Source organism: Silene latifolia, chromosome 2 (assembly GCF_048544455.1).
Source record: "Silene latifolia isolate original U9 population chromosome 2, ASM4854445v1, whole genome shotgun sequence".
Lineage (NCBI taxonomy): Eukaryota > Viridiplantae > Streptophyta > Magnoliopsida > Caryophyllales > Caryophyllaceae > Silene > Silene latifolia.
This window is the reverse complement of record NC_133527.1, coordinates 148,360,660-148,432,748: the sequence shown is the minus strand read 5'-3', so window position 1 is coordinate 148,432,748 and position 72,089 is coordinate 148,360,660. Positions and strand designations below refer to the sequence as shown.

Genomic DNA, 72,089 nt, shown 5'->3' with positions numbered 1-72,089 from the left:
CAGCTTTTAAACTTGCAAAAATGTTTGAAAAGGCAAATCATGGGTACAATCAGTGGTTAAACAACGACCAAAATCAGCAGCAACCTCACCTATGGGTTGCTACAATGACTGATGATAGGTACTTCCGTACAGGTAGTGTCGACTATGTGCAGGTGCAGGATAGTGTGAAAATTGAAGCGGACATCCAAGCCCATTCAGAAACAGTCAGTGCATATGCTAATGTTATCGTCTCATTCTTTGAGATGTACAACTAAGCAGAGAAGCCCAACCCAAATCCCATAAGTATCCAAAAGCAACGCTACAGTTATGAGGTTCAATTAGGAAAAATAAAGAACGGAGGCGCTCAATTTTCAGTGTGTGTGCTAAGAGCGTAGCATAAATAATATTATCTCAATCGTTAGTTATTTAGCATATTAGAAACGGGAATGAGTGACAGTGATTCTAAACGATGCACAATGCAATGGTACTGTTTGTAGCTATAAGAAAATCTAGCTGCAATTTATTTTCATAAGCAGTCATAGAGCTGCAGTTGGTAGATTACATTATTAACAAAAAGTCCAACAGCAAATTTCTGCGAAAAAAAATTTCAGTAGCCGTTTTAAAATGGCACTGATCAAGCTAATTAACCAGTAATACCAACTGCAGAATACCAAAAATATAACATTAATTATGCGTTAAAAAAAAAAGAACAAAAATGACAGTATTAAACGACCAAACCCACAGAAAAGCAAAAGTAAATAAAGGTATTAATTCAAACACTGTGAAACGGCAGCATTAAAACCAAACCAACCCAAGAAAGGCCAAAAAAAAAAAATAATAAAAGGCAGAATACGCAGAACCAACTAACAATGCAATGAATGAGTTTAATCTCCACCAATTCAATTCACCAATTCAACCATTTCAACGTTACGAATTCCAAAACTGACAAGCAAGTACAACTATAAAAGGAGCACACTCCCAAAACTTTACAAAAAACAAATACAAAATAATCCTTCACTTTTAAAATTACAATGGCAAATCTATTTGTGTATCCATACACATGTATCCTAACCAATGTTCCCGGCTATACGAAGGATGGCCGATACACTTGCAAAGATTTGGGAAAACTTGCAGACGCACTAACCCAAGGCGGTTATCCTATTGAAGCCTTATCTCCTGTTACATGTAGCAGCACATCTCATTTCACAGGAGTTGTGCGTATACAATTCGGTACAAGTGATGTAGACTGCAAACTCGCTTTCAAGTTACAAGAGAAATTTGAAGAAATGAGTCATGACCGGGATGATTGGTTCAGCACGTACAAACCAGAACAAGGCCCATACCTATGGGTGGCTTCAAAAAGGGACTCCGAATACTTCACAGAGAAACCGCACTACACGAAAATTGCGTACGCATGGAAACGTGCAGGAAGGAAACTTGCTTATGCGGATACTGTTTGCACCTACAGCCACATCAATATAGCGCTTTAAACACTTTGCCGATGAACTGGCACGGATGTTGCAATTAAAATATGTTCTACTATTAAATGTTCAGCTTCAATATTAGTAACCCTAATCAATGTCCTACAACTTGTTGTTTTCGGAAAAAAAAAATGTTCTAAGGAAAAAAAAATGAATGAACTTTAATGTCAATGATTGCAATTACCTCAATAACAATCTTTAGTTTCAATACAATAGGTTACAAATGTACATAACAGTTATATGCATAATGATATTAGCGGCTTTAACCTATCAAACAAATGACATCAAAGTGATTAGGGTTTTTTAAAAAAAAAGCCAGATATCCGTAAGTTCAAAGTAAAATATGAAAACAAAAAAGATAAATACTGATGACCAGTATAATTTTAACCCAATTCGTTTAAAAAAACCCTAAAAAACCAAAAAAAAAAAAATCGTAATAACATGAGCAAATAATATAATTTTATAGAATAATAACATGAAACGATCAGGAAGATATTTAAAAAACCATAGCAATTGACCCTAACTTATAAGTAAAATATAACTAAACAAAAAATAACAACTTACGAACGAAAGATTTCTAAAAAAAAATACAAATAAAAAATAATTAGACAAGTTACAAATTGGAAATATGATCGAATAATAATAGTAAATACAATAATAACTTGAAACGATAAAGACGGAATTAATGAAAATATCTTGGGGGCCGCGCGCGAAAGCGCGCGGGGCAACCAACTAGTGATATGAAAGTATATGATATGATTCATTTAGGCGGGGAAATTTTAGAGAACTCTTATTCTTTTAGTATAAGGGGATGAATTTTGTGCAACAATAATTATATGAGCCGGGTCATATTAATCGGGTTTATTCGAGTTACGCCTCAATCTCAAAACCCGTATTACGGATATCGGGTCGGGTTATTTAGTTGTGGGAAATTAGGGGGAAAAAGAGAGTACACAAATTATAAGGCAATTTGATTGGGAACAAAGTTGTGTTTGGAAAAGAAGAATGAGCGGAGTGCCCGACTTCTTCTACAAAGAAGCTCAACGCCTTCGTTATGTTGCTCGTTCTGCCTTTAAGGTTTGTTATGTTGTTATTCTTGTATATAATGCTCTATCTCTATACCTTAAGTTTCTGATGATTTTTTTATTGGAAACAACAGTTGCTACAATTACAAGAGAAATACAGGTTGATTAAACAAGGCTCTGCAGTGCTTGATCTTGGTTGTGCCCCTGGTGCCTGGCTTCAGGTTTACCTTCTGCTTTTGTCTTTACTTTCTTTCTTTGAGGCATTTCGTCGAACAACTGGTGGGTGCTCATATTTTTGTGTTATAGGTGGCTTGTCAGAGCTTGGGTCCGATTCAAAATGGTGGAGTTGTTGTTGGTATTGATCTTAAGGTAACATTAGCTTCTGGACTCTCTACATTGTATTGGGATTCAATTCGGATAATTGTGCCGCAATTTTCATTTTTGTTTCATCTTGAAACAATTTTTGGTTTTATGATCTAGAGGTAAGGTTGCGCATATTTGACACCCTTGCCGCTTACCCTGTTAATTAATACTCCCTCCGTCCCGGTCAATTGTTGTCCTTTGGTTTTGGCACAAAGATACCGGAAAGAGGAATGGGTCAATTATAAGATGACAAGTGGACCAAATTGAGTGTGAAGGTTCAAATTGCTCATCAAACTGAGACACCCCGAAATGAAATAGGACAACAAATGATCGGGACGGAGGGAATAGAAACTATGGAGTACTGGTCAGTACTCATATAGGTTTAGATACTTTACAAGTTTGAGGTATTTCTATAGTCATGCAATATATGGTTCACAAATCTCTTATGCCACCGTCTTACCGTAAGGTTTAGTTAGGTCTAGTAGTTTTAAGGATAGAAACAATGAAATTTCAAATGAGCATGGTTTAAGATTTTGTAACAAATTATTTTGGAAAAGGCCAAACATTTGAATGATTTTGATATGAAACCTCGCCCTTTTATTCGAGTTGTGAATGTACTGAATTTTTATTGTATCGGAAATTGCAGAAGGTGAAGGTACCTTCTGATTATTGTGATGGTAGAGTACAAACAGTTTGTGCAGATGTTCTAACTCTTCCTAGAGACCATATAAGAGCACTTTCTCCCAAGGTAATGTCAAGTTATTTTCTTTATTACAAATTGTTAATCTGTTCAGCTTGCATCAATCAATCTTTTATCAAGTTTGAACATGTAATGAATTATTTGCATAACATTCGGTGTTTAGAGAGTTAAGGTACTTTTCCTGTCTATACAAGTCGACTAAACAGATGCATTGCTGTATATGCAAATGAGAGCAAGAACTTAATCACTAATTAATCTCCACTAATCTTCTCAATGTGCATAAGTTTCGGGATTAGATAAACCTCTTTTTTTGTCTAATCTAGTTATCGACATCACAATGTGGTGTGTTGTACACTTAAACTCCCTCTGGTCTTATATATATACTCATTACTCAGTAGGTAATCATAACATTTCGATGTTCATAAGATTTTTAAGATTAGACATGCCTCAAAATGTTGATTAAACTTTTAGCTCAGTCGTACCAAAAAGAAAAAAAACTTTTAGCTCAGTAGTACAAGCTATCATAGAGCTAGACCTCAAACAACACTAATTTTGGAGATGTTAATGTCTTTTTTTCCGGATTTCCTGATACAGAAGGCGTTTACAGTCATTCTATCAGACATGTGCCCCCCAGTATCTGGAATCAAAAATAAAGATGCTGCTCTATCCGCTGAACTAGGGATGCGAGCCCTTGACTTAGCAGTTGGAAGGTCAGTTCTAGGCCAAAATGTTTCGGACTCTGAAAAGGAAACTGATGAGTCTGCGAAAACTCAAGGTGATGATGGCATATTGGCCCCTGGGGGAAACCTTGTCATCAAGCTCTTAGAGAGTGAAAATAGGCAAGGTCTGTAATTCTCTCTAGATAACTGTGAAAATATGATACGGTTTGTGAGTTCCACCCAAACACTTGTTCTGTATTATCTTCATGGTTAATGGGTTGGTCATACGACATATGTAAGATAGTCGCGTTTATGATTTTGTGTCTAGAGAACTGCTTGCTGTAACTTTAACTTCCTACATAACTACTCTCTATGGTGGCAGAATTTAATCAAATATGCAAACCACTCTTCAAGAAGGCATCATGGTTGAGGCCGAAAGCTACAAGACCATCTTCCAGAGAAATATATCTCATCTGTCAAGGTCTGCGTGCTTGAATCTTAGTATTGCCGGCATGATCATTTTTATCATACTGGTAATGCCTGGCTGCCTGCAGTTGATCCCGGACCTCCCGGTGAAGGCAGTTAAAGAAGGCGTTACCGATTGGGCTTTTAAAATGATTTACAGAGCTTAAACATATGTTCTCGAAGAAAATTCCGTTGTAAAGTGTATTTTGAAGCTACCTTAAATTTACTATGTTACAACTTGTGATACTATTACCTGACCATTTGTGAAATGGATCGTCTTTGTGTTTCATTTCTTAGGTCATTAGGTGTCATCCAAGGGCTTACATAAGTTACATTTAACTAGTTCTTGTTTCATCATTCTATGTTTATACAATTACTAGTTTTTGAACCCGTGCACACGGGTGATAACGTAAAGTATTATTAAAAGTAAACTTACGTGCTTTTTGAATTTAGTAAATTACCCGGATTTGTAAATATCGTCGACGTTTTAGTAAATATCGTCGACGTTTTCATTCCAAAGGACGATAATGCCCTTTGCATAATTACACAATTTTCTCTCTCTAAACAATTTTCTCTCAAATTCTACTAAAAATCAACTACATTTCGATCTCTAATTGCATTAAACCAATTAAAAGATGTTAGAAATTAACGCACATCGACTAGAAAACTTAAATAAATTTAAAAAATCGGCAAATAAACGTATTAAACACGGTTTTTTTTAACAAAAAATGAACTAGTTCATGGACTAAATGTTGAGATTCAACAATCGACCACGGACCAAACGTTGAAAACCAACGTTTGCCATGGTCCAAACGTGGGAAACCAACGTTGGCCGTGGTCCAAACATTGGACTTCCACGTTTGGCCACGGAGAATTTTTTTTTTCTTTTTTTTTAAAAAAAAAAAAAAATTCTCCGTGGCAAACGTGATTCCAACGTTGACCACTTCGCCAACGCTTGGTTTCCCACGTTTGACCACTTCAAAACGCTTGATTTCAACGTTTGGTCCATGGTAACGTTAGATCTCAAAGTTTGGTTCATGGTTCAACCTTGGGGTATAAATTTCAGATTTACGCAAACAATTAACAATATGTTATTTACAAAATTAATGTCATGAACTAATTAGGCTGACATATTGTTAATTGTTGTTGTTGTTGTTTTTTGTTTTTAATTTAGTTGAGTTTGAGATAAATTTTTTTAGAGAGAGAAAGTCAAAAGGGCAGTCATCGTCTTTTTTATGAAAAACGTCGTCGATATTTACTAAAACGTCGTCGATATAAATCAGCCCCCAATTATGGTCTACCCATACACTTTTTATAAGTTTGTGTTGCTTAATTGTGAAGTACTATGTTTTTTTTTCCTCGACTTTTTAACTTATGAAAAGCAAAATCTGAAAAGTAAATATAAAATTATTGTAGATTTCATAACCTGTTTATTTACGCAATATACATTTAATTTAATCATTGTTATACGTTTTATATCATATTACCCCGCTTGCTTGTGTTCTTCTCTCAATTATTTACCTTTTCTCTTATCACTGACTTGACAACCTCGAAACCCACCAACAGACCTTTCATCACAGTGATGACTACACTGCACTAAACACCTCGAACCACAACGTCCCTCTCAACCCATATCTCAGCAGCCCTCACAACTAACCATCACCCTACAATCCATATCATACGTCCTCCAGCTACTCATCCCCCTCTTGCCTCCACCATCCCCTACGTCCGCCCGACCCAACCCCATGCGTGACTCCCAACCCTTCTCGTAACCATATATAACTCCCCACCCCATTAATACCTACCCATCGTGACCCCTCCCTTATCACGACCTCCCACCATTAACACCACCCATTCATTCTCTATTTACTAGCACGTTATATACTCATTATTTTTCAATGTCGTAATGTTATGCATTAATTGTTAGATAATTTTTTGAAGTCACTTCAACTTATATAAATTGAAAATAATATGAAGTATTTAAATTGATTTTTTAATAATTTTTTTAATGACTCTATATTATCTATTAATTACTCGTGATCTGATATATTTTATGGAATTGGTTGAGAAGAATCATAATAATCATTTATGCATTAATGATCATTCATTAATAAAATACAATAATTTGTCTAATCTATATATATTTCGTTCTATCGTTCTATTCCTAAGGCACATGTTAGAAAAACTCTTATTCCTATACGTGTGGACGTATAAAAATTAAAATTAATATGTCAAATACAAATATATGCCAAAAATGAAAATAGATAATTATTGACCGATACACCCAAGAAAGAAAATAGATAACTATTGACCAGAACAGTTAGAGTATTTTGAAAGGATTTAAAAAATTGAATAAATTAAAATCTTATCCCTTAGTATTATAAAGAATGAGACCAATGTCACTTTGAGAGAGGAAGTGGTGGTCACTTAAGGCAATATACGTAGTTTAATTATTTACCATAATAAATTTATAAAGTGGACAGTTAATTTGGAATAAATTTTAGAGAAAATAGGACAATAAAAGTAAAATAGGGGGAGTAGCACTCTTGTGTTGCATATTATATTTACAACCATGTTGTATATTTATGAGCGTGAATAATCTACACGTTTATAATTGGGTCTTGTATCATGTTTACACATGTGTCGTAAATCATGTTAATAACTTCGTAATGAAACGAATTATACCATGTGCGAAGTTTTAAAAATATTTTTAATAAAATAATTGTTGCAAATAGAGATAGAAAAAGGAGGATAAATTTATTAAGATTATGAAATGGTAGTTGGTACTCGGTCTGTTTCAGGGTTTTTTATTCTATTTTGGAGGGTCTCAGTCAATTGTTTGTCTTTATATTTTAGATTAATCTTTGATGGTCAAAACAAAAAAATTTAGTCTACTTATCATCTAATAATTGACTCCTTTTTTTCCTTGTCTTTCTGCCAAAACAAAAGGCAAACAAATCAATTGTATCTTTTTATTTTAGATTTGCCTTTAATAGGCAATTGAATTCTCCCCATTTTATACTTGTCATTTAATAATGACCCTTCTTCTTTTCTTGTCTTTCTCCAAAATAAAAGGCAAATAAATTGACCAAAATAGAGGGAGTATACTCCATTTTATTACCCTACTTCTATTTTGAAATGATTTTAGGAAAAAAATTCATAATAATTTTATTAATATAATCGAATTACCAACACTACATCATTACATGCACAATCAAAAGTTATAATCTAATACGTTGGATATCCAAATACTTACTCTAATCGAAATATGAGACATGAATATAGTTAACGATAATCATTTCCATTTATTTAGAGAGATTTTATGGAGAATGATATGCAATATCCATTTTTGTTATATACGGAGTATCATCTTTCCCTGCAATATATTATGCGATGGAACTTGGAAGATACAACTTTAATGTACACAAAACATAGAGTAATATGTACACAACTATATCATATATACAACTAGTATACTCCATATAAGGATTAAAGATGGCAAAATATGAAGAATGCGAAAATAGTTGGAAGCATAATGAGTATGTTTGAAATTGATGAGAGACAAAAATAAAATAAAATTATAAGGATATGAGAGACTAAAAATTACGTCCAATTCAAAATAGTAAAAAGCTTCCTTTTTTAATTGCCTTAAAAATTACGTCCAATTAGTCACAAAATAAAATTATAATGCCGTGAATTTAACTTGTTGATTATATTTCTGTTATGGAATTTTTGGTATTTAGGGCAATTAATTATTAGGCCAATATTCTTGTCAATAATGACACCCCAGATTCTTGTCATTAATGATTAAATTTATTACTTTAGACATAATTTATTTAGTATTTTAAAGCCAATCAAATTAATTGTTATATAGTGCATAATTTTTGGTATTTAGGACAATTAATTATTAGGCCAATATTTTTTGTGTGATAATCAATTTGATTTGGGCGAAATAAAATTGGCATGTTTGTGATATTTTAAAAATATTAAAAAGATTATACTTTCAACCAGTTAAATTGGGTAACAAATATAATTTTGAGCAAATATCTCCTTAAAAGATTATACCGAAAATTATATTTTCAACCAGTTAAATTGTGTAACAAATATAATCTTGAACAAATATCTCCTTAAAAGATTATACCGAAAATATGTTTAAAAATATGTTAAAAAATCAACTACTTTCAGTTTTTTTAGCAATGTTTACGTGATTGCCTTTCTTTATTTTTTTTTATATTATTTTTTTTAATAAAGTAGAGAGTGACACGTGGCATCTGAAGGGGCTATGACACGTGGCAATCAAAGGAGGTGACGGTTATTGCTTTAATATAATATAATATAATATATGATATGATACTCCGTATTTAACAGTGTTATCTTTAACCCAAAATGACCCAGTCACGTTCAACTTAACGCGCCTTCACCTTAAAAAAATGGGTCGGCTTGGATCAAACGGACTTACGGAGTATTTTGACAAGTCTAATCTTTGCTAAATTTTCAAGTTATATTATAAAATCAGTTCTCCATTTCATTCATAATAAGTTCTTAACTACCAAGTCGAATAGAACGTTATTTAATTTCGTTTTATATCTAAACACATTTTTCTTTTATCGAAATTCGATTTTTTTATATGAACTCGACGTGCTAATATAAATAAACAAAATCGTTATAACTTGTGATATTTTACTGGAGTAATATATAGGTATATCCTATCAAAAACAAATATGGTACCACCGTTCTTCCAAACGTTTTAATGCATTAGTTAAAATGGTTTTTCAATCGTCCCATTTTACAACTCTTTTTAACAAAACCGTAATTTTAATTCATTATTCATAATATAAAAAAATTAATTAAATTAATAATCAACTTATTTTTTGCTGCTTGGAGAACAGATCTTTCATGTGGCTTGGGATGGGCTGTAAAAAACAATGATAGTATTGGGGCTGTCATTTTCACTGGTATGAAGTCAAATATCTATGCACAATCTGGTGCTCAAGCCAAAGTACTATGTATTTTGGAAGCACTTAAATGGGCTAGAAGGAATAAAAAGCTTCATGTGTGTATCTACTCGGATTGCTTGGAGGCCATTGCTCAAATCTTGAATTTATTTTAATCCGGTTACCATTGATACCAAAGTTATCGTAAGGGATATTGTAAGCATAAGTTGTTATTTTCATTGCCTTTCCTTTAGTTATGTCCTTAGAATTTGTAATAAAACTAGTTTTAAACTCGTGCAGAAAATGCACGGGTCGTAATTAATAACATGCGTTATCAATTTATCATTGTATATAAGAGCACTTAAATGAGTATGGTTATCCTTGACTTTTTTTATTGACATCGCAAAACAAATAGCAATGAGAATATATTCAAGCAAAATATAAGTTTTTTTTTACCAGCGGTAAAGATAAAAGCAAAATATAAGTATATGTTTATAAAATGAATTATAAATTCATGATCAATTAAATTGATTAAAAGTATCTAGTGAATATAACATGATTTTAATACATTTAAACTGATATAAAAAACAAAGAAAAATCTTATATGGAGGGCCGACGGGAGTGAAAATAACTATATATTAGTATCTCGACATGTTAAAATAAATGTACATCTATAAATTATACTCCTACAATATTTAGACCAACAATCCTAATGTGCCTAAATTGTAATTGGACCGACATTCTCAGTTCTTTAAATGCACATACGACTAAAATATGAGTCCAAAACTATTATTCCCTCCGGCCGGTCATTTGTTATCTGTTTTTATTTTAAGTATATATTATTCATTCGTTATCTATTTCCATATCAGGTAAATAACTTTTCACAAAATGACAAATATGCCCCTTACACAAATTATAGAATAGTATGACATCATATTGTAAACGGTCTATTTTTATTAGAAAACTTTTTATTTAATGCTAATAAATAATTTGTATTTTTAGACAATAAAACCATCTTATCGGGCAAAACCGCTTCACAAAACTACCATATCCCATATTATTCACTACTCGTACGCCATATTATTCACTACTACGTACTCCGTAAGTCCGTATTACCTACCTATAAATTCTGATTTTGACATATAAACGAATAAACCCACCAAAACTTAAAAGTTAAACAAATTATACATAACCAAAAATATGTTTTAAGTAATTAACCATACTCAGCCACCTCCTCACTCATTTTACCCCCTCGTCTCATTTCATGTGGCTCTCTAACTCCATCTTAAAGTTCTGCCGCACTCCTCATCAGTCACCTCTTATATTTTTAAGCTCCTTTAAACCAATCTTTGTTCATCATCATCTTTCTCCTTTTTGTGATCCTACCCATTCTCAAGTATCACCCTCACACTTTTCACCTCTTATTCCGATCTCTATCGGGTCTCCACCCTAACAGAAAAAACAAAGAAAAATTTTCCTCTAATTTTCCGCCTCATCGACAATTTACATCAATATACATATTTGTTAATCTTTAATGTCTTTTAGATTCGAATTTAATAAATTTAATGTCAATATTGGAGTTAATTGAAGAGTATAAGTAGAAGAAATTCATGTAAGTATGATCCAAAAATTATACTATCGGGGTTCTTTTATTCGTTTGGTCCATTTCAAAGTGCATATTTTTTTTCGATTTTTAAAATTTTGTTAATGACATTTTTCCCAGATTTTTTCAGATCTAATATGCTCCATATTTGACTATTTCTTATTTTTTATATTTTAGTATATTCATTAAGGTGTTTTTTTAAAGGATTATTCGTAATTTTTTTTTTTTTTTTTTTTTGCTTTTTTCCCCTGAAAATCTTCACTTTTACATTAAGTGTTACTCGTATTTTTTTCATTTTAAAAGACTTATCAATATTTTATTTCGAAAACCTTCAAATATACAGTTTTTAAAAGATTTAGTAGTATAATTGTAATTATTATGGTGATTTAATTTTTTTAAATAGGTCGATAAATGTATTCCCAATGATTAAGATTTATTTACGCAAAACAATTATACACATAATATTTTTAGATAGCTGATATTTTTTTATTAAGATATCTTTTTTTTAAGAAATTTATATTTATTTACTATACTTCGTACTTCTTTTTTAAACATCATTTTCTTTGAACATGAAACTAATTTTCTTTTAATTTATTTTTTTATGTAAGAGGTGACTTGTTGAAATTAAAGTCAAGAAGATTATTTAAAGTGAGTTGGAGAGTGATAACTGGTTTACAATTATTATCACTAACTAGTTGGAAAGCCCGTGCGTTGCACGGGGCTCTCGTCAAGTTCATTTGTAAAAATAGTATATATAATTCGATTAAAAAAGAGGCAAAAAATATGATATATAGTTTGAATAAAAAAAAAAGGACGGCAATTTTGAACCATTGTTGAATTAAAACATATCGTTGCTGGTGTTTTGTTATTCAAACTTTATAAAATCAGTCGACCATCACCAACTTACCCGCGTAGTTATTAGTATGTTTATTCTTAGTTTCAGTCGCGTTGTTGTTGAACTTATATAAAACGTTATGCTTGAAATCATGGTGTAGCTCATAGGAATTATCCTATATTAATGCATGAGCAGCAATTTATTATCTATGTAAAACAAAAGAAGAGATCACCATAATAATGATCATCTTATTTTATTATTGAAAAGGTTATATCCGTGTAGCTCATTATCCCGATTGTATGTTATCTCATAATTTACTACTGAAAATTTGTTGTGTTTCATGTCAAACAAAAGAAGATAACATCAGTATAGTAAGTATTATACCATATTGGAGAAAAGGTTAGCTTTCTTATTAAAGTTATCTACTCTTTCTAATTTGGTAAATTATTAAAGACTTCCTTGTAAACAATATTTCTCGTGTGTCCTTTGTACACTTGGTCCCGATCATCAATATAAAACTTTAATCCCTCGGGCGACTTTGTTCTTGACGCCGCCACGTAGAGCTGCCCGTGACTGAAAACCGGCTTCGGCAGATAAACTCCGACATGGTCTAGTGACTGTCCTTGACTCTTGTTGATGGTCATGGCGTAACACGGTCTTAATGGATATTGTCTTCTTTTTAAGACGAAAGGGATCTTTGTATCCGATGAAGTCATCACTATTCTTGGAATCATTACCTTTTCCTATTTTGGAGCCTGTAATTATTTTCCCTTCTACTATGAATTTACCAAGGCGAGTGATAATAAGCCGGGTTCCATTACATAACCCTCGCACATGACTAATATTTCTTAGTAACATAACTGGCATTCCAACTTTGAGCTTTAATTCATGACGGGGCACGCCCTGTAAGACAAGGCTGTTTAAATACTCCGTCGGGTACGACGTGAAGTGATCTTCGCACTCGGTAGATGAAGAACATATCTCGTCACAACTTCTGTACGTTACTTCACCTCCTGGAAGCAGGCCAGCCATGTAATTATTTATTAAATCTGTCGTCTCGTTCAAGGGTGTAAGTATGGCTCTCTCCCTGAGGTAGTTTTCGTCATTATGTTTTAAGTCGAAGTCAGGATACATCTCAGCCACCACTTTCGTCAGGTCCAGTTCTCTCACGCTCCCTATAAATTGCTCTGGTATCTTAATCCATGTTGCTTCCTCCTCGTTATCCTCTGCACTTGCTTCGAGATGGCCCCCACCCATTGCTAACAGCCATTCATTAAAGAGTTTTTTGTCAAAAACTACCTTATATTTAGGGGTATTTGTAAAAAAACTACCTTATATTATTTTTCTTGTTTTAGACTACCTTTGTTTTCTCATCATCTGGTCAAAAACTACCTGCGCTGAAAATATGGCGAGATTTGGTCGATTTAGTGACATTAACCTATCTCACATGACTTTCTTAACATCAAACAACAATGATCAACTGCGTCCAAATCAAAATTTAACTTCAGATAAGTAAAATTAATGAATTTCACATTTCATTAATAACTACAAACATCTACTAAAGTTTAGCGTAAGTACTTTATGACTTCCCAAAATCGGGCCTTAGTAAGATTAAAGCATAAAAGAGTCATGTGAGATATGTTAAAGTCGGAAAATAGACCAAATATGTCTACATTCTTAGCGTAGATAGTTATTGACCAAAAATAAAGAAAACAAAGGTAGTTGAAAACAAAAAAAATAATATAAGGTAGTATTTTTACAAATACACCTAAATATAAGGTAGTTTTTGACAAAAAATCCTTCATTAAATAACTTATGCCTTTCCTGTTTTTTCACGTCCCCCTCTCCCTATTTCACCCGCATGCTTTTTTTAAGGGTGTAAACCTTGCACTCATTCTACAGACTTGATCTACTGATCGAGGCCTCCACAACATCCTGTCTTGATCCTTTCGGAATTATCGGAAGTACCTGTCGGAAATCGCCCCCAAGTAGTACCACTTTACCACCAAAAATCCTCCACTCCGCCTGCGGGTCCTGAAACGCCATCACATCCCTAAGTGTTCTGTCTAATGCTTCAAATGCAAACCTGTTGTCCATAGGAGCCTCATCCCATATAATTAATGACGCCATTCGTATGAGTTCAGCAAGCTGGCTCTTCTGCGAGATGTTACATGTTGAATTTTCAAATAAGTCGATCGGTATATCAAACCTACTGTGAGCAATTCTTCCCCCTGGTAAAAGCAGCGCTGCAATACCTGTGTTATGAATATGTCAACTCCTGTCTTAAACACTATATTTAACCTGGTTTGATCTAGACATGCTTATTGCTTTACTATATTACCGGTGGTTATAATTCCATCTTGCATAGTTTACTCGAAAGGGAGATTAGTAATTATTGAATGGAAAGGGAGAGTAGTAGAGATACCTGACGACGCCACGTTTAAAACTATCTTGCTATCTGCGCTGATATTGTACTATATAAGAATGTCTTTCCTGTGCCTCCGTGGCCATAAAGGAACATTAAGCCTCCCTTACCGTTACTTACAGCGTCCATTACATCATTATACACAAGTAATTGATCCGTGTTTAGCTGTTTCATGTTCTCTGACCATTCTTGATTCAGCTGTCGTTGGTCGTATAATCTTTCCTCCCGTATAAGCTTATTATCCATACCCTGTAATTCCTCGAAGCCCGGAAGTGGCATATCCCTAATATCCTTTAATGTTTTGCCATATCTCATTAGCATTTTATCGATTTCAATTAATGTGTAAGACCGCTTAACATCCTCTTGTAGAATAAGTGTCGGGTGGTTGAAAGCTTTCCTTTTTCTTCTTTCAATATCTTCGGAGAGCATGCTGTAACTGTTCTCCCAGAAAGTCTTAATGTCGGTTACCTCACAAAAGAGGAGTATTGTTACAAACATCTCTCTGAGCTGATATGGCATTGCCCACCTATTTGCCTCGCTCATAGCCTCATGCCACTCTTTGTCATCACTTAATAAGCCATAGGCAAAGCAGGCCGCTTTATATGATGAAAACAGTCGCTTGTCTATTGTTCTGAGTTCTTCAAACGAAGTTGGCCCCTTGACTATGTTCAGTAACAGGCGCAGGTAATACCTCTCCCCTGTCGTCGGGTGAACGTAGGCAATTCTCCCTACGCTCTTGCCCTTTGAGCGCTTTATCCATCCGTTTTTCCACACATATTCTGAAGGAAACTGTGCATAAGTAAGCTTCCTTGCCTCTGGATATGTCTTATTTGCGGCAAACCATCCAGTTAACTTTGTATGGCAACTATTTGCGCGGTTTATAACACCCTGTAAATTGGATGTGTCACTTAAGACTAAAAACTGTTCACCTGGTAAATGAACTGGCAGACGTATTACCGAGGGATTCCGCTGATGAAAATCAAACTCGAAAATCTTCCAAGATGCTTCACATTCCGATAAATACCTACAGTCCAGGTAGGCCTTGATCTCATCCTCCTTTTCACTCTTCAATAGTACAGTTGCTTTATCTGGCCCTTTTAAGATATATTTGAAGAGATATTTTATCGCCCGTGCTGTATTACACTACTCGACATTGATATGTGGATTGAACATCAAGAGCAACCCCCGGTTATAAGGCACTATATGTCTATTATCCATCACCTGTACTCCTTTTTTGATGTACCTGAGATAGAAAAGTGAGTACTGTAAATGAAGAGGTGTTTTATCTAAGCTTCAGCTTTAATGATTAAATTATAAGGCATAATCAATTATTGTTGCACATTCCGAGATCATTAGATGATAAAGTAAAGGGGTACACAGGGAACGAGCTACAACATTTAAACATAAGTAGTAACCGTACCGATGGTCTAACTTCATTATAAAATTATCGCTGGTGTTAATGTCGCTTCCATATATATAATTATTGGTTCTGTAGTCTTTATAACTTATTTCTTGTATGGCGAGGAATATCGTTAAAATTATTACCTGTCATCTTCTCTACGTCGATACACAGGATACCCATTATGGTCAATTGTTGTTTGCTCACATGACTTCTTCGGGTACTTCTTGCTACATGTATTATTGATCATGCAAGAGCAGCTGGGATTATCATCACCACATGGACCATGAACCATGAATTGAGATACAATGTTGTATAACTCGGGCTCTTCGTCCTTGTCGGGAATCTCTGCTTTAATAATGCTGTCAATATACTCCGGAGATACTTGCGAACCATCCTTTTTCAACCACAAAAGTATATGGGCATGGGGCAGCCCTCTTTTCTGGAACTCAATGGTATATATGTCTGCGATGATCGTGACATTAAATAAGATTCTTTATGTTCATTAAAAGCTTCTGTAAAGTCCAATGTTTTTCAAGTCTGTCACGTATTGAAAACTAAAAGCGATGAATTTTTATGACCGTAATTTTAACAATTTAATTAAGTGAATGGAATATACTTGCAACAACATCTCCAAAGTAACGGTCTTTCTTCAAGCAATCCATTAGCTGTTCAAGTTTTAGCTTGAAAACTCTCGTCATAATATCAGGTCTATCCTCTGGTCTCTGACCTGGTATGTGTCGCAGCATTATATCAAGCTCCGACCACTTTGGGTTAGCTATGAACGTAATAAACAGATGTGGGTTTCCATAAAACCTGCATATCGCCATAGCGTCCTGGTAGTTGGCCTGCATATACCGTGGCCCTCCGGTGAAAGATGACGGGAGAAATATCCTCATCCCTACCTTCGCGCCGATATAATCTCCTTTGGTCACTGCGTCACATATATTGTTCAACATATCACATCTTATGGTTGATTGGTTTCTTCTGATGTACCACAACCGTTCTGACTCTATTACACAACAACAATCAACTATGAATTGTTGCAGGAGCTTGCCCCCTCGCAGAAGAGCATAACCATCAGATAACCTTTGTTGTAGGCGATAAGCATAGTATTCTCTCATCGTCACGCACTCCCTTTTTCTCTTCTTCTTATTTGAGGATGTCAAATCATAATAGTATTTTATCCCAATATAATAACTATCTTCGCCACACGGGAAAAGGAGTGGGTACTGCAATGCCATGTACGATGGGTGGAGCTCGTTTATTCGTTGTAGGCCATCACTCCTATGTTCTATAATTATATCTCTGCCAGCGCTATTATTATTTGAGTCACCCATTATGAGCGCCGTTATCTCTGAAGTTGTTGGCTTGTTGTACACTCTGGGCTTCTGTAACACCCCCATACTCCAAGTGCCTTACCAGGACCACTCAGGTATGAAGACATTACCATCTCGGTTACCCGAGGCAATGATAATCAAACAACAATAAAGAAACAACATTTATTATAAATAGTTTAACGAATAGTTACAATCCATGAAATCAACTAAAGTGCGATACATTATTCTCCAATGACTGTCTAACTGAAAAGTAAATAAACTAAGGCTACAGCAGAAGACTCCTATCGTCATGTCGTGGCATCCCGGCCTATCCCAAGATTTCATCTCAATACCTGCTCAATATCTGCTCACCATCCCCGAATGGATCACCGCAGTTTACAAAACAACACCGGGTCGTCTAATCACACAATCAACATAGATAACAATAATAAGATAAACAGACAAACCGAATCGTTACACACACACACACACACACACCACCAACTCCCATCATCTCAATACTTGACCGTCCACCGGACCGACCGCCGATGGGGGACCGCACCGTTCCCACCTAAGCCCCGCTCATCATACCGAGCGATAACCCTGTCCCATTAATGTGCACATCCCCTTCCGTGGCGGGTTCCACGAAGGGCGAAACTAGGGCGTGAAGTCACTCCCGCAAGTGACCCCACTCAGCCGAGAACGCATCTCGAGAACCGTCAACAGCAATCACAACCACAAACACAGTACAATCATCATATCAAACAACTAACTACAACACATAACCAATATCCCATTATGGGACTAATACTGAGTAGGAAATCCTACCTGGAAAGCACAACAAGCAGACGGTATCTACAGCTGTATCAAAACGCCTCTTCTACGAATCCTCCTCCTATCACATAACACATAGAGAATACACATCACATACTACACACAAAACCCCCAATCCCTAAATTAGGGTTTAACCAATCTTAACAAAGCATTATAAAAATTATGTTAAAAGCTTACCCTTGACGCAAGGAACTCAACGATACGAATTACGACAAGAACTGACCGTCTGAACTCCGGGAATTGCTAAGAATGCGATTAGGAAGATGAAGTGGCTGCTTTCTCTCTTAAACAGGGTTTTAGGTTTTGTAAAAGTGATTTAAAACAATGACGATTATGTTTAAATACCTTAATCGCATAATTAACAAAACCCGAGAAAACTCCCCGTAAAACCGGACAATCGATCGAGTACCCAAGGTACTCGATCGAGTACCCCCTTACTCGATCGAGTACCCCACTACTCGATCGAGTACCCAACAGTCGAAACTATTTTATTTCGCAACTTACCCTTACTCGACAGAGTAAGGGCTACTCGATAGAGTACCCCAAGACTTATAAATACGGAGTATTACAGTCTTCCCTCCTTAAAAGGAACTTCGTCCCCGAAGTTCAAACCACTACCAAACAAAGGTACTCCCACAACATTCCCGACTCAAAAGCCAAACAAAATTTTAACATAACATAAAACATGATACTAACCCAACTCATCCCGACAAACATACCGACACTACCTATAAAAGGTGTATAAAACTCTTAAAACTGCTCGCGATCATCTCCTACCCCCCTAAAAGAAACAAGGTTACGTCCCCGTAACCATACATACCTGATCAAAAAGGAAAGGGTAACGCTCTTTCATGATATCCTCTGCCTCCCATGTAGCTTCCTCAGTCTCGTGGTTAGACCAGAGGATCTTAAGCAAAACTGTCTCACCACTCCTAGTCTTCCTAACCTTTCGGTCTAGAATCTGCTTAGGCACCTCCAGATATGATAAAGACTCGTCTAGCTCTAAGCTCTCTGCCTCCAACACATGTGACGGGTCACTCACATACTTCCGCAGCTGCGATACATGAAACACATTATGCACTCTCTCCAACGCAGCTGGTAAAGCCAAACGATAAGCAACTTCCCCAACTCGCTCTAAGATCTCATAAGGCCCTATAAACTTCTGACTTAACTTGCCTTTCTTCCCAAATCTCATAACTCCACGCATCGGAGACACTTTCAGAAGAACCTTGTCCCCAACTTGAAACTCTATGTCCCGACGATGTAGATCCGCATAACTCTTTTGTCGATCCCGGGGTCGCTCTCATCCGTTCCCTGATCATCTTAATCTGCTCCACCATCTCATGCACCATCTCTGGTCCTAAAACCACCGCCTCAAAGACTATCGTCCCAACAGATTGGACTCCTACATCTCCTCCCATACAAAGCCTCAAACGGTGCCATACCAATACTGGTGTGATAGCTGTTGTTGTAAGAAAACTCTATCAAGTCCAACCTCTGCTCCCAGCTACCACCAAAATCCATCACACAAGCTCGCAACATATCCTCAAGAGTCTTGATTGTTCTCTCGATCTGCCCGCCTGTCTGTCGCGGGATGAAATGTTGTACTCATCTTCAAAGTTGTTCCCAACGATTCCTGCAACTCCTTCCAAAACCTCGATATAAACCTCGCATCTCTGTCAGACACTATGTCCTTAGGGACTCCATGTAACTTAAGCACGTTCTTTCGATAGGCCATAGCCAATTGTGCCTTAGTCCATGTATCTTTCATTGGAACAAAGTGAGCTGACTTGGTCAGACGATCCACTATCACCCAAATCATGTTGTTACCTTGTTGACTCTTAGGCAAACCCATAATGAAATCCATGGAAATGGATTCCCACTTCCACTCAGGCACCTCTAACGACTGAATCTTACCTTGTGGTCTTCTCTGTTCCCCTTTAACTCTTTGGCATGTCAAACAACGGGACACAAACTCAGCTGTCTCTTTCTTCATCCCAGGCCACCAAAACGTTTTCTTCAGATCCTTGTATAGCTTGTCTCCACCTGGATGAACTGAGTATGGTGTGCAATGCGCCTCTGTCATGATCGTCTTTTTCAACTCCTCATCATTAGGAACACACCACCTACCATCAAACCTCAAACTACCATCTGTATGAATAGAAAACCGGGACACTGTCCCTTTCTCTACTCCAGCTCTCCACTCCCCTATCTTAGGATCCAAAGCCTGTTTACCCCGAATATCATCATAAAACTCAAGCTGTACTGTCATATCGCCCATGGCATCTCCTTTCTGCATCATATGTATCCCAAAGCTCGCTACCTCATCCCTCAGCCTCATCAAAGATAGACCTGTACACAAGGAATGTACACTCTTCCTACTCAAAGCATCAGCTACAACATTGGCCTTCCCTTCATGGTAGATGATTTCCATGTCGTAGTCGCCAATCAACTCCATCCACCTCCTCTGTCTCATTTTCAACTCCTTCTGCGTGAAGATGTACTTAAGACTCTTGTGATCAGAAAATACCTTAAAGATTGCTTCATAAAGGTAATGTCTCCAAATCTTGAGAGCAAACACCACTGCACCCAACTCCAGATCATGGGTAGGGTAGTTCTCCTCATAAGGCTTCAATTGCCTAGAAGCATAGGCAATCACTTTACCATTCTGCATCAACACACATCCCAACCCATTCTTCGAGGCATCCGTATAAACCTCAAAATTCTCGCTCCCTTCAGCGATGCGAGGACAGGAGCCGTGGTCAAACGCTCCTTTAATGTTTGGAACGCCGTCTCACAACTCTCATCCCAACGAAACCTGTTCTCTTTCCTCATCAACGCTGTCATCGGTCTAGCTATCTTGGAGAAATCTTTCACGAACCGTCTGTAGTATCCAGCTAAACCCAAGAAACTCCTAACCTCAGCAACATTCTTCGGTGCTTCCCACTTTGTCACTGCCTCAATCTTCGCCGGATCCACAGCTACCCCATCTTTAGAGATTACATGCCCCAGAAAAGCAACTTTCTCTAACCAGAACTCACACTTGGACAGCTTAGCATACAACTCATGATCCCTCAAAGTCTGCAACACGATCCTCAGATACTCCTCATGCTCCTCCTTAGTCTTAGAGTAGACTAAGATATCATCGATAAACACTACTACAAACTGGTCCAAGAACTGTCTGAAGATTCTATTCATCAAATCCATAAACACTGCCGGCGCATTAGACAACCCAAACGGCATCACCACATACTCATAGTGGCCATACCTCGACGTGAAAGTTGTCTTTGGTATGTCCACCTCTCTAATCTTCACCTGATGGTACCCCGACCTCAAATCAATCTTAGAAAAGACTGTTGCACCGCTCAACTGATCAAACAGGTCATCTATCCTTGGCAAAGGATACTTGTTCTTTATCGTCACACGGTTCAGCTCCCTGTAATCTATGCACAACCTCAAGCTTCCATCTTTCTTCTTCACGAAAAGAACTGGTGCTCCCCAAGGCGATACACTTGGTCTAATGTATCCCTTCTCTATCAAATCATCCAACTGCTTCCTAAGCTCCTCCATCTCCTTAGGACCCATACGGTACGGTGCCTTAGAGATTGGCCCCGTCCCTGGCTTCAACTCGACGGTGAAGTCTATCTCCCTCTTCGGTGGCAACCCCGGAATCTCCTCTGGAAAAACATCTGCAAACTCTCCCACCACTGGTATCTCATCAACTGTCGGGCTCTCTATCCGGTCATCTCTCACATGACACAAGATCAACGGACATCCCTTCCTCGTATAAGACTTCAAGGTGACAATTTAATCAACTTAACTTTGGGTTTGACTAGAAACCCACGATAAGACACACCGACACCCTTTGGACCTCGTAAGGACACTTTCTTTTGATGACAATCTATCTTAGCTTTATACTTTCCTAACCAATCCATCCCAACTATCATCTCAAAACCATTAAAAGGAAACTCTAGCAAGTCTACTGGGAAATCAACTTGCCCAACTATCAAAGATACATCTCTAAACAACCTCCCACACGATACGGACTCACCCGAAGGTATGAAAACTTGCTCACTAACAGACTCATATACTCTCAAACCCAACTGTTTTACACGACTCGAAGACACAAACGACCGAGAAGCCCCCGAATCAAACAAAACAAACGTAGGAATACCGTTAACAAGGAATGTACCGGTGATAACGTGCGCATCCTCCTCACCGCCTTCTTCTCCATCATGAACAACTTGCCATCGGTCTTCCGCCCACCTCCCGGACAAGATCTTGGGCGATGCGGTCGGCTTAGCACCCGACCCTTGATTGTTGTTGTTGTTCGTCGGTGTCTTCCGATAAGAATTACCGCCGTTGCGGTTGCCTCCACTCTGGTAACTCGACCTCCCGGTTTGGCCATGATCCGGCCGGTCTGTTGCTCGCGAAGCTCTGTGCGTGTCTCGAAAAGATTCCGGTGCACTCGTGCACTCATGTCTCTTGTGGCCTACGCCACCACAACCAAAGCAGTCACTCCCCAACTATTACTCACACTCCCACGGCCACGCCCAAAGGAAGCCCCAAACTAAACCCGGACCAATGAGAAAATCCCTTAGATTGATTGTGGTTGCCTTTCTTGTGATTCGATTGGCCACCACCCTCGCTCTCGGACTTCCTCTTCTCACCACCTGGCCTCTCCCGAGCCATCTCCACCAACCTCTCGGCTCTTCCACCCTCTCGTAAGCTTCCTTAACATCGGTAAGGATCCCCACGGGTAACTTATCCATAATCGTGGTAGTCAACCCTCTTTCAAACCTCAATGCCAGGTTCTCCTCACTCAAACCCATATCCTCGATACCTGGACTTCTCATTGAACCGTCAGTAGTACTCGGCTCCGACATCTCGTGGTCATCTTAAACTTATCAAACTCTTCCCTCAACTTACTCCTTACATGCTCCGTTTAACTCCTTCCTCACAGCCCTACAAAACTCCTCCCAAGGTATAGCAGGTAAGCCTTGGTTGGTGTATATCTCCTTAGCACTCACCTTCACCGAATCCCACCACTTGCCTCGCGCCTCCCTCGGGTAGAACGCACTGTTCCACTCTCATCTCATCAGGACAATGAACCAAGTCTAAGATGTTCTCCATCTCTCTCAGCCAACTATCAAGAAGGTTAGGTTCCCTAACCCCCTTGTATTCCTTCGGGTTAAACCTCGCAATGTAGAGGCTGATTTTTGAATGATCAACCTCTTTCTCCTTACTCTTATCCTTGTCCTCATTCACTCTCTTCAGGGTCTCAGTAAGAGCATCCTGGTGCTCTAACATCTTAACGATGTCATCCACGGTCATAAGCTCGGCTCTCGCATACAAAGCGTTTCTCTTGGGCGGCATCTTGAAACTATACATATATAAGAAAAGGGGTAGATATGAACATACGTACTAAACTTCAAAACACGAAGACGCGACCCCCAGAACCTACTCGATCGAGTTCCCAAACCCACTCGATCGAGTAACGGGCTACTCGATCGAGTGCCCCACGTACTCGATCGAGTACCCAAACTCCGAACCAAACGGACCTTCGATCTCTTACCTACTCGATCGAGTATCTAGGCTACTCGATCGAGTGACCCCCTACTCGATCGAGTACCCCTAGTTACTCGATCGAGTGCCCCAAAACTCGATTCTGGACTCAAACTCGCCAAAAACCCACCCGATCGAGTCAGTCTCACTCGATCGAGTAACACTAATTCGTAAAAGCTACCCGCATGTTACGTCATATGCTAACATGTTAAACTTTATAAATCACATATTATATCATAACAATCATGCTATTAATTGCCACGTTGTAAAACATTCAACATGTTATCATTTCATCAACAGTTTCTATATATCATCACTTTTCTTTCACCTTCTCAACTTCCAACTTCGAACATCCAACAATCAACACATTCCATCAAATTTGTAAACAAGTTAACCAAACACACATACAACTTGACAAACACTTCCCCCTTGTGACCGGTTCAAAGTTGTAGGGCGACCCCCGCGACTTTAGGACGTCTCCCAAGCCTTTGCACTAGCTCCTACAACTTTTACCCCGGGTTCATTTTAATTGACTCCCTATGTTCATTAAGTTCATTGGTTACAGGTTTCAGGATCGTCGCTCTGATACCATTTGTAACACCCCCATACTCCAAGTGCCTTACCAGGACCACTCAGGTATGAAGACATTACCATCTCGGTTACCCGAGGCAATGATAATCAAACAACAATAAAGAAACAACATTTATTATAAATAGTTTAACGAATAGTTACAATCCATGAAACCAACTAAAGTGCGATACATTATTCTCCAATGACTGTCTAACTGAAAAGTAAATAAACTAAGGCTACAGCGGAAGACTCCTATCGTCATGTCGTGGCATCCCAGCTATCCCAGTACTCATCTCAATACCTGCTCAATATCTGCTCACCATCCCCGAATGGATCACCGCAGGTTTACAAAACAACATCGGGGTCAGTATTAATCACACAATCAACATAGATAACAATAATAAGATAAACAGACAGCTGAACTGTCACACACACACACACACACCACCAACTCCCATCATCCCAATACTGACTGTCCACTGGACCAGCCCTGCCAGTGGGGGACCGCAGCCGTTCCCACCTAAGCCCCGCTCATCATACCGAGCGATAACCCTGTCCCATTAATGTGCACATCCCCTTCCGTGGCGGGTTCCACGAAGGGCGAAACTAGGGCGTGAAGTCACTCCCGCAAGTGACCCCACTCGGTAGAGAACGCATCTCGAGAACCGTCAACAAAGAATCACAACCACAAACACAAGACAATCATCATATCAAACAACTAACTACAAAGACATCACCAATATCCCATTATGGGACTAATACTGAGTAGGAAATCCTACCCGGAAAGCACAACAAGCAGACGGTATCTACAAAAGACATCAAAAACGCCTCTTCTACGAATCCTCCTCCTATCACATAACACATAGAGACTACACATCACATACTACACACAAAACCCCCAATCCCTAAATTAGGGTTTAACCAATCTTAACAAAGCATTATAAAAATTATGTTAAAAGCTTACCCTTGACGCAAGGAACTCAACGATACGAATTACGACAAGAACTCGACCGTCTCGAACTCCGGAATTGCTAAGAATGCGATTAGGAAGATGAACTGGTCGCTTTCTCTCTTAAACAGGGTTTTAGGTTTTGTAAAAGTGATTTAAAACAATGACGATTATGTTTAAATACCTTAATCGCATAATTAACAAAACCCGAGAAAACTCCCCGTAAAACCGGACACTCGATCGAGTACCCAATGTACTCGATCGAGTACCCCCTTACTCGATCGAGTACCCCAGCTACTCGATCGAGTACCCAACAGGTCAGAAACTATTTTATTTCGCAACTTACCCTTACTCGACAGAGTAAGGGCTACTCGATAGAGTACCCCAAGACTTATAAATACGGAGTATTACAACTTCTTTTCTCTTGTACCTATTAATCTGATTGATAGCTGTAGACTATCTTCTCTCTTCAGTCGCTCTCCAGCCGTTCGAAACATATGAGTTAAGGGACTCACATCGTCCAACATTTGTTTCAATCCAGAAAGAATATCGGGATCCAGGGATGGGCTTCCTTCTTGTTTACCAACCGTGTTTGCCCTCATCTGTAGCTCAGATGAACTGTCATAGACATATAACTGCAAAAAAGTTGGTGCTTTGTCATCAGTGGGAAGAAGTGATCTGGCCCAATGGTTCACCTGACCACTTATTCTAAATATGGAGCACCCCCGACCCTTGTTCACTGATTAATCAACCTTCGCCCCCATTGAAGTGAACTGAAAGCATGAATTATTCTATCTGTTCGAATATCGTCATTGTTTTCTGAAATCAAACGCCGTCTTTTTTCCATGGTTTCTGCTCTTACTTCATCTTCGGTTCTTTCTGAAATGACAATTGGTTTGTTTACCATAGAAATTGCTCTTGATTTGTTTACAACTTCTTCTGAAATAACAGGCGGTCTCTTCCCCACAGTTTTCGATTTTGTAGTGGGTTCTACCTGTGATCAAAGTAGTCATTGTTTATTATGTAGGTATTATAATCAATTTGACCTTGCCAACAATAATTTCATCTTGTCTCTCACTGTGATTGAATGAGATATCATGTTAATATATCAAATAGAGTAAGATCTAAATTTGTAAGTATAAAAGAACTGGTCCAGATGCTTAGTCTAGAATGAAAAATTACCTGCATATAGTAAGAAACTAGTTTTCTTGCCCGTGCGTTGCACGGATATTAAAATAATGTGTGATAAATTTCACATGTCTAAGATTTTATGTATGCTGCTTGACCAACAAATAATTACAGCATAATATTGACATAAGAATAAAAGAGTGTGATTAATAAAATACTTTTCTTTAGGAAAATAAACCAATATGAAGTTTATATATATATGATACTTGGACTGATAGTTTTTAGAATTTGTTTATTAATACTTGTTTGTTTTTCAATTGGTTAAGGAAAACAATAATATCTACTCTGCATAATCAACTCAATGATGCAATAAATCTCCTTCTTTCGAATAACAACCATAATTTAATCATTGCTGGATCAAATTGTAATTATGTAAAAACATTTAGAGGAATATGAAGTTTATATATATGATACTTGGGACTTAGGGTTTTTAGATTTTGTTCATTAATACCTATTTGTTTTTCAATTGGTCAAGGAAAACAATAATATCAACTTTGCATAATTAACTCAATGATGCAACAAATCTCCTTCTTTAGAATAACAACCATAATTTAATCATTGTTGGGTCAAATGGTAGTTACGTAAAAATATTTACAGGTAGTTAACTGTTATATCTCCCAGTCAAATTATAGACATACCTTTGAATGTGAACCAAATTCCAATGCAATACTACATGGTTGGAGCTGCTTATGACACCCCCTATAACAATAGTCTTGTCCCCCATCTTCTCATTTGAAACAAAATCCTTCACGCAGACCCCTATTTTTCTTCCCTATTCACACATATGATCTAAAACAATCTCATCCCTTGAAAGATCGATCCTTGTCTTCGAAACTTCTCTCAAATTTATCCAACCAAGTGAAAAACTAAACCCCTACTTCTAGAAAAATCCACAATCCAATGGAAATTAACCCTTGGTCTCGACAATGTTGTTAGAATTAAGATTTTACTTTAATTTGGATTGATGGGGTCAAGATTAAGTTTATTAGTATGATCTTTTGAGGTTTCTTGTTATTATTCATGTTACCTATATGTTAGAATGCAAGCGATATTTTGTTGATAAATAATCTTATTTATTATTACTATCCTCGTTAAACTCATCACCCTCCACAAATGCACCCTCCCTCCACCCCATTAATTTACCCGTAAAATAAAACATCAGCCACTGTGATTAGTTTTTATTACTTGAAACAACCTCCAATCCACTACTACTATCAATACCTTTCTGCCACGTTTTACATCTACGAAGTCATAAATCACATTCACCTCCATGACACACCAATCTTTACTCCAAATGATATGGATCCTCATCTCCCTTATCAAAGACAATTTATTTCTCCTTCAACAAAGAAAAGTTTAAGAAGCAATCTTCCCTCTTATCTCTCTCCCTTCCCCTTCCTAATCTTTTTCTCGTCCCCTCCTCCACCTCTATTCCAAATACTCAAACAAAGTGTTTGGGTACTGTGTTTGTAAACTGAATAAGTTTGAATATCATATATATACACGAACTTTGATATTTATTTCATTTTGCATAAATAAATCTTACTACCTCCATCTCAATTTTATTGTCCTTTTTTCTTCAAATTTTATTATCTCATAATTATTATCCCCTTTGTAGATCTAGTAAGGAAAAACTTTAGTCAACCAACTCGTCGCAATCAACCTCATTCCCACTCGAAACAACCTTTAGCCTACTACTTAATCCCTTCGGTTCACACATAAAACGATCTAAAATGCAAAGCTTTCATCTCTCTCTTGAAAAGTCCATCTAACTAACAGAAAACTAACCGCTACTTTCTGAACTTCATCATTTTTACATCCCGTAAAGATTAAGTTGAACATGACAAAAAAAATGCAGAAACTTAGGTTTTGTTTGATAACGACAGAGTGAACATTTTTTTTAGCATTTTGAGAGTTTTTACACTATTTAAATAACAAACTAGTTTTGTGACCCGTGGGAATCACGGGGTTGTTCGTTTTTGGCTTGTCTATTATGTTTCCGACCGTAATCGCCTGGGCGTTTATTTGTTGATTGGGTTTCGCTGTTATTTTCCGGGCCGAAATGTTTAGTGGTATTATTTTTTTATTATTATTTTTTTTTTTTTGATGACGAGGAGGTTGGATCCTCCCCGGATACAGGACCCCACCCTGCTAGACGCCTGTACCATGTGAGTTCTTTCCCGCGGGATTATTCCCTCTCCGGGCGTCAGGTCCCCAGGAAAGTGTTCATCTAGGGAATCGAACCCAGGACCTCGCAATTCCTCCTTAGGAGGCTTTGAGGTTACCCTGGAATTCCACTAGACTCACACATCTTGGGTTTTTTTTATTATTTGTTTTCCTTTGTTTTCAAAATAGGTTACTTCTATCAAATTTAAAAATTTAAAAATGAGTTACTAAGCCTTTGCTTTTTTTCCCAAGGTTGTCTTATATTTTGTCCAAAGAAACCACCTTGTTATTCTCTCTCTCTCTCTCTCTCTTTGTCCATTAAACCCACAAAACTTCGGTGCACTGTTGAACTAACAAAAAATGAATCAAACAGCAGCGCGAGAAGTATTTATGAATGCTCAAGGAGCAAGAAGAAGTTGTTGGTCCATTGGTGGATCTTGAATCGATTGTTGTTGAAGAATAAGTTGGTGTATTCGAAGTAGTAGTTACATTACAGATTGTTCTTGCTGTTGGTCCGTCCTTCACGGCTTCTCCATTGTCAATTCAGTTTATGTAATTTATACAATTAATTTTGAAATTGGTTGATTTTGGGTCATTTACTAAATTAGGGTTCTTTGGGTTTTGACTATCGGTGTTATCGTGTTTGTAAATGCAATATGCTTTGTATTTGCTGGTGAACAACATATAATGGTTGTGGTATTCCCTGTCCCGATCCATACCCTATTGGTCATCTGTCGTCTTCGTGTGTTTGTTGTTTTATGATCGTACTGAATATATGGACTTCCTTATATGCTCACTTTTTATTAGTAGTTTGTGTAATAATATGTTACATATACAAGGTACGTACTATAACATTTTAACCTCATTTTGTTTGTGTAATAAAGTATGTCGTACTTGAATACGGGTTTATCATTGTCGCGGCAGCAGATTGGTCATGCATGGGGTCTGCACCTGTTTTTTAGGAAGCAAATAATTATATGGAATTTCGTTAACAGATGACATTGCTTGAAGAAAGTGAAATGTAATGATAAGCATAGTTAGGCGTACTTGAAGGTGCGTTGCTCGTTGTCTCGGTATTGTCCATAATTACATTTGCGGCTGCTGTTTTTTTTAGTGGGAGTAATTATAACCAATGTTGGGTTTACAGTAGGTGAACAAAATACATTCAAGGAAATTATACCTCGAGTGTCATCTTCGCAACCTAACATCCTTGGCCTCGGAGTGGTAAGGTTAATGTTTGAGTTCCTAGGATTTGAAGCCTTGTGTGGTCGGCGTAATCGGCGATAACTCAGCTCCACGTCTCTATTGCCTATGTAATTTTACCAGCAAAAATAATTCTTCTTAGGTGAAATCAGCTAAAGTACTAAATTTACTCAAGTGTCTAGCTAAAAGCATTACTGTTAAGGTGATAAAATAGAGTAAAGAAACGATAAAGTATGGTGTACTTGAATTCGGGTTCATCGGTGTGGCAGGAAATTGGTTATGCATGGAATCAGAGGTGTACACTGCACATTTTTTTTAATGATTCAAATAATTTTAAAATATTTAGTGTAATAAGATACTGCAAAACATAAATAGAATGAGATAAGCTTACCGTTTTTTTGGTTTTCGGAAGTGAAAACCACTTGTGGGACGCTAGCAGCCGAAACAGGGTTGTCAGCATTTGTTGGTCTCCGTGGACGTCTTCTCCTACGGGCACTGCATGCCATATCACCGGTGGATGTGTTTCTCTTACGTCTGTTGCTAGTTAAATTAACCAAAGTTCCTGAGGAATTGTCGTCTACTAATTCCATGGATGCTGAAAGGTTTGAGGTACCCGCAAAATGGCTAGTTGTCGGAGAGGCAGTTGGTTCAGTGTCCATGCCATCAAATGTGTGCCCTGCGTCCCGGAATATGGTAATAAGAACAGTCTGTTTGCAATTGGTATGTTTAACAACAAATTTTTAAATAGAGCAGAAGAGGACTACCTGTATTGTCTTAACTCCTCAACACCACCGGCCGTGAGCTGTTGGGGGTGACCAAACTTGAGTCGTTGGAACTTGACACCTTATGTGGACGACCTCTTTTACGGTGACCACGCTCCATATCAAAACTGTCGGTTTAAATTTTTGTGTAAGAGGTCAATAGACATGCTAAATAGACCATAGTTAAACAAATAATTGAAAATATGCCTAAAATTAGACGTTTAAGGTGCTGCGGTAGACATGTTTAATAGACCATAATTAAACAAATAATTGGAAATATGCCTAAAATTAGCCGTTTAAGGTGTTGTAGAGGTAGTGCCAAGTAAAGTTCGCTCCACTTGTTGCCTGAACGCTTGTAAACAGATGACGGGGCAAGTGGTCTGTTAGGCTGCTCAGTTGTGCAAGTTAAAAACGTGTAACATAGAACGACAATTAAAGTTCAGAACTTTGTTTATCAATGAGGATTGAGGTATGGTTATTACCTGGTTCGGACTCCATGCGTAGGGACGTTGGGTAGTAGTTAAGGTCAATATGATAATGTCACGTGTGTTGGTAACTATTTGAAAACGGCTCTTACAACAAAAAGGGTCCATTTATTGAGATGCTATACTGATGCAAAATTAAGACCGTGGGGACACCTTTTGAGCTTCAATACATGTATGAATATGATGATGGAGACTTGATCGGCCAAGATAACATCATATGGTGGCCACATGAGCAAAGTACAAAGTGCAACGAAAAAGCATCGAAAATACACGCATACAGCATGCATGCCGTAGAATATATGCTGGTGGTAATAAATTCCCATATACAGTAACTGGGTGAGATGCTATACTGATGCAAAAATATGACTACACACTTACCATTTCTACCTGTTCTTTGCTATTTTTTGTCTTCCATTTTAAACAAACAATTACGCTACTTTCCCATACCTGAGGGGTTCAATTGTTATACTGAATACCAAACATAAAGGTGGGTCCAAGAACACATTTGTTGAATACCAAACTTCAAAAAAATTCAACAGAAAGCAAACAAACAAATTACACTGAATAGAGTACATTAGGAAGAACACTGTTGAAGGTAAAGCACAATCCCCAAATACGCAGACATGGACTAAACGAATGACGCACCACTAATTCCAATATGCAGACAAAATAACATCAAAAAACAACACGTTGAAGATCAGGCCATCGACTAATTGTAAACACAATAATAATCATACAGTCATCGATTAGTTAAGAACTAAATAAGCCTTAATTGAACAAATAATGGTAAATATACCTAAAGTTAGACGTTGGAGAGGTGCTTCAGAGGTTGAGCTGAGTAAAGTTCAGTCCACTTGTTACCTTCGATAAGCCGGATACGCCACCAATTCCGCACAGAAACCAGACCTTCATACGGAAAATCTCTTGAAAGATCGTCTCATGCTTGAGTGCTCATGAGTTGTATTCCAAAGTTCCTAAAAAAGGGAGGAATGGAAAAATTGTTAAGAGACATTTCAATTTGGAACATATGTGGGCAATTTTGAAAGAAAATCCCAAGTGGAGACGACAAGCCCAAATTTCCGAAGGGATCAATAATTCTTCTTCAAAAAGATCGTCATCTAATTCCGAAACAAACATTGACATAGAAGATGAAGTTCGACCAATGGGTCAAAAGAAAGCAAAAGCTCAAAGAGGAAAAGGAAAGAATAGAGGAAATGAAGATTCATTTGAAGGTAAATGGAAATTTATGGAAAACAATCAAGCAGAGAAGATTAAGGTTATGAGAGAATTAAGAGAGGGGTTAAATGCAAGTGTGAAGGCTAAACAAGAGGAAGTGAAGGTAAAAGAGTTGGAATTGCTTTTTAAGGATACAAGTAGTATGATCTCTTCACAACTTCAATTGGAATGCTCATGTAAAACATACCAAAAGTTTGTTTAATTTGGTCTACTTCTATTACTGTGGCTTCTTAATTTACATTTAGTGTGGGAACAAATTTATTTGTATGAGACAATCACACAATAAATTATTGTGAGACGGTCTCGTAATAAATTTATTTTGAGACGGCCTGACATTAGATTTAGTGTGAGACAGTCTCTCAATAAATATAATGTGAGACGGTCAATCGGATAAATTTAGTGTAAGACGGTCTCTCACAATAAATTTACTCTCGCAATAGATATCATTGTGAGACAGTTTCACAATAAGTTTGGTACCATATTGCCTCTCACAATAAATTTGGTACAATATTGATCAGACGGTAGTTAATACATTTACTGCCATTAATTTAACGGTAGTTTGATACCATAAATCTGATGGTAGTTTGATTCATTTATTGTCATTTAAGCAAATACTCCTTCCACTATATACGAATCTTTTGTCATTAAAAAAATTCACCATAAAAATCCCACCTTCACAATTTCAGAAGTAATGTCAACTGATGATGTAATTCAAGCTATTGTTCAGTTCATGACTAATAAACTGGAAGATAATACCGACGAAGAAATGATCTTAATGTTTTTGCAAGAACAAAGGCAGAGGCAAGGATCACAAAGAATTGAAGTGCCTCGTGATCGCGTATTTGGATTTTTACGTCTTTTTACAGATTATTTTGCTGAAAATCCGGTGTATACACCTAATATGTTCCGACGAAGATTTCGAATGAGTAAAGAGTTATTTGTTCATATTGTTCAAGCATTGGGAAATCATTCTACTTACTTTCAAATGAGGAGTGATGCATCCCGGAGGCAAGGAGTTTCTCCCTTACAGAAATGCACAGCTGCTATACGACAATTGGCTTATGGAACCCCACCAAATAGTTACGAGGAGTATTTACGTTTGGGTGAAACTACTGAAAAAGAAGCTTTGTACGAGTTTTGTCGAGCGGTCATAGCGGTGTTTGGCGAGAGATATTTAAGGCGACCCAATTCAAACGATGTGCAGCGTTTGTTTCATATTCATGCTGAAAAACATGGTTTTCCCGGCATGTTAGGTAGCCTTGATTGTATGCATTGGGCATGGTCTAGTTGTCCGGTTGCATGGGCTGGTCAATTTACTCGAGGTGATCAAGGGTGTCCAACAATTATGTTAGAAGTTGTTGCCTCAAATGACTTGTGGATATGACATGCCTATTTTGGGGTTGCCGGCTCTAATAATGATATCAATGTTCTAAATCAGTCTCCATTATTCAATGATGTACTACAAGGATTTGCTCCGCCAACCGATTTTACTGTTAGTGGAACCGAATACAAACAAGGGTATTATCTAGTTGATGGTATTTACCCGGAATGGGCATCCTTTGTTAAAAGTTTTTCACATGCTCAAGGCCCAAAAAGGATCTTATTCAAACAAAAGCAAGAGTCTGCAAGAAAAGATGTGGAACGGGCATTCGGAGTCCTCCAATCTCGATGGGCAATTATTCAAGGTCCATGTAGGATATGGCATCGAAGGTTAATCAAAGATATAATGTATGCTTGTATCATATTACATAATATGATTGTCGAGGATGAAGGTGTAGCAATAAGCGAGTGGAGTGATGAGGGATCATCCACGTCATATCCAACTAATCACGGGTCAATACAACAATTTCGAGACAGCCTTCAAAAGCATGCGGAATTACGTGATAATGAGATACATCACCAACTTCGAGCTGATTTGGTAAATCACATTTGGCAATAATATGGAGGAAATGAAGACTAATTATTGATTTTACGAGGCAATTTTTATAATTATCATAAATCATTAATCATAATTTCTAAATTTATATAATTTTTAATCTAATACTAATTATGATGATGGATTTGTTTTAATGTTTAAAATTTGACAAAATGTATCCAACATATATATGAGGGAAAGAAATGGATAATTTTATGTGGGTCCTATGGTATGAACCTTGAAAAGGTTTGTCTATTGTTATGTATGAGCTTGTTATTGAAGGGGTTTGTTAAATTGGTGATGTGTCATGTGACAAACCTCTCTATTGTGGATGCCCTAAGGTGTTTGAAGTTGGTGACGTGGGGTTTTCTTTTGCAAGGTGACATTTTTTGCAAGTCAATGTGGCATTTAGCCATGCTTAGGTGGCTTTTATGTGGCTTTTAATTGAGGGTTTAGTTTACCCTTTTAATAAGAGTTATAGATAGATGTGCTATTTTGAGTGTTGATCATCAACATATTGAAATAGTAGATTGTAGTGTAATTTACCGTTTTACATTATGACCTTTAATTAGTATATTATAAGAAAATAAAAATTGAGTTTTTTTAATCTCTGAGGAAATTAAAGATGAAACTTTATCTTTATGATATTTATAATTAATATTCTTCACTTAAAATATATAAATTTAAGCAAGTTCAAATAAGTTAGCTAAAAGTCATAAATCACAAATTGAACGAAGCAGTATAATCATTTTTTTTATTAGTATGAAATAAATTCCATAAATTTCATGAGAATATTAATGCGGTAGAGAACTATAGAAGAGTTGGCAAGTACGTGACTTCCTTTTAGGTTTAATTTTTTTCATTTATTTTTATATTTTTGCCTAAAGGTGGTTAAAGCATCGTATTATGCATGACGAATATGCCTCACCCTTCCCCAATTCGTATCTCTCCCTAAATTATAGTGATGATGTGGTCAATTTACACAAAAAAAAAAAAAATTTATAGCATCAACAATAATTAGTTTGCTCTATATAATTGAATAGTACCGTTTTTTATGCATGTAAATTTGTCAGAAGAAAAGCTTTACAGAGACGTTTTCCACTATGTTAGAGAAAGACCACTCTTACCCTTTTATGTATTTATCATGACTTTTTTTTAATGTTGGTCGTTTCTTGAATTGAATCTTAACCTTATACATATTTCTATAATAAGTGTATCTAATTTATCTTCAAGCCTCATTCAAATCTATTTTATTACTCGGGGTACCATTTTTACTTTAAATTGTAAAACAATCGCACAATAAAGTTTTTCAAAACATTTACTCATTTGTCATAATATGATATTTCGATTCGCATATTAGTAGCAACTTTCTTTATCTTTTAATACTCCTTGAAAAATAGATATCAAACTTTTTACTTATCAATAATTTGTGAATATCTTATTTAAATTTTGATTAATATACTTTTATATAACGACAAATGAATGTAAATAATATAATAATAAATTATCAATAGAAGTTGAAGTGTATTGTGAGGGAAATAACTTTAAAATTAGTAGGAGAAATACATATGACATTTGAAAAATAAACTTCGTATTATGTATAATTAAATATGACATTAGCAATAATAAAAGACGTAGGGGCATATTTCAGCGTTCATTTTACTCTTTACATGAGTAAATTCCATGTAGTACGTATTATGCATGCACATTTATCACGACCCGGTTCGGCCTAGGACCTTTTAGCCTCATAGTACCTCATTTTTTTAATCGGAAGTTGTCATAAAATTGGATATTATAAATATAGCAAAGGTTTTTTTCCTTCTAATTTAATAAAAAGTGAACAAATACTAATGAATAATTTTTTAGTATTAATAAATTGTAGATAATTAATTTATTTCCTGTTTCTAATAATAAAATTGTAAAATAATTAATTAATTCTCATTTTTAATAGGAAAATCATATTCCTAATTATAATAGAAAAATATTAAATAATTATTATCTCCTAATTCTAATAGTATAATTAGGGAGAAAAAGCCTTAATAAATTGTTAATTTATTTTCTATTTCTAATAAAAAAATTGTAAAATAATTAATTAATTCTCATTTCTAATAGGAAAATTATATTCCTAATTATAATAGAAAAATTTTAAATAATTAATTATCTCCTAATTCTAATGCTAATAGCAATATTAGAAAAAAAAGTCTCCTTTAGTTATATATATTGATTCGTTGACCTCGGGAATTTCAAGATTGACATAGACTTTGGTTGACAGAGATGTCTCTACCCGAAGGTTAGCTGCGATGAAAGGTATTATAAAAACCACAAGTCTAATGGCTGTAGAATGAAACTTTGTGCATAATTAAAATAATATCTTACCGGTATTTGGACCTTTACCCCTTGTAGATGTAACGACTATTATAAATAGTTTGCACCCCTTTACTTCCAGTTGTTTTTTTTGTTTGAAATAGTCTTGAGTGCATTGATTCCATAATTTTACTTTGAGGCGTTGTTTGCTATAATGGTAGAAAATCGATTATCTATATGCATAAAAGATATAACCTCACTGAAATAAGATTAGTAATTATATCCATACCTCCGGTCTTCAATCTCGAGGATGATATCGTTGTTTTCCCCGTGTTCGTTCACAAGGACGCCGATGACATCTGGGCCAACAATTTAAAAAGTTAATAATATGTTCAGAATATACTGCAATATACCGAGTATTATGTATAAATAAATCAAATATAAATCAATTAAATTAAGTAAGAGTAAGAATTTAATATGATGTTCATACCGGATAGTACGAAATCTTTTTGAGGGCGAGTCTCCAACTTATGAAAGTGCATAAAATCAAACTTGTGACGGGGAATAAGTGCAATATCATTCTTGATAACCTTGACATGAGTTTCATAAATAAAAGATAACATGATTTTGTTATCGCTCACGACGCCGTAATTTTCTTTGTTTGGCTGAACCTTAAATTCTCTAGTAGGCAAATACTTCCTTCAACGATTTTGGTACGATAGAATCGCCATAAGCTGCTTTCGATAGTAGCGTGGATATAATTTTCCTATATTAGACGAACAATAACAATAAGCACGTGATTATCGGAACAAAATACATACTCGTCAATAAGAACCATAACAATATATAATTTATAAAAAGTAAGTAAGATGGGTTACGTAATTATCTAAATAAATTACCTCCTCATCAATAAGAACCATATCGACGCATATTAAACTATTATTTTTTCTGAAGTTTAGAACTTCCCATAATCTCGAAACGCGGACCTTGATCTTCCACTCGTTTTTTGATGAATTTAGCTCATTGATGAGTGAATAAGACCTGAGAGTAGGGACGTAGAAATCGTTTAGAGGATAGATTGATAAATCATGAATATTATAACAATAATATCATAAGATTCGGAAAGTACCTTGAAGTTGCCATGTTCTTTATACGAAAGCTGGAACAAGATTGTATGAGAGAGATTTCTGAACACTATTTTGATGTATATGAAAACATCAATTCAATGAGCTTATATAGTGCAATAGAATCGCCCTAAACAAATCAGAGCAGGACAATAAAACAATCGTTTAGCTTTTAAGTATCATTGTGTTTAGTTGGATTAGGATTTCGTACGTGCATTAGTTTTCCTACTTATTCAGATTTATTCCTTCAATTGTTTAGTTTTTCATACTTGTATTAGATTTCCTACTTATTAAACTCATATCTTTTTTTTTTAATATTACGTTTTCTTAAAAAGTTAGACTCTCTAATATCGCTCAAAAAGTTTCTGCTTTATATATATGTATTGATGATTGATTATTGAATTTGAGTAATTAAGAATTGACAATTGAATAACCAGAATAGGAGTATGAATTTATTAGAGAGGAGAGAGGGTAAATTAAATAAGATGTAAAACATGGGGGACCCATACAATGCCAATTTTCTGAATTTTATCGGCCAATCAAAAGCCTTTAAAAAACCTGACTTTTATACTATGTAGATGACTCATAGACTAGCTAAAAGAGCCATTAATATGTAATTTTACCCCTTGTCGACCTGTCAAAAAAAAAAAAAACTTATTTTTCACAAAAAAGTAATTTGAATACACAAAAATACGGTACTGTAAAAATGCAAAAACAAAATAATAAAATAATTAGTCCATGACCCAGTCCACCGCCCACTAGACCCAATTGGACGGTCCGTAATCCATAGTCCATACAATTAGAAGACATAACGCCCAAAATTCAAACCCTAGAAAGTTTCCCGCCCAAAATTCCCCGCCTAGTTTGATTCTTCCGCCAGAAGATTGCAGCTATTAATGATATCACATCACTCACCCCAACATTTTCACATTTATCCCAATTCTCACATTATTTTAATTTTAATAAACCGCCCACTACACCTCCCCAGCTTCCTTAACAAGCCATTTTCCAACTTCCCCCCATTTTCCCCCCATTCAAATTCTTTCTATTTATATATATCCTTTCCCTCTTCAATCTACTTCATTAATTTTCCCAATTTCACTAGCTACCCATATGGAGAACAAGGAGAATATTGGTGTTGAGTTCGAGTACGAGTCGGGTTGTTGTACGCCTAGACACGGTGGAGCTAGGGTTGCTGCTGTTGTTTGTCCTCCTGCACCTAGAAAGAAAAGGGTTTATGCTATTCAACCTGTTGTTCCTCCTCAAGGGGGTTATTTTAAGCCGCCGGATCTCGAGTCAATTTTTACTCCGTTGCAAGTCAAGTCGGAGACAAATGGGAATCGACAGTTAGCAACAATGTGAAGGTTATAATTTTGGGTTTTGATTAATATAGGGGTGATTTTTAAGGAGTTTAGGGTTAGTATTTTGATTTAATTAGTAGCTTAGGATTCTTAAAGTTGGTTAGTTTTGGGGAGTTAGTAGATTAATTAGTTTGTTAGTTGATATGGATTGTATGTAGTAATAATGGTAGCATATTAGTAGCGTATATGTTTATATTATGTTTGTAAGTTGTAAATTTATTTTATTTGTGTGAAACTAAAATTGTTATAAGCATGTTTGCCTTCAATTTGTGTAATTTCTCTTTCAATTGCTCTCAAATCTCAATATCAAGGTCTTTTTAGGTTATTTGAGCACATGTATGTATGAGCCCTATGAGGTAGTTCTGCAGTGGCGTATCTAGGAATTGGATGATGGGGGTGCGAAATTTAAATGTACCCCGAGTCATTATGTTTAGGCCAAACGAAAATATTTACACAAGTTTCAGAAGAAGACGGGTATCGTATCGTGAGACTCACCTTTTCAATAAAATACCATCCATTTATCAATAAATTGCTTATAAGTGGATTGACGGTCTTATAGTGTGAGAGCGTCTTACGTATACTGAAATACAATACATTTATGTAAAAAGTACACCTGGTAAAAAATTATGGGGAATGTTAAACGCAGCACTTGGGAGAAATAAATGCATTTAATTTTATTGAATATATGGAGCATCATTTATAATTGTAAAAAATTGAAAATTAAAAATGTCTAGATGGGGGATTGAACCTAGGACCTCTAGATTTCAATAATTGCACTTTACCAATGAGCCACTGGAACTAATATGCTATATCTTTGCACTAAATTTTACATATCTTTGGGGATGCAGCTGCAGCCACTGCACCCCCCATAACGACGCCACTGTAGTTCTGAAATGGAAGTTTTGAGTTCATGACTTCATGTTATTTGGATCACCACTTACAGCTAATGTTATCAACAAAGCTACTAAATGTTGTTAAAGTTTCATGCAGATACACAGCAGGTCAGCAGCAATTACTTCATTGTTTTGTGCTATGTAATCAAGGTTTTTACAAATCATAAACCAAGCAACTAATTGACCCTAATGCATTATTTTTAGGTTAAATCGTTGATTACTACTTCACCTTTTTGGTAATATTTGGCAACCAAAATGTTATAATTGAATTCAGTCATATTTGAGACATTTCAACTATTTTGCATTTTTGTGATATTTAAAAAGTATACTTGTGTAAAACGGTTTTATATAAGAATGATTGCTAATTTTTGTGATACAACATACAAATGAAAAAGCCAACTTAAGGCATTGAGCAAAATACAATTACCACCAATAGCAGAAATTTGTATGTGTTTTGGGCTTAAAAACTAGGGGTTATGTCCGACTTGGGTATACACTTGAATTTGATGATTAGTCTCTAGTCTCAATCTGAATAAGTATAAAATTAAGGAGTACACGATAAAATTCAAATAACGTGCGATCAAAATTGTACTCCGTACAAGTTTACAACAAAGAAAGGCCAAAAAACTTTGTCTATCTACTCTATACTAAACTATCGAGTACACGATAGTAAGGTACACAACCGGTCAACCACCCCACAACGAAATTTTTAACAAGTGTCGAATACACCTCTTTTATTTTCCGCTTATGCAAAACCCGAAAGACTTGGTTTTCGCCCAATTCTAATCAATAGCCTTACCTCATACTCTATCTCAATTCCGATCCATAGGTATAATTTGATTCATATTCCGATCCATTCATATGATCCGAAGTCGGCGACCCACTCATATGATCCGAAGCCGCCGACCCGTTTGACAAGCCTTCCTAGAATGTGAATATGTGATGGTGACGATCTTTTCCCCAAATCTAATTGGGTGGACAATGGACAACGATTATCAAAAATTTCAGAAAAGCAAAACAAGCGCGCCTTTTATCCCACAATCGCAATCTTCAATTGCGACGAACTGATCGCTTAACCTCCGCAATTATCTCTCCTCTCAGAGCATCTATAGGATTTTATTGTCGCGAAATCTTGAATATTCCCCGTATTTTCTCTCATTATCATCCATGGCGAAGCGTCAGGTGCCTGCATCTTCATCGCAATAGTTTTTCTTATTTATTCTTTTTTATTGCACTTAGTGATCGATTTTTGTGTGAATTACTGACTAGATAAATTTAATTTCAGGTTATTATAACCGAGATTGAAAGATTACAAATGATTATTCTTGAATTAGTTCGGAGGAAAAGGAAAATTTGATGCATTTTTGAAAATGATGGATCATATGAGGTAATTTACTGATTTCATATTTACGCTGCCGATTTTTCATGATTGTTCAGGTTCTTGTTGAAATAAGTATATACTGGTGTTGAATTTGTTACGTAATTCACTAATTTCACATCACAGTCCCGATTTTCTCAATATAATGATTTTTAGTGGAAAGTAATGTAGAAATTACAGTGTACAAAAGCGTATTAACATTTTTGAATGTACTGGTGTATAATTTCTGAGCTAATTCACTGATTTCATATTGCAGTGCTGATTTTCGTTATTGTTGGATGCGTAACATGCGTTGAATTGAGTTTAAGCTGGTGGATAATTTCTGATGTAATCTACTAATTTCTACTTCCGTGCCGAATTGCATGAATGTTTCTTTTTAATTGCGAAATTCTGTTCTTAACTGAAGTGTTATTCACATTCACATTTGATTCAAGTTTATCGCAATTAAGCCCTATTCTTTTGGGGACTTAATTTCTGTTCGGTTCATTTCATTTCAGTTGAGATCGGGTCTATTGGTTCAATTTAGTTCAATTCGCTTTTGTTGTTACTTAACTTTATTTCACTTCAGTTCAGCCAGTTTAAAAGAGCACGGCCTTAGTTATTTGCTAAATTGAATGTTGTTTGGTGATGGTTTTGATAACTTTATCCATTGGCGTACTTCATAAGTGACGATAATGGAAACTTGATCCGAGTTTGGTTGCCTGAATTGCGATCTCTGATTACTTCGACCATGATAATATTTAATTTTTGTTCAGTTTGAATAAGTTTGATGAGACCTGAGAGACACTGTCATAAGGTGAGTTGTTTGGGAAGCTACACTAATTTCTCATAAGAGCTTGTCATGAAAGTGTCATTGCATGCAGCTGAATGCAAGTGTATACTTATCTTCCTTTGGCACGAAAAGCTAGTACGCTGTGAATCTGCATTGAGTTGAGACCATGGCTATATGTGACTAGGAATTGTTGTTTCAGAATTTAATGACTAGGATTAGGGTACCTTGACGTCGTTTAGAAGTGTGTTTTGGTGATTTGTGTATATATGTAGGCTGTGATGCTATGTGTTTGGGTTTTGACTTGTTCCGTGACTTTTTTCTCTAGATACATTGATGGTATGTAGGACAGTGAAGTGGTAGTCCATTTCATCATCCGATGTACGTAGAGAACGATTGCAAACTTGTTAATAAGCTGTCATTGTGTGGCTATTACTCTATTAGTGTCTGAAAGTGAGGTGGAATTTATGTCATAGTGAGTTTGCATAAACTGGCATGTGTCTCCACCACTTCAAGTCATGAGAAGCATTTTTCTTAATTTTTTTTTTGGTGTAAACCGGGGTGTCCACCGTCGACAACAATGTATAATCCCCTCGCCGCGCGTGCTCCCACGAAGAGGTAAACGGCTGGCCAAAGAGTTTGCTCCATTCCCATTAGCAGGGATCGAACCCCTGACCTCATGGTTAAGGGATGAGGTGAGCAACCACCACACCAAACACATTTGGTTAGCATTTTTCTTATTTATGAAGTTACACTTATTGTAGCTGTAATTTTTGTAGATTGTGTTTCGACAGAAGGTTCTTATATCAATATGTTCTCTATAACGCTGAAGTGCTGACAGACAACTAGAGGAACTTTATAGTACCTTCAGAAAATAGAAGCTTTGTTAATATGTGCCAACGAACAAGGCCATTCTTTTATTCTTTTGGAGTTTCATTTCTAATACTTATTTGATTTTTTTTCTTGGCTTTTGTGATCGTTATACCCAAATTGCAAATTTCTCTCGAGAGGTCGGTATACTATTTTGGCTTTACTACGATCATCATACCCAATTTGCAAACTTTCTCTGAAGAGATTGGCATACAGTTTTGGTATGTTCATTATAGGAAATAAAAGGAAAAGTTTTGGAATAAATTACAAGTACCTTGCAGTTGTGGGTGTGACAAGGAAATTCCTGGATGCATTGAAGTTATCCCAAAACGTATATTCTCCAAATTGAGATGTTGGCCCATATAGTATGCCCTCTCAGCATCCAGACACTTTGTGTTTAAGAATTTTGAGCAATATTTGAATTCCTAAGACGTATGAAAGTGTTATGACTTATGATATGATTAATTGGTTTGAGCAATATTTTATTTGTTTGGGCATATTTGTTAGGTGTGTTAGATTGCAGCTTTTTTTTGAGGAAGGATTGTTTGTTTAGTCCATGGAAAATGGATTGAGCTTGTGTGCCTAACGCACCCTGTAAAGTTAGATGATTATCTATCAGTGAAGAAATGTTCATTAACAATTGGCTCTCTTTCTAGTTTTAAAGGAATCATTGATTGATTGATTGATTTTACTCTAAAAAGTGGTGCTTTTTTGTTGTTTCCGTCACTTTGCTTTGGTGCATAGATGTATCATTTAGCATGACAAATGTTGAGTTTACTAGTTTAAAAATATTGGCCATGATCCTCTCAGAAGCAAATAATGATATGGAGCAACTCTTTTTTCCAGATTATTTCAGCAGTATTGACTGAGAATCTGATAACAACAGTGATTCTTCCTCAAAAAATTGCTCTCTGGTCGTCATTGTATACGCACCCCTGCTTAGGTATGCTCTTTCTTGAATAACCTGTAGTTAACAATACTACTTATATTGCACCGAAATGTAGCATGACTAGGTAAGACTTTGGAGTTTTTCTGTGAAGCCCTAGCTGTGTTTGTTTTAGTGCTGGATATATCGGTCTTATCTAGTCTGAATAATCACGAGTACTCCATAACATAATTAGGCATCATGTGTCCTAGAAGCTGCCTGGTTTTAAAAATTACCAAGGCGGAAGAAACACTTGGTTTTAAATGGGCTCTCGTAGTAATCTCATGTGCTCCATGTTTTTTCAAGTTTGGATTGGGTTGAAGGGCTTTAGTGTATGGGTCTTCATTCTTCAGAGTCCAAACTTTTTAGCTTGTGGAGATGAGGCTATTTCTATGGTTGCATATACTTCCAGGCTAATCATTAATACTCAATTCAAATAAACAATGTGTGTATTTGGGAAACATTATGTGTTTGGTGACTTGGTGTTGAATCACCGGATTCACCGCTGGTCATGGTGACTTTTGATCACTGGTGCTAATTAGGGTACCATGATTATATTTCGAGGAATGAATTTCTTATAAAGTTGTAGTTTGTATTGATTGTTGCGTTCCGATAATTACCGCATTATGCCATCTATATATACCATAGAGTATTACATAAATCTATGTAATATAGGAACCTATATCAACCTAAGTATCTCCTATATAAATCTGAGTAACAATCCCAGAGCTTGTATATTGATAAAGGCTTTTATGTTGAAAACAAACCTTATATTTAGGGGTATTTGGAAAAAAAAATACCTTGCTTTATTTTATTTTTGTTTTTGTTTTGAACTACCTTAGTTCTCTTGGTATTTTTAAGTTTTAACTACTTGGTAAAGAATTAGGCGAATTTTGGTCAATTATCCGACATTGCCCTTGTTCACGCGTTTGTTAATCTTGTTTTTGCTGATTTCCCTCCTTTTTTCTCTTCTATGTCATCTCCCACCTAAAATTAAGACACTAGTCACTACTTCTCTTCAGCCAAAAACGAGATTTCTATTCGTGTGAACAAGGTCAATGTTGGATAATTGACCGAAATTCTCCGGATTCCTTGCAAAGATAGTTTTCAACAACCAAAAAGAAAACTAAAGTAGTTTAAAACAAATAAAATAAAGTAAGGTAGACCATTTTCAAATACCCTATAATTAAGGTAGTTTTTGAGAAAAAAATATCAATAAAATACATTTTACTCCAAGTGTACTTATGATGGCAATTTACCTATTTCATTGTAGGCGTGTCTTTATCTTTCTGCTTTGAGAACATTTTTAGGTGCAAATTGATGCATGCACTCGCAAAATTGAGCAATCTGGTTTGCTTGTTATACACTAGCAATATGCACAATTGATCATTTCATCATTTTTTTGATCTTTGTGTCAAATACAAATGTAAACAAGTGACCGGCGAAAGTAGTAATATATTACCGGTAAGTCCTTATAATGTTATATGTGTGCGTGTTAAGCTAAACAATCCGAGAACTCAGTGACAGTATTAATTTTATTACGAGCTTTTAGTTGTGGTTGAGTATTTGAGTGTTATGGTCCAAACATAGATTTAAATTTCATTTGAAAAAAATGCATCACTGTTTATTTGTACTCTAGTTTGCTGTCAGCTAGCTTACCGTTTGACAAGTTGTCAAGCTGAGGACTTTGGGTTATCAGCTTAATTGCCATTTTTTTAGTTTGTCTGGACTTGTCCTCTCTTTCTTGAAAGATCTATGATCAATGACTAGCTAGTAAATTAGTTGAGACGGTTTATTTTCACCCACTCAAGTCTATTATGAGTAATGGACAATCTGACAATGTGACTGGCTCATTTTGCTTAATAGTTTCCGGAGTTTTTTAGGCGAACCAGCTTATTTGCTTGTGGATTCAGAAAGTGATTTTTCAAGTTGTTTTCTCAGGCATATGGACACTTGCTTTTGCCTGAACATTTGCTTCTCTGATTCTATTCCAAGAACAAAATCTTTTTAGTTCAGCTGCAATGGAACGCCTTGGTTTTTTGACTTTTAAGGTAAGCTAATTTGTGCTCTCACTCTCTTTTTGTTCGTTGTCCAGTTACATTAATGGGGACGCATGACATTAAATAGATATACCCAAAGATATACGGAGTGACTACTATGCTAAATAATTGTTTTAAATGACAATTTCTCATTACCCCACAGTTAGCGGGACTCATTGAGGCAATGCGCTACTAGGGTAATGTTCTTGTTGACAATTTTTCTTGTTATAAATATGATTTCTAACTATCAATAACAAAAAAGACCCCCATCAAGCATTACTACTGAACATTTTTTTTGATGTATGAAATTTTTAAGAATTGGAGTTTAGGGTTCTCTTGAATCTGCTTGTTTGAGTTATAACCAAGGGTTCCATGTAGGATCATTTTATTTTTTCGTCAAGTTTGGACGCAAAGCCGCTCTTTAAAGAACAACACCCATAAATCGATATTAGTGGGGGCATTGCCGCATTGGTGCTCTGAAAAATTGGAGCAAAAGAAAAGAAGAAATTAAAAGATCAAAGTTGCTACTTGAATTAACGGTTTTGCCTAAAGAAAAATGAGACCGCTTTGAAATATATAGAATTTAGTAAGGTATTGGGTTGGTGTAGTGGATACAACTCTACACTCCATTGGATGAGAAGGTGTTGGGTTTTGCCTCTGAATCAGACATGAAAAAACCAATCTATATGGATCCATTTGTTACAAAAGTTTTGATTTTTTTTTTCTATAATTTAGGACATCAAAAAAACGTCTGTTATCATTAGCCCAAATTTGGAAGACATGCTACTATGCTAGCATTTTAATTATTGAAAGTTACTATATACTTGCATAATGATATGCATAGTGAACTGAAATGGTAGGCACATACATAATAATCTTTGTTAAATTGACAAATTATGGGTTAGGGTTCTGTTTCGTGGATTCTAATTTCATCACATAATATACTTGACATTCTACTATTCTAGCATCACGGTTTTAGTGGGATATCATTATCTTGGATTGTGAAATATGCTTAATACCATAGATAACGTTAGTATATGGTAGGGTGTGAATTATTTCCCATCACAATCTAGGAAATCCTGTTTTCATGTTGTGATAGAGTAGGGTGCAATTTGTTGGATGGTAAATGCTACTGTATTATTAGCACTAAACCGCACAAATATGGTTCGCCTAGGAGTATAAGGTTTGCAAGTAGACTAGTAGTATCACAGGAGAATTGGCCTTTTCCTATATTCTAATCAGGAATTTGGTAGTAGTGAATCAAAGCGACGTCTTAAGGTCGTCTGCCACAAAATTAGAGTACACAACCACTGGTAAAAAGACACCAAAAAAGTTGCCTATCAGTGCGACTTGCAGTGTTGAGCGAGAACTATTAGCGTTGAATGAGAACTATTGAATGAGAACTAGCTATATTTCCGTGTGTATCATGAACTAAGTTTAGGGAAGGCATAATGTCTCTCCAAAATTACTAATGTCACTTATGTTTGTGAGACGCTGAATAGTAACATGTCCTTAAACTTAACTTATATTGTTGTGGCATTTACAAAAAAGTGTAGCGACATCATTATTTCCCCAAGTTTATTGCTGGGTAATTTTTTCTTAAAGGTGTATCTAAATAAACTTTTTATGTTTTCCTGTGTTGTTTGTGATTAATCTTATATATGACCCCACGTGGCCACGTCTATACTAAACTTGCATAATTTTCAACCCCTTTCATTAGATCCATTCTAGATTTCTAGCCTATGTTGTCTCCAACTCGGATTCTTTGAAGAGTCGGGGATAGGTGCATACCAAGTATTATATTTAATGAAAAATTGATGAGCTGAGACAAATTGGAATGGTCTAAATGGCCCAAATTGATTGAGTTGAGACACAAACAAATCTTTGTAATTTACCGTGAAGTTCAAAACTAACTCATAACGACCCAAATTAACCTACTCGAAATGACCCAACTCGTAATGACAAAATCAACTGGATAGTAGCACACTCGAAAATGGATTGATCCAAAGTTACCCAACTCGATTCAGATCCAAATGACTTGTTTGCCAGAATTGCCACGCATAATTCTACCCATTTGGGACCATTTTGCCTTTTGAAAAAGTTATAAAACATGGACTCTAAATATGTTGGAGAAGTATAGAAAATTTTACATTTGTTGTCAAGACTTTATTATATACTCCGTATAAAAAAATATTTTTAACAAAATATGAAATATATATATCTCGAAAAATAATAAACGGAGTACTTGAAGTTTGATTTGCAAACACAAATACTTGTTTAAGACGATCTTACACAAGTTTATTGTAAAACGGGTTTGTTTAGTAACTATCTATATGAAGTAATATGATTTATGTTTAATTTGTTTTGCTTAAGATCATCTTAACTTAAGTTCTCTCACATCCCTTTTTTTTTTCACCTATATTTCTATCGGATATTAAAGCTATTTTGTGCTCTTGAGTTAAAGTTAAGTTGAAACGGTTCTTAAATGTTTTTCTTCGCTCCGCTCTAGTTTTCTAGACTTCTAGATACATGTGAAAAAGCCACCACCCAGAAAATATCTTCCACGTCGACCCTTTAATATCCTGTGCATCCAATAGTACTAGGCCATGTCATTGGATAAGAGATCTTACCATGACAAAAAGTGTGGTAAATAAAAAATAAATGATGATTACTTCGCACTTTCGAAAGGTATTATGGGTAGCTAACTGAGAATAGATCCTACTGAAGCCACCATTCCTTGCCCATGACCACGATAGATTTTTCAGCTGCAAATTAACGAATATGCCACTGACAGTTTCGGGACCGTGTTGGTCTTTTTTAGATATTTTCTGTCATGTTGAAATCATATGCTTGATTTTCAGCTGCAATTTAACGATAGATTCCTTCTCTTCTTGAGACTTCCCTCAAATTCTGGGAGATTGGATTAAATGTAGGATAAATTATCAATAACTCCCTTTTAAAATACACTTTTTAAAATTTACTCCCTTTTAATTTTTTTTTTAAAAATTACATCCAGAATAATGCAAAAATTTAAAAATTGCTCCCAAACCCCTATTTTTACATTTTTATGACAAAAATGCCCCTAGGGTTTTATTCTCATATAACGAATATGATGGTGGATTTTGGGTGGAGGATTGTGGTGGTTTACGGTGGAGTCCTTGGGTGGTAGAAAGGTGGGTAGAGTTGTAATGGAGGTCGATAAACATTTGAGAAATAAAAAAAAGAGGGGCATTTTTGTCATAAAAATGCAAAAATATAAGTTAGGGTGCAATTTTTAAATTTTTGCAATATTTTGGGTGTAATTTTTAATTTTTTTTTTAAAAGGGAGTAAATTTTAAAAAGTGTATTTTAAAAGGGAGTTTTTGATAATTTACTCTTAAATGTATGTAGGGGGGAATAAAAATACGGAGTTATGATAAACTTTTGTTATATATACGAATTTTTGTATTTTCGATGCGAATTTTGTATATCTGATGCGGTTTATATAAATCCCGTATCAGCAAAATATTTTGCTATTGGATATACGGTTTTCTATATGAATTTTTTTGTTCCCTTGAGAAAATACTAAAAAAATAAAATCACAGAACATGAGTTTATCAATGACTCAACTTTTTACTCTGTTTAAGTTAATTATTCTTATGCCTTTTTAATGCTCTTAAGTAATTAAAAAAAAAAAAGAATTTTTACGCTGATAAATGATGAGGTGTGAAGCAACTTGATATTTACCAAATTTATTACCACATTAATATGATCATACAAATACTATGATTGTGATATATCAATGGCATGACAGATACTAAAGTCCCTTTAGATGGAGCAATTAGAACCCAAAATAGCAACTTGTTCATTAGTTTTGGCTATTGACGGGAAAGAGAAACAACTCTACAGTTTTGTAGCTGGCAATGCAAGTTTGTTATATTTCTATTTTTATTGGCAAATTCTCTTGATAAACGTCTTATGCTAATTTAGAGTTACCCCCAAAAATTGCGAGTGCTGTAAATATCTCTATTTTTTTTATCATCTCACTGTAAACGTGGTTAGGCTTTTTTTTTTTTTTTTTTTTTTTTTTTTTTTTTTCAAAAAAAAAAAAAAAATGAGGAGCGTGACAGATTTAAGACCTTGCATGAGTACAGTTGAGTTAGTGTGCTTTAAACTGGGGGCATTTTAGTCAATATAAGTCAATAATTATGATTGGCATAGGAAAACAAAAAATGTGCGATGCTACAATAGGTTTGGTGCAAGACTCGTTATGATACAAAATAGTTGTCATTGTTATCATTTTGATTAATAAGATGCATAATGTGGGATGAAGTTGATACCGATAGTATGTCGTACAATTGTTTTATTTGAGTTTTTAAAACCTTGTTAAGTTGTCGTCACTGTCGGTCCATCGCTCATAAAACCACACCTCTTTGGCTATCTTCCTTCCACTCGTGACCTCTTCAATTTGAGTGACCCCATCTTCCTATTGTGGGGCTAAATTATGGTTCTTTCTTTACAGAAACCCATTCCCTGGTAGAGTGTAATTTTGTGCTCCATTCCCTTCTCTCTTTGTCTTTACCTTATTTACCGCTCCTATATAAGATTCATGTAGAGTCAATGCATCCATAACTTACCAATTATAACCTACATTTATTTAGTATTGCTTTCCTTGGTCATTGCAGTTGGTTTTTCTGTGAGTACTAGGTTATGATTGTACTACACCAAGTACTTTCTTACACCATCATTTACTAAACCTTAGCAAACCTTTTATTTGATAAAAAAGTTTGTACTCCTAGTTTGTAGGATTCAGGGTTTTGCCCTTTTTTTTGCATATTTTGCTGCAATGTCAGAAACCTGCACCTCAATCTTCTGCTTGCCATTTCTTTGCTAAACCTCTATAATTCTCTTCCTTTGCTCTCTCCAATATCAATTCAATCTTTTTTCTAAGCTTTAACTTTCTTTTACTTTTGAATTCTAATGAAGATTGACATAAGAACTACAGGCTAGAGTCCTTAAGATTTTTGGCAGGCTTGACCATTTGATCGGAATTCGGCCAGGGCATTCTAAATTCTTGCCACAATGAGCTCCTGCTTGAGTGGAGGTCGTCGAGCTGGCTATGGAATTGACCTTGATATTATTAAATCCTGTTCGAATTCCTCTAGAACGTATCATTCATCTTCACCTTCCTCTACAATATCAGAATCAAGCGATTCCCCAATCGCTACCTCCATACGAAAGCAGCGAACTCCACGAAAACGTCCCAATCAGACATACACTGAGGCAGCTGCTCTGCTCTCAACAGCTTATCCTAACATATTCTCTTCTGATGATTTCTCTAAGCCTAGCAAATTCATGAAACCCCACGATTATTCTTCCTTTTGCTTTGAAGACTCCACAGATGAGTTGCTCATTCCTTTTCCCGTTGACAAACCGGCTTTCCATATTGATTCAAATGACACATATGATTATGGTTGCAAAATGATTTCCTCAAATTTATTTGCTGGGTGTGAAGATTTTGATGCTCAATCTATCCTTGATGAGGAAACGGAGGAAGGTGTTATAGACAGTATATTGGGCAATTTGGATGTGTGCCCGGAAGAGGTAACAACTACTTGCAATAATGGTAATGGTAGTTGTAATGTTAATGTTAATGGTGCTGGTGTCCCTGTTGATTTTTGCTATGGGTATCCCGTTGGATTAGGATTTAATGAGAGAGTTGATTATGGATTTGGAATGATGAGAGGCGAAAAGAAGGCATTTAGACAAAATGATGAGGGTGAGTGGTGGAGGTTTCCTGCTGTGAATGTGGGGCAAATTTCGCCTCAACTAAACAAGCCTAAATCACCTGTAAAGAAGAAGAAAAAGATGATGAAGCTGAATACAAAGCCTTTTTTGACAGCAAGCAAAGAAAATTCACCGGCAGCTCCCAAGCGAAGTTCTAATAAAATCAAGGAAGAATTGACTACAAATACCAAGTTATCAAGGAAAGATAACTCAGTGCCGCTCTCAGTACCGCAACCCAGTGCTGGGCTGTCTTTGAATCTTAACTACGAAGAGGTCTTGGATGCCTGGTCTGATAAGGGTTCGCTTTTCTCTGAAGACCTTTCAGGCTCCGAGTTTTCAGGGATGGATGCCTCGGTATGTTGTAAATTTTAAGTTTTTTTCCCCAATTTTCACCTTCCATTATTCTTGATGCATAGTTTAACGTAACTTTGGGGTGTTTACTCTGTTTACTTCTATTTAAAATGATGATAATTTCACAATCAGACCTCATATTTCCAGCTACAGAGCTCTACTATTCATGTTTGTGTGGTTTGGGGGTACGGTTGGCTGAATCTCAACCTGGGTTGTACAAATTGGAACAGATTCTTCACGAACTAGGTTACTAGATCTGTTTACTTGTGTGTATACTTTAACTCAATCTAAGGTAGGCACTGTTTTATGAACTTCAACGTGTACTCCGAATCAAATTGAACACTAAGCCATGCCCGGGTGTGGTCATTTCCTTGGTCTAAGAGGAACAATATGCCGATTTCTGACAGGAGAAAAAGGACTTGTTTTAATCAAATTTTAATGCCTGCTGTTGTTTTGGAGCCTTCTAGAATCTTAGTACTACCTCAGTGTTATTAAAGCAAGTCAATGCACATTAATCTTATATACGTGACATAAGAAGAGAGTTTTTGTTTACTCTTTATATAATTTCTGCTGGCCCCAAAAGCTGAACTCTCAGGTGCTTTATTTTTGCTTCTGTTGTTCCCCAAGTAGATTGTGCTTGAGTAGATGATGTATTAGTTTATTTTATAGTTACATCCAACTTCTAATATAAAGCTTGTGAAAAAGCTCTATTGGTGTACACTGTTTGCCTTGTCTATGGTCACATATTCAGTGTTTTTAGCTATCGTTGGAAGTAACTAAAAAATAGCTGAAATATTGAAATGGCAGGCACGATTGGCGCAAATAGATCTGTTTAGTGAGAATGGAGCCTTGAGGGAAGCAAGTGTTCAGCGATACAAGGAAAAACGACAAACACGCCTCTTCTCGAAAAAAATAAGGTACCATGTCAGGAAGGTTAATGCTGATCAACGGCCCAGAATGAAGGTATGCTAATTATGCATTTATGCTATAAGCCTCTTAACAGGTTGATCATTTATGCAATTTTAATAGTGATTTATGACAAACTGGAGTCGAATTTGCGTTTGTTGCTTTGTGTTCTGTTTCTGTATCCTATGTGATATGGATGAGCAGATTACGGGCGTGAGGTAGACACGCATTGCAAGCTTAACTAGAATACTGAAGTTATAGGGTTAATTTCATACATGCATTATAACCTATACTGAAGTTGTAGTTAGTTTCATGCATTCATTCATTCCTCTTATAAATATGAAAGCAATCTCTCTGGTTTCCTTAAACTCAAACAATGGGCTAGTTTATGCCAGGCACCCTAAACTACCACAACTCAACCTTTATCCTCGCTTTAATGTTAAGACGAGCAGTGAACGCAAAAACTAACACTTATAGGCCGCCCCTACATGCTTTTCCACATTTAAAGGCGAAGTTATTGTTGTCGTCGTGTTCAATCATGTGAGGGAAATCAAGTTACAAATTTCAAGTTTGTTTAAAACATATTGAGATGCAGAATAACTCTGCCTAGTTAAATATATTATCTTTTGAATCTCATTCCTCCCTTTTCCCTAGATGTCTATCTTGTATCAATTGTGAGGTAAAATGGTATCCGTCTTCAGCTTGTGACGGATATGTCATGTCTTCAATGAGAATTTGTGATCTTGTATACAGTAATTGATACAGATCAATAAATTTTGGCTGTATAATATTGTGACAAACCTAATAAATGTTGACATGCTGAATTTCGTTTCACAACCTTTATATCACAAAGATTTGACGTTGAATACGTTCAATGTTGCAGGGTCGATTTGTTAGAAGGCCAAAGTCAGCTGTCAGTGAAGAAAGATAGAGCAAATTGGTTGTTTAGCGTTTATACTCCCTCCGTACAAAAGAGTTCTTCCCATTTCTTTAATATATATGAGGAGTAGTTTATTAAAATGGGAAGAACATAGGTGTATGGAGGAGGGAGTAGGACGTTATATTTTTATGCAAGAATTTTGCCAAAATCCGAGTGAAGAGTAGCTGGGAAACTGGAATACGTAATAGGGAAATTGATTTTTTTTTTTTTTTTTTTTTTTTTTTTTTTTTTTTGATGACGAGGGGTTTAATCCCCCGGACACATGCAATACCTTGCAAACCATGTGTGCCAGGTAAGATATCCCTTAGGATGACAGGTAACCGCAACACTCCCGTGTAGGGAGTCGAATCCGAGACCTCTCAATTCGTTGCCAATTTACAACGCTTTGAGGCACTCCCGCGAATAGCTGTCGATTTGTTAGAAGGCCAAAGTCAGCTGTCGATTTGTTAGAAGGCCAAAGTCAGCTGCCAAAGCCAGCTTCCTCTCAATTCAACAATCTCATCCTGTATTTTGTAGGTTAATCAATTATTTGAATTCTTGTTAATTAGACTTAGCAAATGGGTCCACGGAATTCGGTTGGGGTCGAGTCAGTTCTCACTATGTCAACTTCGGGTTTGCGGTTAAGTCAACTCGGATCATTTGGGGTTGAGTCATTTTCGGGTTAACTATTATCAAATTATTTATGGATAATAATTAGCTTGCAACAATAAACATTTGAGTTCATTTATATTGAATCGGGTTATCTTGGATTCGGGTTAAGCTTTGGTCTTGAGTTTAAGGGCCAGGTGGGAACATTGGGTTATTCGAGTCGAGACATTGGACTAGGTCAATTTTGTTAGGTTATTTTTGCAGTACGTTTTTTACTCATTTCAATACATTTTGTACTGAACTTTCCATTTGCCTACCCCTAACTAAAAACATCAAACCTAATTCTCTCTCACTCCTCACCATTGATAACTCTTCAATCCCTCCAAAAATACCCAAATTTATTCAATTATGAATGATAATAAAGCATGTATTCATCTATTATTATTAAATAAATTGATTATTTGTTACTATAATTTTGTCGTTAATTAGAGTCTATGTTCAATATAATTAAGGGTTATATTGGTGAGTATGGTGGAGTGTTGGTTTAATTTACTGAGATGTCGCCTGTGAAATGGTCGTTTGCCGCTGGGGAGAAGGACGGCAGAGGGGTCGCCGACGGCCGTTCGACGGGGGCAGGGATGGGAGGGAGAGATAGGTAGGGAGAGGGACAGTGTGTTGCTCTGGGTTATCGGTGGGAGGCAGGAGTGGGTCGCCGGCGATGAGGATGTGCAGGAGTAGGTGGCCGGCGAGTCTGGATGGGTGGTCAGCGCCGGTGGTAGTGGTGTTTGTGGTTAATGTGTAGTATTAGTACAATGTAGTACGTTTGTCTGTGTGTGTTTTGATTGTTTTTTTCTTTTTTTTATTGATGTAGTACATTGGAGGAGAATACACTAGAGATATGAGAGAGAAAGTGATAGGAAAAATGAGAAGGGTATATTTGTTAATATTGTACTGTGATGAGTAAAATGTGTACTGCGAAAATCAACACCTTTTTTTATATAAACAAATACTCCTAAACTAGTTGAGCTTCCGTGCAATATATGCACGGTATATATAGAGTTTTACTTTTTTTTAGTTTATTATATTTATGAAATTTAAACTAACTAATCTTTTTTTTTTAAACGTTTCTCATCGTTATATTTTGATTTGAAAAATTAAAGTCAAAATCATATTAATCATGAAATGAGTATTTCAATGAAAGTTTTTCCTATTAGCGAGAGATTAATGGTGTTATTTTATAAAATTTTACTGATAATATATTTTTAGCCGCAACTTTTTATCATAGAAAATCAATGAATTTTTTTCGTATGATTCTTTAAACAAAAAAAATTCCTTTTTATATTATAAAAAGATTGGAGATAATTTTGTGTAGAATATAAAATACTAAATGACATGAATATGACAAATAGGTTTATAAATCTGAAAGATTATGTGTATTATAGCTCACCATACTTATAGAATATGCTAAAAATAACTAAACTTTATTTTAGGAAATATGTTTAGGCGGGAAAATTTAGAGTTTCGCCTATTCATTTAGTAAATAGGGGATTACAGAACTAACTATCTTCTTTAATAAAAGTCTTATATATTGGTCTAAAAAAGGGTAAAGGGAAAAGTAAAAATTTATTGGAGTTTTCTCATTTGTACCCCTTAAGTTTTGGTCTCTCTTATTCTCTCCATATTTTGGAATTCTCATGTGTACCCTTCAACTCTGACCATTAGTCTCAAACGTGACCATTAGTGATAAATCCGTCAATTACTTCGTTAGTTAGCTTAGCTTATGTGGCACATTAATGACTTCTTAATAACAATCCCTTCTATAATTCCTTTCATTTCTTATACCTATTTCGTCCCTATAGAATGCCTCCCTTCTTTAAAAAAAAGGGTTATTTTATGAGAATAATCCAACCTAAGGTCTCTCTTCTCATATTAATCCAACCTAATGTTTAACTGAGAAAAATCCGAACTATGACATCGTTTAACTTGTACTAAACCGATCCCATAATTTACCTTATATTACAGGTTTTCCAACAGGTCACTTGTGGATTTTTTTTTCAGGACTTTTTTTCCAATTGTTTATCAATCTTCATCTTCCTAAATCAATACTTTTCCTAAATTACAAAACTCAAATTTTATCAAAATCCAGAAAAATCCTAATCAGTTAACCTAATTAGATCTTCTTATCTTCTGCTTCCTCGATCTTCTTCTTCTTGTGGGATTTATTTCTTCCCTTTCCAACTTCATTCATCATTCTCCATTAATTTTCCATCCCTTCACTCCCTTACCTCCTTCCTTCATAATCAACCACCACAAACCATAAAGAAGAGGCTTAAATTCATCGCCACTGTATCGCCGACGGCGCTATCAACACCGACCTTTCAACATGCGAGCGCCGACAACTGGCGACTTCGATTTAAGGGAGATAAACGCCTCCTGCAACAAATCCTTTGAGAATTAACGCGTAAACTCGATAATCGGTGGATTCCCCACGATTTTCGCGGGGGTGACGGTTGTGAGAGTTGGGGTTGGCGGTAACGAGAAGGAGCAGAAAATACAACAAATCAAGTAAATTAGGAAGGCACAAAACAACTTTTGAGTAAGCTTGGTAGTCCATTAATGGAGTATTCTATGTACCAATTGTGTAATTATATGTTCTTATGCAAACACGAAGATCCCCAAATCAATTTTCCCTAATCTCTACTCATCCTTCGAATTGATGATCGTTATTGTTATTGAGTGGCGTATTGTATTGTTGTTGTGCGGTGCTGGTTATTGTTATTTGTGCACATTTGAGCATAACGAGGCTACGTCAATTAAGTGAATTGACGTAATCGGATGAACTGAGGAAGGGATGAAGGGAAGGAGCTAGTTAAAAAGGTTATATTGTTTTTAATGATTTTGTTTTTTAAAGTATGACTGGACAAACAAGTAGTTGGTTACCTAGTGTATTGTGAGAAGAATGTGTGTATAGGTCAGATTAATATGGGTTAAAACATAGGTCATATTAATACGAGAAGAAGACACATAAGTTGGATTATTCCCGTGAAATAACCCTAAAAAAAAAGTCATTAATGTGCCATTGAATCTATTAAAAAAAACCTACTCAATCCAATAAATTTGCGTGGATCGTCTGTTATCTTCAACAATCATATTCGTATTCTTGTACTTAGAGGTGGCAATTATTGACACGATCCGAAAACACGATACGAACTCGACACGAAGTTAGCGGGTTGGGTTTAAGACGTTGTGACCCATTTAAGTAATTGGGTTGACACGGACACGACACAAAACTTAAATCGGTCGGGTTAGGGTTGAGCACTTTTGACACGAACCCAACACGAATAACCCATTTACTTAAAAGTGTCATAATATATTTGGGTTGAATCAATAACCCAATCAAACAACTTTAAAATAAGCATTTTCATTCGTTATTTTTAGGATAATAGGGCTATAAAGCTTAGTTTATGTTATTAGCTTATTGGGTTAAACGGGTTAAGTGGGTTAAAAATGACCTGCTAAAAGATAAATGAGTTAAACAAGTCGGGTTGGGTTATAGAAAAATTAAATGGGTTGGGTTAGGGTTGAGACAAATGACCCGTTTATGTAATTGGATCGGGTTAAGGTTGGGGTAGTTGTGACCCGTTTAAAGTTGATACGGACACGAACACGACACGACCCGATCTGTTTGCAAGGTATACTTGTACTAATATAGTTTTAGTGTGTTGATTATTTTTTTTTCATGAAAAGTCATTATCATTAATCGCCTTAAAATCATTGGTAACTAAAACATCTTAATTGGACAACCATGAAATATTCACATTGTAGACACTTAAAATAAATCGTATAAATCATTGTTTGCAAATCTAGAAATCTTGAGCACCATATTTCTTCCTCAAGAATTGTAAGATCGTTTAGATTGAAACTCTTTTATCGGTTGTTTCTCTAGGAACATGAATAAAATAGAGAGAAAATTAAAAAGCGGAAAAATTAAGGGATTTAACCAGATAAATAGGAAATGAAAAGTTGAAGATACAAGGAAAAGTGGGGAAGGAATGGTGTTTATGGAGTTTTTTGTTGGGCAAAAATTGGGTGGTTTGGAGGGAAAATAATGCATTTAGCAAATTCATTCGCCACTTAAGCATTTGACGGAGTATTTAACGTGAACTTCATACTTAGGTCACGTTTGGGACTAATAATAGAAGTCGAGGGGTACAGATGAGAATTCCAAAATACTGAGGATACAACAGAGAAAACCAAAAACTTGAGGGGTACAAAATGAGAAAGTGGAGGTATTTGCCCAGCTTTTGGTCCACTAACCAACTATTTTACGCCATCCGTCTCCGTCAGTTGTTGACCTTGATGTTGGCACAAAGATCAAAGAAAAAAGAGGTAGCAAATTATAAGATGTCAAGTAGACTAAATTTAATGTGAAGGATTAAATTGCTCATTAAATGCAATCCTAAAATAGAAAGGATAACAATTGACTGAGACACCCCAAAATAGAATAGGACAACAAATGACCGGGACGGAAGGAGTATTTGTTTACCCGTTAACCTTCCTTTAACCTTGCAACACTTCGCTAGATAATATGCTGAAAGCTGTTATGCCATACAATTTGTTGATATGAGCACGCCTTTTTTGAAGCTGTTACGCCATACAATTTGTTGATATGACACGCCTTTTTTGAAACCTAAGTTCGTTCAATGATATTAATGTGTTTCAACAATCACCAATTTTTAATGATATTCTAGAAGGTCAAGCACGATAAGTAAATTTCACCGTGAATGATAATGAATATAATTTGGGATATTATTAGACATTATCTAATTAATGGCATGTATCTTTCATAGGTAACATTTGTCAAATCGATTAATACTCCACAACTTCAAAAGTATAAGTTATTTTGCTCTATATCAAGAGGCTGTTAGAAAAGAGGTAGAACGTGTATTTGGTGTTTTACAAGCTAATATGCTTATATTATTAACCGTGCATTTGGAGTTTTACAAGCTAATTTGCTTATATTAGTGTTTTTTCTATTCCTCCAAATAATCCATCGCAATAGGAGACTCGACTTTAGAAGTTTTTATATTAGTAATGGGTGGTTAAGGGTGCCATGTACTACTGTCCCTCTACCACTTGGGTTGCTTCTTTTTCAAATTCCGTTTGGAGCTTATTATTCTAGTGTTTAAGTTATATTCCAAGGAAATAATGACTTCTATGAGTCTGGTTGTCCTGTCCTCGTGGGTTCGTGTAACACCCTTTCTTACCCGGCCAAGATAATTGGGAGATGTTTATTTCTCGGTTTTCTGAGGCGGTGAATCGGAGATACAATAAAGGAACATTTATTATACATGACAAGTTTAGTGATTACAAACCATTAACTAATGAATAAAATACAATTCATGGCTACTATACTCATCTAACTGTAGATACCTCATTTCTGCACCTCCCGCAAGCCACCCGGATCCGGTGATGATTGGGCCGCATGTTTGGTACACGGAACGATTTATGACAGTTCATAAGATTATCGTCAAGTGATAGCTCAAACACTTGTGTCAACCCCTTGGTCGTCATCTACGCACCATTATGATCGTTTTGACAGTAATTAGAGTACATTTGGAGCCCGGGTCAAAAACCGTCTTCATTTTCTAATAGCCATTTAAAAATGCCGAGTCAGAATATTCTGGAATGTTCCGGATATTTTATTCCATATTTTCAATCTTTTAATCTTTGGTAAATTATATCCCGAAATTATTTTATAAATAATAAGGAAATCAAGATCAAACCGCAATTCCATAATAGAAACGCGGAAATCTTTCTTCCGCAGGAGGAAACCCTTGGGGAAAGGGCGCAACAGGTGCTGCGCCTCTTCCAAGAGACGCAGTGGCTGCTGCGCCTCTTCCCCAGCTCCTTTCTGCGTATTTTCAAATCTTTTCGAGATTTACTTCCAAAGTTTCACCGAAACCCTAATTCCTTCGTATGATTAGTATAAATAGGGACCTTCGTTCCTCATATTTCTCACGCGAGTTTCTGCCCTTCTCTTTTCCCTTTGCATTCTAAGACCACGCTCTTGCTTTTTGGCGTCTACGTGCCTGAACTTTCGACCACGTACGCTCGGATATTTCTGAGTACCAGCCTCGTTTTGCATGACCGACCAATTTGACCAACTGCACTTCAATCAACTTAATCAACTTTGTTTAAATTCCTCTTAGAGGGCACTTTTGTAGTACATTCGAGTCGAGCATCACTAAACGTTAACTTAGTCAATCTCGTTTCGTCAAACATGTAAGTCTGAGGGTGTAAATCCCATCTTTCATTATTGTACTTTATTTTTGTAATCATTATTGTAAGGTTTACGTCGAAAATATATTCAAAACCGTTTTGTAAAACCTTTTTTCAAACCCCTTTTTACGGATTAACGGGAGACAAATGTCGAGAAGGAGCGCAGCAACTGTTGCGCCTCTTCAAAGGGACGCAGCACCTGCTGCGCCTCTTCCTGAGGCTGCCGCAGTTCCTGCTCTCCTTCTTCTTCCTCCGTCTTCTGTTATTTTCGTCTGTTATTTCTTGTTTCGTCTTTGCTTGTTCTTATTTCATTAACACGATAATGTTAACATATAATTCGTTAATAATTCGTCACCTTTTTAATTCCCGACTTAAATCCCAAGTAATTAATATTTGCGGGTTTTCGTCATTAAATCAAATCCGGGTTCTGGAGATTCGATTCATCAATATCAAGTCTCTGAAATTCATCTTTTGTATATTTTCATCTGTTAACTATCGTGAGGAGTCTATTGATCGAATACGAAAGAGGGGAAGAGGGGGGGGGGGGGGGGAATTGAGTATTAAAAACGATGCCCACTTTTTCGAAATATATGATGTAAAATTAATTATTTGATTTTATTGATTAAAATCAACTAATTAATTCACTAATAAGCGTAAAAACAAAATAACGAAAATAAAGAAAGAGAGAAAGAGAGACACACAGGATTTTTGAAGTGGTTCAGTTTCACAAGTCGAAACCTACGTCCACTATTCTCGATTAATAATTTTTAGTACCTTTCTACGGATTACAAAAATTATCAATTCACTCATATAATCAACTATATGATTATAACTCAGATTGAGTATCGCTAAATACTCTAGATTGCTCTTACGTTAATAAGAAAAGTACAACGATAAATACTAATTTCACGTTATGCGAGTGAGTATAATATCTTTGTGTACTTAGTATCCTATAACGATTTCTCTTTGAGTGATTGACAAAATTGATGCGCAACTTTTGTATAAGCAATTTGTAAAATAAGAATTAAAGCTCAAATAATTTTTGCTTAAATATTTTTCTCTTTGAAAGTGTAGATGTGTGTCACTAATAGATGTTGAATGAAGAGAGGTATTTATAGTTGTAGGGAATTAGGGTTTTAGAATATTCTGGAAGGTGCAAAACCCTAAATGACTTGACGAACAAGTAGGAGGCTAGGGTTAAGGATTGGATCGGCCACTAGGGTTTCGGCCTCTAGGGCTTCCTTCGGTCCATTCGGCCTCTATTGCCCACAACAAATCGAGATAGAATTTAGTTGAAACCCTAGGTTGCATGACGACATAAATATCGTGTTACAAACCAATAGTTTATTCAACTTAAATTCTTATTAAATAATTCCAATTATAAAAATACTCTCTTATTCTTATAAAATATTAAAAATATATTTTTCAAAAATTAACGCATCATTTTTGTCTAGCAATGAAGTTATGGCTATGAGGTCATAACTTCACTAACCTTTAAATCAAACAAAGTAAAACCATTACCGGATGACGACCTATACTATCTAATCTTCAGTAGATCTTCAGTAAACGAATCGTCTCTTCACAAGTCTCTCATCTTGAGTCTCGTGGTTGATTTCTGATCTTGATCTTGCTTGAATACAACGATCAAGTGTCTTCGAAGTTGTACCTCCTTGGTCCAAACTTCAATCTTGCGTCTTTGTAATTGTTCCTTTTCTATATTAAGACTTAAGCACACAATTACACGCATATGCTTATAATATTAAGTCCACATACAAATCATTACTGTCATTATCAAAACAACTAAAAGACTAAAGGTCCAACAAATTCCCCCTTTTTGATGATGACAAGTCTCTTATGATTTGTGTCTAAGTCTAGTTCCCCCTCAACATAATACTTCCCAAATTATAGAACAGTTGAGCGCAGAAACTAATAATCTTTTCAAAGCTATAACTATAGAACGCCTTGAGAGAATTAACTTGAGACGGTCGCAAATCATAAAAACAATTCCCCCTCTTGGCATCATTGAAAAGACGAGAACAAACATAAAACAACTAGAATAATATATTATGAGACAAGAATTAATCATGAAAAACATATTATATTAAACGCAATCTAGTTCTTAATTAGCATAATAATACTATAAACCTGCAATCACACAAGGAATAAAATGCGGAATTGAAAAAGCTAATATCCATAAGAATGGACTTTTATTGTGAGCAAAGGAATTAAAAAGATAAGGCTAGATTGGAAATTTAGATGGGCTAGGGCGAGATGTTCACGGGTAGTGGGGGCTCGGTGGTCGTGACCTAGGACAGGTCCGAAATTCCAAATCCTCGAGTCGCGCGTGACAATGGTCTAGGAGTGCAGCTTGAGCAGTCAATCGAGTACCGAAGTTACCAATCCTCAAAGTCATAGCTTTAACTGCTTCATATATCGTATGCATCTCAGACCTCATCTCCTTTCCAGATTGTAATAGCTCATCACCAAACTTAACCAAACTATCCAAACCTTCCCTCATAAGAGTAGACTCGGAGTGTGTTCGCACGACGGCCTTAAGAGCATTATCGATTTTTGTGTCAAATCGTGTCAACACGGTGTTTAGACGCGCCGGGCTAACACTACTTGGTCCACTAGAATCAACTCTTCTTTCCTTTTTAATAAGCTCAAACAACTCACCTAATTTCTTGTCTTGCTCATTAATCCTTCCAAGAATAGAAGTAAAATTTGATTCCATCTTAGAATCCAACATCTCAAAACTCACATTGCTTTTTCCTCCTTTTTCTCCTTTTGTGTCAAAACACAATTCCGGGCCATTAATAACGAGCTTCATATAAGATAAGTAAAGATCGCTTATCTCGTCATTTGTTATAACTCCATAACTATGCATCCCAATAACTCCTTTCTTCTCTAAAATTCGAGAGATCCAATTTCCATAAGGCAAACTTAAAGTAGAAGCTAAATCGTCCATCTTAGCCGTTACACTAGCTTGTATAATTTTATGAAACACAAGCATAGGTAGACTAACCTTTTCTCCTTCAAGCCAAGTCTTCATAATAATCATCTCATGAACCTCGAATTTATCTCTACCTTCTTTTCGAGGAACAATGGTAGTCCAAAGAAAGTTCAAAAAGAACCTCAAAGATGGCGACAATTTAGTTGTTAAAATAGTCTGAGACGAAGTCGCATCTTGTTTGAAATACCGTTTCACTACTAACCTGTCATCAGGTGACATACTTCCCCATTCTACGCTTGGATTAATTTCGATTCCTCCTCTAGGAACTCGAGCCAAGTCGCAGAAATCACCAGGTGAGACACGTATAGATGTCTCATTAACCACAACAAGTAAATTTCCTTCCTTAAATTGAACAGTAGCATAAAATTGATATACCTCAATAGGAAAGACTGGACCACTTACAACAACAATATTTTCCCATCCTTGATCTTTGAGAAAATTCCTGAAAAACCCAAGTACTTTATATTGCTTTAACCAATCAACTGAATATACTCGTCCTGCGTGAATGCGGTATTGAACAACTTGATTGATATTCCTTCGTTCAACTTGAGTTAATCGAAGATTATTCAGTCCATTGTTAGTGTAATCATCCATATGCTGTGCGTAAAGAACACGTGAAGAACCATCTTGAAGTATATAGTTCTCAGTTTTCGAACTTACCTCAATTTCCGAAACCAATTTTCCTTTACCCTTAACCAATTTTCGTCTCTTCTTGTGGTTGTCGGGTAGGTCGGCGGACCGGGGGGACCGAGGGGTCTCGGGTGGCGTGACGGAGCGGGTGGTTCTCGGGGGTGATTGGGTTACCTTCTTTCTAACAACAACAGGTTTCTTGGATTGAAAACGGGTTGTAGGTTGATTTGCCATTATTAATCTTGAAGGTTTTTTTTTGAAAAAGTATTAGGGAAGAAGATGATTAAATTGATGAGAATTATGGAGAGATTAAAAGGGTTTAAATAGCATAAGGAGTTTGTGTTTTGGTAACAATAGAATTCTTAAGGATAGAAAATAATACCAATTTCCTTATTATTTTTTTCGGTGCCTTCCTTTTTTTTTTCGCACTTTCCTTTTTTTTTCGTGCTTTTTTTTTTTTTTTTTTTTGGTATTATCTCCTATTTCTTATATGATAAGAATAAGAAAAGAATCCTCTAGTTTGTGTTTAGGTAGGATTGTGAAGGAATATAATAAGATAGAAATATCTTTATTATATTTAGGCATTTTATTGTAGATTTTGTCGAATTTTTGTAAGAATGTGTTATTATACAGAATATTAAATATTACCATACACATAAGCAAGATATAACACGTAAAATAAACATTATTTAACATAATTAAACTTGCAACAAAAATATACGGACACAATCGTACAATCTCATCTTCCTAGCCAGTCATTCAGGTTCCCAGACATAATTATGACGGATTTAATTATCGCTAATTAAACCAATCTCTAGTCTCAATAACTCAAAGCGTTTTCTAGCTAACGACTTAGTCAAGATATCAGCCCATTGCCTTTCGGTACTACACAATTCAAGTGAAATGTTGCCTTTCTCTACATGATCTAGTAGAAAATGGTGTCGAATATCTATATGTTTGGTCCTCGAATACTGAGCAGGGTTCTTAGAAATCACTATAGCACTCGTATTGTCACACATAATAGGCATACGACCTACATTTATACCATAATCACATAGTTGTTGCTTTAACCAAAGTAATTGAGAACATACCAGTCCAAATAGATACATACTCTTTCAAACCCATGAGACATTGCAACTGAATTTTGTTTCTTTGATCCCCACGTGATGATACAAGGTCCAACAAATGTTGCATACCCAGAAGTGCTTTTCCTATCTAAAGAGCATCCTGCATAATCTGCATCTGAATACCCTACTAGATCGAAATTACACTCAAGTGGATACCATAAGTACAAATTAGATGTACCAATTAAATATCTCAAGATACGTTTAACTGCAATCATATGTGACTCTTTAGGATACGATTGATATCGCGCACAGACACATACACTATACATTATATCAGGACGACTTGCAGTTAAATATAAAAGTGAACCAATCATACCTCGATATGTAGTCTCATCGACACACTTACCATGTTCATCTATAGTTATCTTCTTTTCAGGTACCATAGGTGTATCGTAAGATTTTGCATTTTCCATACCGAATTTTCGAATCAGTTCCTTGATATATTTCTGTTGGTGAATCTTTATACCATCCTTTGTTTGTTGAATTTGTAAGCCTAGAAAGTACTTCAATTCTCTCATCATGCTCATTTCAAACTCAGAAGTCATTAGATCTGAAAAATACTTGCACAATTTTTCATTAGTAGAACCGAATATTATATCGTCTACATAAATTTGCACAACAAGTAAATTAGAACCCTCGGATTTTAGGAACAAGGTTTTATCGACAGATCCTCTTATAAAATTATTTTGTAATAAAAACTTGGATAATCTGTCATACCATGCCCTTGGAGCTTGTTTCAAACCATATAAAGCTTTGTCTAATTTATAAACGTGGTTTTGAAACTTGCTATCTAAAAATCCGGGAGGTTGTTCTACATAAACTTCTTCTTCCAAATAACCATTAAGAAATGCTGTCTTAACGTCCATTTGGAATAATTTCATTCCTTTATGAGCAGCAAAGGCAATAATGAGACGAATAGCCTCAAGTCTTGCTACGGGTGCAAAGGTCTCGTCATAATCGATCCCTTCTTGTTGATTGTAGCCTTGGACAACTAGTCGTGCCTTATTTCTTGTAATAAGTCCTGCATCGTCCAGTTTATTTCTGAACACCCATCTTGTACCAATAACAATTCGATCACTAGGTCGTGGCACTAAGTGCCATACCTTATTGCGTTCGAATTGTTGAAGCTCATCTTGCATAGCAGTTATCCAATCAGGTTCTGCAAGAGCTTCTTTAATATTGGTAGGTTCAATGGTTGACAGAAAAGAAAAGAACGAGCAGAAATTATTCAAGGACCTTATAGTTTTAATGCCTTGCTCTAGATCCCCTAAGATTTTGTCCAAAGGGTGGGAGCTTTGATGTTTCCACTTTTTGAGAACTCTAGGCTCATTATCATTTGATGGACTAGCATCATCTGCAGATGAAGAATCATGACTTGTTCCCCCTGAGTCGGACTCGGGATTTTCTTCAGAAGTATCACTAACTTCATTAGAAATATCATGATTTGGATCGAAAGTTACAACATCATTAGGTATAACTTCAAGATCTTTTTCCTTATCTAAGGAAGGGTCAATAGTATCATTAACTACGTACTCATCACTTCTCTTAGGATCGTTTGCAGAATTATCTAGTTCATCATTGATACCTTGAATATCTTCATCTTCATTTAAGGGCTCATTTCTTGCTAAGAAGAAATCGGGCTCATCTGGATCCTCTTCTTCCTGTTCAACTTTATCAAACACATTATCTTCGTCAAAGCGAACATGAACACTTTATTCTATGCGCAAGGTTCTTTTATTGAACACTTTGTAAGCTTTACTATGATCCGAATATCCTAGAAAAACAGCTTCGTCCTTCGGGGGTCAAATTTTCCTAAATTGTCTTTTCCATTATTGTGAAAAAAGTATTTGCTCCCGAAGCAACGGAGATGTGATATATTGAGTTTTCTCCCTCTTAAGAGTTCATAGGGAGTCTTTTTCAAAATAGGTCGGATCATAGCTCTATTATGCACATAGCATGCTGTACTAACAGCTTATGCCCAAAAACTTCTAGGGAGGCCACTACAAAAAAGCATAGTACGAGCCATATTCTCTAGGGTTCGATTCATACGTTCCACGACACCATTTTGTTGTGGGGGTACGTGGTGCGGAGAAGTTATGCCCCACACCATTTTCTCTACAAAATTCTATAAACAATTGATTATCAAATTCCGTGCCGTGATCCGTCCGAATCGAAATAAGCTTTTTGTCATATTTATTTTGGGCAAGCTTCACTAATACCACAAATTCATCGAAAGTTTCATCTTTAGAGGAAAGAAAGATTGGCCAGACATACCTTGAGTAATCGTCGACTAGAACAAATATATACTTTGATCCACCACGGCTTCTAACTTTCATAGGTCCACATAAATCCATGTGTACCATCTCAAGTGGTCGTTTAGTGCTAACTACTCTTTCAGGTTTAAATGAGGATCTAACATGTTTGCAGCGGGCACATGAGTCACACATTGTCTCTTGCTCGAATTTAATTGAGGGCAAGCCTTCAACTAAATCCATGGACTTAAGTTTCTTTAAAATAGTTGGACTTATGTGTGCAAACCTCTTGTGCCACAAGCTAGAATCATCCGAGGTTGCTTTCATACACGAGAAAGAATTTTTATTGACAACATTTAAGTCAATCATATACACATTCCTCATACGGTGACCCTTAAGTAAAACATTACTAGTACCTTCAATTATGATACGACAAACATTGGCATGATAAACAACTTTGTTACCTTTGTCACATAATTGAGAAATACTGAGTAAGTTATGTTTAAGACCACTTACCAGATATACTTTATCGATTAAATGGGAGGTTGAAATTCCAATTTTTCTTTCTCCAATAATCCTACCCTTCTTGTTATCTCCAAAAGTAACCTTGCCACCAAAGAAGGGCTCTAGTGAAAGAAAAAGATTTCTGTCTCCTGTCATGTGTCTCGAGCATCCACTGTCGAGATACCATAGATTATTTTCTTTCACTACTACCTGCAAATGAATCAAATACAACTTTTAGGTACCCAAGCTAAGTTGGGTCCTTTATGGTTAGTGACTCTATATATTTGATCCTTTCTAACCCATACTTGTCTTATTATTCTTTTGGCTTTAACATTGGGTTGTCTTGGTCTTTGTCTAACAATCGGAACATAATATACTCTAGGTTTTGTTCTAACAAAAGTAGCTCTAGGTCTAGTACCTTCATGAGACGCTCTAGGTTTAGAGTTTTGAACTTTAGGCTTGAATGTATGCTTTCGATTCTCATTTATTTTGTTTGATTTTGAAGGAACAGATGAGTAATCAAAAGCCATATCATAAGTCCATCTAAACTTATTATTACGCTCTTCATTGTCGTTAGATTCATATATAGTTGAGACATCATCTTCCACTATGAATTCACAAGTCTTAACAGATTCGACATTCTTTTGCTTATCCGAAGCAAGTTTGACACAATTGACTTGTATATGTCCAGTAGAGCCACAATAATTGCAAATCAAGTATTCTGGAAGATTAACATATTTTCTTTTTCTGAAATCATGTTCAGAAGGATTAGATTTGCATTTATCATGGTCTCTACGGCTATAGCATTCATGACCAAGTCCCATCTTCATGTTATTATCGAGTTGTTCAAGAAGGAAGTTTAAAACTTTTGTGCTTCCTTCCCATTTATCATGAACTTTTCGTGCATGTAAGAGTAATTCTTTCAAGGACTCAATTTCTTTTTCTCATTTCGAATGATCTACACTTGAATCCTTGGAAGAGTTACCTTTCTCAAAGTCTTCACGAAATTTATCAAAACGTTCATTCAAGACACGTTTCTTATTTTCATGTTGTTCCTTAAGTTCAGACATACTATCACTAGCTTCTTTCAATTGCTTAGAGAGAAATATAATTTCTCTCTTGTGTTCGGAAACCACACTATCTTTGCCATTAAGTTCATCTTTTAAAATCTTATTGACTTTCTTCAACTCAGAAGTTATAGCATCACTAGCTGTAACTTTAGCTTGAAGATGCTTAATGTTGAGTTTGAGCTCTGAAGTTATGGCATTACTAGCTTTAACTTTTGATCCAAGAGCGTTTTTATCAGCATTTGTCATGTCTGAACTTATAGCTGGGGTAGCCATAACTTTAGATTTGAGCTTTTTGGCTTTGGCTTTTAGAAGTTGGTTTTCCTCAGCAATGTCTAGAATTTGTTCCTTAAGGTCTTTTAACTCTAGACTTTGTTCATGACAATAATCAAGGGATTGTTCAAAATACTTAATTAAATTATTCTTAGAAAGTTTCTTAACTTGCTTTTTGAGTTCAAGAAAACTTACCTCTTCATCCTCTGAATCTGAATCTGAATTTCCAACAAGACACATCTCAGCATTTGAAGCATTACTTTCATTGTCGCTGTCGGAGAATAGGTCAAGACTGACGCTGCTTAAGCAAAGATTGACTTCTTCTTCTTCTTCTTCTTCTTCTTCTTCTTCTTCTTCTTCTTCTTCTTCTTCTTCTTCTTCTTCTTCTTCTTCTTTCTTCTTCTTCTTCTTCTTCTTCGGACTCGTCATTTTCAGCGTCCAAATCTCCCCAACAATAAGCCATCAAGACTTGCTTGAACTCCTTCTTTGTTTTGTCACGTTGATTTTTGTCTTTAATTTTCTTCCATGTTGGGCAATCTTTGATCATGTGATTATTATCACCACACTTGAAGCATCCAGGGTTAGAGAAAGACCCTTTTGACTCAACAGTTTTCTTGGGAGTTTTCTTTAATTTGTTATTTGTCTTATTTTGATTTTGAAAGAAGGACTTTTTCTTAAGACGTTTAACAAGCAACGCAGTTTCATCTTCAATATCTGAAGAATCATAAATCTGGCTAGACTCAGCTTGTAAGGCCATCTTTTTGCTTGTGCCAGCTTCCTCCTCATCCTGATTCAGAGTAATCTCGTGAGCCATTAAGGTTCCGAGTAGCTCCTGATAGGATAACGAAGTTAGGTCCTTACATTCCTCTATGACAGACACTTTATGTCTCCATCTACGAGACATACTTCTAAGAATTTTTCTAGCAATTTCCTCGGAGTCAAATGTTCTTCCTAAATTCTTTAGCTCATTGATGATACTAGAAAAGCGAGAGGACATGATGTCAACTGACTCGTTTTGCTCCATGGCAAACAGCTCGTATTTTCGCATTAGTAATGCCATACGTTGCTTTTTGACAACAGTGGTTCGCTCATAGGCTAATTCTAGACCATCCCATATTTCCTTGGCAGATGAACTGGTTGTGAAACGATCGAATTCAGTTGCAATCATACCGTTTTGCAATAAGCTTATTGCTTTTGAATTCTTCTCAGCCTTTTTATAATCCGCCTTAATATAATCCTCTTCATTCTTTTCGACGGTAGTGCCATTAGTGGTTGCAAGTAAGATCTTATTCGGACCATTCTTGATAATCAACCAGCACTCCCAATCGTTACCTTTAATGAAATGGGTCATCATATTTTTCCATAAACCATAGTTCTTCCCATTGAATATAGGACACTTAAGGTGTTTGAAATCCATCTGATAAAAAATAAATGCAGCGGAAAAACGATAAATAGACTAAAAAAAAAAAAAGATCAGACTCTGCTGTTAGGCTATCAAGAGCACGAGGCTCTGATACCAATTGAGGAGTCTATTGATCGAATACGAAAGAGGGGGGGGGGGTGAATTGAGTATTAAAAACGATGCCCACTTTTTCGAAATATATGGCGTAAAATATTATTTGATTTTATTGATTAAAATCAACTAATTAATTCACTAATAAGCGTAAAAACAAAATAACGAAAATAAAGAAAGAGAGAAAGAGAGACACACAGGATTTTTGAAGTGGTTCAGTTTCACAAGTCGAAACCTACGTCCACTATTCTCGATTAATAATTTTTAGTACCTTTCTACGGATTACAAAAATTATCAATCCACTCGTATAATCAACTATATGATTATAACTCAGATTGAGTATCACTAAATACTCTAGATTGCTCTTACGTTAATAAGGAAAGTACAACGATAAATACTAATCTCACGTTATGCGAGTGAGTATAATATCTTTGTGTACTTAATATCCTATAACGATTTCTTTTTGAGTGATTGACAAAATTGACGCGCAACTTTTGTATAAGCAATTTGTAAAATAAGAATTAAAGCTCAAATAATTTTTACTTAAATATTTTTCTCTTTGAAAGTGTATATGTGTGTCACTAATAGATGTTGAATGAAGAGAGGTATTTATAGTTGTAGGGAATTAGGGTTTTAGAATATTCTGGAAGGCGCAAAACCCTAAATGACTTGACGAACAAGTAGGAGGCTAGGGTTAAGGATTGGATCAGCCGCTAGGGTTTCGGCCTCTAGGGCTTCCTTCGGTCCATTCGGCCTCTATAGCCCAGAACAAATCGAGATAGAATTTAGTTGAAACCCTAGGTTGCATGACGACATAAATATCGTGTTACAAACCAATAGTTTATTCAACTTAAATTCTTATTAAATAATTCCAATTATATAAATACTCTCTTATTCTTATAAAACATTAAAAATATATTTTCCAAAAATTAACGCATCATTTTTGTCTAGCAATGAAGTTATGGCTATGAGGTCATAACTTCACTAACCTTTAAATCAAACAAAGTAAAACCATTACCGGATGACGACTTATACTATCTAATCTTCAGTAGATCTTCAGTAAACGAATCGTCTCTTCACAAGTCTCTCATCTTGAGTCTCGTGGTTGATTTCTGATCTTGATCTTGCTTGAATACAACGATCAAGTGTCTTCGA

General features: G+C 36.0%; 3 protein-coding genes and 1 pseudogene across 6 annotated transcripts; 3 read left to right on the top strand and 1 right to left on the bottom strand.

The window, feature by feature from the left end:
• Positions 1–2,387: 2,387 nt before the first annotated feature.
• Positions 2,388–4,961, top strand: LOC141643106 (uncharacterized). Its single transcript, XM_074452139.1, has 6 exons — positions 2,388–2,537; positions 2,620–2,706; positions 2,792–2,854; positions 3,495–3,596; positions 4,143–4,392; positions 4,590–4,961. Exons 1-6 carry the CDS (start codon positions 2,466–2,468, stop codon positions 4,700–4,702), a joined length of 687 nt encoding a protein of 228 aa, XP_074308240.1. The 5' UTR covers positions 2,388–2,465; the 3' UTR covers positions 4,703–4,961.
• Positions 4,962–12,551: 7,590 nt separating this feature from the next.
• Positions 12,552–17,274, bottom strand: LOC141641444 (uncharacterized). Its single transcript, XM_074450103.1, has 6 exons — positions 16,488–17,274; positions 16,015–16,333; positions 15,691–15,712; positions 14,580–15,612; positions 14,013–14,299; positions 12,552–13,343 (listed from the first exon to the last, which is right to left on the bottom strand). Exons 1-6 carry the CDS (start codon positions 17,272–17,274, stop codon positions 12,552–12,554), a joined length of 3,240 nt encoding a protein of 1,079 aa, XP_074306204.1.
• Positions 17,275–32,835: 15,561 nt separating this feature from the next.
• Positions 32,836–34,083, top strand: LOC141641443 (protein ANTAGONIST OF LIKE HETEROCHROMATIN PROTEIN 1-like; annotated as a pseudogene).
• Positions 34,084–40,678: 6,595 nt separating this feature from the next.
• On the top strand, positions 40,679–54,173 carry LOC141643105 (protein CHLOROPLAST IMPORT APPARATUS 2-like). 4 transcript variants are annotated; one of them, XM_074452135.1, is made up of 8 exons: positions 40,679–40,923; positions 41,027–41,128; positions 41,376–41,446; positions 43,605–43,701; positions 45,625–45,734; positions 50,707–51,842; positions 52,647–52,802; positions 53,629–54,173. In XM_074452135.1, the coding sequence occupies exons 6-8, from the start codon at positions 50,784–50,786 to the stop codon at positions 53,674–53,676; spliced, it is 1,263 nt and encodes a 420-aa protein (XP_074308236.1). In that variant the 5' UTR covers positions 40,679–40,923; positions 41,027–41,128; positions 41,376–41,446; positions 43,605–43,701; positions 45,625–45,734; positions 50,707–50,783; the 3' UTR covers positions 53,677–54,173. The 4 variants fall into 4 exon arrangements, with proteins under 4 accessions (XP_074308236.1, XP_074308237.1, XP_074308238.1 ...); XM_074452136.1 differs by lacking the exon at positions 41,376–41,446; XM_074452137.1 differs by lacking the exons at positions 40,679–40,923; positions 41,027–41,128; positions 41,376–41,446 and having other exon boundaries at positions 45,613–45,734.
• The last annotated feature ends 17,916 nt before the right edge of the window (positions 54,174–72,089 follow it).

What these genes read in the sequence shown, in the direction of transcription:
- LOC141643106 (XM_074452139.1), top strand. Translation starts at nt 2,466, where the DNA reads ATGAGCGGAGTGCCCGACTTCTTCTACAAAGAAGCTCAACGCCTTCGT. An exon ending in TTGCTCGTTCTGCCTTTAAG is followed by an intron (nt 2,538 to 2,619) that starts GTTTGTTATGTT and finishes TGGAAACAACAG; the next exon opens with TTGCTACAATTACAAGAGAA. An exon ending in CCCCTGGTGCCTGGCTTCAG is followed by an intron (nt 2,707 to 2,791) that starts GTTTACCTTCTG and finishes TTTGTGTTATAG; the next exon opens with GTGGCTTGTCAGAGCTTGGG.
- LOC141641444 (XM_074450103.1), bottom strand. Translation starts at nt 17,274, where the DNA reads ATGGGGGTGTTACAGAAGCCCAGAGTGTACAACAAGCCAACAACTTCA. An exon ending in ACATCAAAAAAGGAGTACAG is followed by an intron (nt 15,613 to 15,690) that starts GTGATGGATAAT and finishes AATGTCGAGTAG; the next exon opens with TGTAATACAGCACGGGCGAT. An exon ending in AATGGACGCTGTAAGTAACG is followed by an intron (nt 14,300 to 14,579) that starts GTAAGGGAGGCT and finishes TTCATAACACAG; the next exon opens with GTATTGCAGCGCTGCTTTTA.
- LOC141643105 (XM_074452136.1), top strand. Translation starts at nt 50,784, where the DNA reads ATGAGCTCCTGCTTGAGTGGAGGTCGTCGAGCTGGCTATGGAATTGAC. An exon ending in TTTCAGGGATGGATGCCTCG is followed by an intron (nt 51,843 to 52,646) that starts GTATGTTGTAAA and finishes TTGAAATGGCAG; the next exon opens with GCACGATTGGCGCAAATAGA. An exon ending in ATCAACGGCCCAGAATGAAG is followed by an intron (nt 52,803 to 53,628) that starts GTATGCTAATTA and finishes TCAATGTTGCAG; the next exon opens with GGTCGATTTGTTAGAAGGCC.